General features: G+C 45.9%; 1 protein-coding gene across 1 annotated transcript; it reads left to right on the top strand.

Moving 5' to 3' along the window:
• The first annotated feature begins 14,931 nt into the window (after nt 1-14,931).
• Marco (macrophage receptor with collagenous structure) lies at nt 14,932-53,509 on the top strand. The gene is made up of 17 exons (XM_013521033.1): nt 14,932-15,128; nt 28,045-28,149; nt 28,946-29,167; nt 30,442-30,477; nt 34,621-34,701; nt 34,780-34,824; nt 36,793-36,837; nt 37,111-37,218; nt 40,579-40,677; nt 40,783-40,818; nt 41,279-41,377; nt 41,465-41,527; nt 49,278-49,322; nt 50,638-50,736; nt 51,236-51,289; nt 51,875-52,051; nt 53,224-53,509. Exons 1-17 carry the CDS (start codon nt 15,023-15,025, stop codon nt 53,352-53,354), a joined length of 1,551 nt encoding a protein of 516 aa, XP_013376487.1. The 5' UTR covers nt 14,932-15,022; the 3' UTR covers nt 53,355-53,509.
• Nucleotides 53,510-71,750: the final 18,241 nt, after the last annotated feature.

Below are 71,750 nucleotides of genomic sequence, written 5' to 3'. Positions count from 1 at the left end.
GTGACAATTTGGCCCTCTCAGTGCCAGAGGACCACTGCTGGCAGTATCCAGATTATGAAAATTCGAAAGAAAAAGCCTAGGCAAGCACTCTAGGCCTGGGTCCTCTTTCATAAACACTCACTTCTGCTTTTTAGCTTCAGATCACCCAGTCATTTCTGGTTCTGTTACAGAATTATACAAAATTGGACAGCTAGTGAATGAACTCTTTTTCCCTAAAGGGACTGTCCCTCTGAACTCAGACTTCTGGGGGCCAATAGGACAGGAAGACGCTTGAGGGTGGTGGAAAGAGGAAGATGAATGTTCATTCTCCATATTACCGGGTTTAAAGTCTTATTACTCAGCAAAGAATGGTATTAAGCCATTTTGGTTAATACTATTTATATTTTTATGTTAGTAAAACATATAGAACATAATATTTGTAATTCTAATCATTTGTAAGTGTGCATAAGTTTTGGTATGTTCTGTTTTCATTTTCACATCTATTCTCTAATTTCCCTTGTGAATTTTTTTGATATACTAGTTGTTTAGGAATGTGCTAGTTAATTTCCATGTATTTATGAATTTTCCAGTCTACCTTCTGTTATTGAACTTGTATTTTTAAATCTATGGAGACTGAGTTTGTGGCCTGATCTGTAGTGACTGTCCCTATGCACTTGAGAAGAATGTATCCGTGGGTGTCTTTTAGGTCTGTTAGTTTATTGTATTGCTCAAGTCCTTGGTTTTCTTACTTATCTTCTGTCTGATTGGTCTACTCATATTGAAACTGGAGTATTGAAGTACCTATTTCTTGCTTTTGATTCTGTCAGTTTTTGCTTCATATATTTTGAATATCTTTCGTTAGGCCTATTCATGGTACTGTAACACAATACCTGAGTTACAGTTACCTGCTGTAACTTATAAACAATAGAAATTTATTTTCTCACAGTGAAACCTGGGAAATCCAAGATTAAGGTGCCAGAAGATTCAGTATTTTGGTGAGGGCTGCTCTGTGCTTCCTAGATGGTGCCTTGTTGGTATGTCCCCTAGTGGGAGTCTGCTGGATCCTTTAAAGACCCTGCCTCTGAAAACCATCACACGGCCATTACGTTTCAACATCTGAAATTTGGAAAGACACATTTGACACAAAACAGTCTGTAAAAGTTTATGATTGCTTCATCTTCATGATGTATTGAGCCTTTTATTAACATATGATATCTTTTTCTGTGTCTTTGCAGGTTTAAGCTTTGTTTTGTCTGATGCTAGTATAACCACATTACCTTTCTTTCTGGTTACTATTTACAAGGAACATCTTATTCCATTCTTTTACTTTCAACCTATTTTTGTCTTTGGCTCCAAAATGAGTCTCTTACAGTTAGCATATAGTTAGATCATCTTTTTAAATCCATTTTTCCAAGCTCTGTTATTTAATATTAATCCATTTGCATTTAAAATAATTACCAATAAGGAGAACATAACTTACCTTTTGCTGCTTGTTTTCCACATGCCTTATAGGTTTTTATTCTTTACTTCTTCTATTATTTCCTTCTTGCTGGGTTTTTGTTTTTTTTTTTGTAATGACATAGTTTTTACTCCCTCATTATTTCCTTACATATAAATTCAATATTTCTTTGTGGTTACCATGGGAATTCCATTTATATCTTAAAATTATAATAATCTAATTTGAATTTACTTTATTTTATTTGGTGGTGGGGATGAAACCCTGGGTGTTATCCATGCTAGGTAAGCACTCCCACTTAAGAACATCCCTCGACCTCTAGTTTGAATTTATATCCATGTAGCTTTAGTAGCATACAACTGTTTCTAGAAAACCCATCTTCTCTTTGTATTATTGTTGTCACAGATTAGGTTTTCATACATGGTACACCCAGCAACATAGATTAGCAACTGAATTTTATGCATATTTTTTTCAATGCTATAGAAGATTGAAAGTTATAGACTAAAATTACAATACCATTTTTTACAATAGTTCCTGTATTTATCTTTATTAGAGACCTTTATTTGTTCATATGGCTTCCAGTTACTGCTAGAACTACATAACAGACTGTCTTTAGTATTTCCTCCAGGGCTGGGTTGTTTATCTGGGACTATCATCATTTCTCCTTCATATTTGAAGAACAGTTTTGCCAAATATTGATTCTCATTGACAGATTTTTTTTCTTTCAGCATTTTCAATGTGTTCACCCACTGCATTGTGGCCTCTAGTTCTGGTTCTAATGAGACATCAGCTGAGTTCTTCATGACAGCTCTAATGTATGAGGGTTGGCTTCTTCTCTGGTGCTTTTCAGACTCTGTTTTTTGAAAAAAATTGATTATAATGTGCTTTGCTGTGAATCTCTTTGAGTTTATCCTACTTATTTATTTATTGTATTTGTAGAACTTGTAGATTCATATATTTCATCAAATTCAAAGACTTTTAAGGCATTATTTCTTCAAAATTTTTTCTGTCTTTTGTCTCTTCTCATCCTGGAATCATCACAATTGCTTACCTTTTTCTGCTTGATGGTTTCACACTGGTCCCTTAAGCTTGTTCATTTCTCTTTATCCTTTTTTATTTTAGCTCCTCAAACACAGTCATCTTAATTGTTATATTTTCAAGTTTGCTGACTCTGCAGTGTGGTCAAATCTGCTTTTGAATCCTGTGGTGGTTAATTAATGGTTGGTTTGTGTGGAAACACTCTGCTGAATTGAATTAGTGTGGTTCTGGATAATGGTATAATAGAATAGGAGGGGAAAATTTTATGCTGATTCCCTCAGAGAAAATTTTGTTGTTCTCTTCAGCTGAGCTCTGCCTTTGCCAAGGATGGCTATTATTCTGCTCTTCACCTTCGCCTTGAGCAATGTCTTCTGCCATTGACACAGACACTTTGGCTGGAAGCTCTGGTCTTGGCCTTCACCTTGGGCATTGCCTCCTGGTTCTCAGAGCAGATTCTTCAGTTTTCAGCACTGACCTTTCAGCCTGCTGGCACAGACTCTCTAGCCTCTGGTGCCAGCCCTTGGATTTTCTGGCACACATCCTTTAGTCTTCCTTTGCAGATTCCTCAGCCTCCTGGTGCAGACTTGTATGGGACGTTGGGACATTGCCGTGGGCTGTAGGACTGGCTGGACTCATACGGGACACTGCTGTGGGATCCTGGCCCTCAGCTGGATTCCTTGGATCTCTCGTGCATGGACAGATCTCTTGCACTCTTCTACATTTGATTCTGTGGACAAATATTTTAAGGTACTCTTATAAATTTCTGAGTCCTCCGTTAAATCTGTTCTCTTGCAAATACTGACTAATATAAACCCCTCTAGTGTATTCTCTCATCTTAATTATTGTGCTTTTCAGCTTCAGAATTTTTAATTGACTTTTTAAAATATTTTCTATCTAATTACTGATATTCTCATTTTGTCCATACATTATGTCCCTGTCTGTTTATCTCTTCTTTTACACTTTGGTCATCGAGCTGCCCTTCCCTATTTTTAAAGGGAAGGGCAGCTTGTTCATTTAGTTTTCTGCAACCAAGAATTACTATATCTCATAAATGGAAACATCACTACTAAAAGCAGAATGCTATAACTAGAATGTCTGTGCTTACTTTAGCAGTACATATTCAAAAATTGGAATGAGACAGAGATTAGCATAATCCCCATATAAGGATGGCACTCAAATTTGTGAAGTATTTCATATTTGAATAATTGAATATTGAAAAATATGAATAATTTAAAGAGCAAAATAAAGGAGAGATGGTAGGAAAGAGGGAGGTAGACTCTTTAGAGATGGATAAGGGAATCTGGGGAAGAGGACAGTAAAAGGAAATGGAGATGTAATCACAAATATAAACTAATAAAAAATAAATAAAATTATACCTTTTGTTTCCAAAGACTAGTGACATAACAGAGCAATGCAAAAATAACAACAAAAGTGAGATATTTTGCTGCAAACTTTGGGGGTGCTATTAGGACTGTAATCTATGTGTAACCTCAGGGCAAACTCTGTAGCTGAAAGCACTGCTGGTGAACATTCTGAAGGCAAACGGGAAATGATTATTGAGATAGTTGTTGTAAATTCTTTGTCTATTTAAATGTGATATTTGAGCTTCTTCAAGTACATTTTCTGCCCATTTTTGGTCCCTTTAAATGAGCAATACTTTCCTGTTTTTTTGTGTGCCTTTTGTTGTTAAGAGACTAACATTTGAATTTTACATTGCAACTGGAAATAATATTTTCACCCATCCTTCTTAAGGTCTGCTTTTTTTTCATGCTGGAGTGTATCAGTCAGAGTTTACTAGAGGAACAAATATAATGCAAGATAAACAAGTGTACAAGGAATTACAAGTTTGGCTTACAATGGTCAGCTACAGAGTTGGATGAGGAAGTGTGCAGAGGGTGTTTGCACGCTGGAGATTGAAGAGTGCAGCCCTGGGCCTGGAGCTCGCTGCAGGGTCTGTGCAAGTGCACATCGAAAGGCTGATGGGTCTGCGACGGAATGCTCAAGAATCTGCAATGAAGGCCGGAGAGCTAACACAGAAGGCTGAAGAATCCAGACAGAAGCCCAACAGTCTGCACCAGAAGCCAGGAGACGACCAAGCTGAAGGCGAAGACTGAAGCTCCTCTGAAGAACCAGCAGCCAGTCCTTCCTCAGTTCCTTTTATTATGCAGTCGACCCGCTCTGGGGAGGTGGGGGTGGTCCTCCACACCTACACCCTCTGCATGCCTGCCTCTTGCACAGGCTCAGGATGAATACAAATTAAGCACCCTGGACCCCTTCTGAGTTGCATAGTTAACCTTCTAAACTTCTCAAATTAACACAATAAACAACATCCCAGAAGGGTAAGGGCGTGTCCTTTTCACCCCAAGAGGCAGAACTGCTGAGTCACTTAGCCAAACCTGTAGACTCCCCAAGTTGGCACAATGTATCAACCATAACATGGAGTATGTTTCTATGCTGAGAAACTCAGATGAAATATCAAGGTTTTCTCGGGTATTCTTTGAGCCTACCTCTTTCCCTGTGCATATATACTGGTTTTCTGAAGTCCTTCATGCGCTTTTGAATGTCCAAAACAAGTGCAGTTTTGTTAAGCCTTCTGGAAGTTACTCAGCCAATGAGGGTTGAAAACAGTGGCATCCAAACTCTATGCCTGCCTCTTAGTAACCAGAAGCAGAAACTGATACCCAGAACAAAGAACTCTAAAATTTAGAGGACAAGGTTTTTATGGTCTGCTCTTGCTCCAGCAAGCCATGCAAGAAATGTTGGGTGCTGTCCCCATAGCTACCTGTCACAGGGCTGAGAGGTTGGAAATAGGTAGCTATCATGGTGCTGATGGCTAAAACTGACAAACATTGGCTGCAGTGTACCAACCAAGACGTTCCTGGAAGATGCAAATATAATATTTGCATAATAAATTCCAGACTACGTAATAGTACCTTCAGACCCTCCCTCTCTTCCTCCCTTTTCTTATCTTGTCTTGCCTTGTCTTCTCATCTTTTCTTTCTTTTTTCTTCCCTCCCTCCTCTTTCTTTTTTTTTTTTCTTTGTTTCTTTCTTTCTTTCTTTCTCCCTTTCTTTTTCTTTCTGTAGTTCTGGGGACTTAACCTACAGACTCACACATGATAGGCAAGCACTCTACTTTACCACTGAGCTATATCCCCAGGCTTTTTGGTTTTATTTTGAGACAGGGTCTCTCTAAATTGCCCAAGCTCACATTAAACTTGTGATCTTCCTTTCTTGACTTCCAGAAAAGCAGGAATTATAAGTGTGTATCACAACACATGGCCTCACTTCAATCTATTTTAGATAGTGTAATTATTGTCTAGGTGGAGAGACAGATACCTGCTATGTCCTACACCACCATTTTCCCTGATATCACTCCCAAATGATGTATTAAAAGGATCACTCTGGTTACTATATTAAACAAGACTATATAGTGGCAAGACAGAAGTACAGAGACCAACTAGAAATCTATTGAAATAATCCAGGTGCAAGACAATGGTGACTTGCACCAAAGTGGTAGGAAGTTTCAAATTCTAGATATATTTTTAAAGTAAAACCAATAGATTTTCTAATGGAACAAATGTTGAGAGAGAAAGAGAATGAGAGAGATAAAGATGTTCCAGGTTGACTTCAAGGATTTTGGCTGAAATTGCCATCCAACAAGATGGAAGAAATATGAGGAATTCAGTTTTGACACAGGGAGTTGGAAATGTCTATGGGATATATATGTAGAAATGTGAGTCTCAAGTTCAAGAAAGAAGTATAATCTAGAAATATGACTTTATGAATCATGACACAGGTTGAAATTGAAAACCAGGAGATTAGGGTATAAATGGCAAAGGTGTAGTGGTCAGACCCCCTAATTTAAGACATTCTGACATTAAGAGGTGATGAAAAGGAAGGAGTCAGCCGAGGAGGGTATTTCCCTTACCAAATATTTCTGATAAATTAAACAAAGACTGAAATTTTAATCAGAGAATGTCACATGCAGCGTTCACTGGTAATATTAACAAGGGTAGTTTGGGTTGAGTGATGGCAATGAAAACCCCACTGAAGTTGATATACAGGTGCCTAGGGAGAGAGCAACTGAAGACATTGGGCATAGATAACGATAAAGGAAAGTAAAAATTGGATGGTAGGTTGTAAGGAAGGGGTCAAGAGTAGGTACATTAGGAAATAATCACCTAATAAAGTCAGCAGTTGGAGATGCCCCAGCAGAATCAGTAAAATCAATGTCATAGAGGAAAGAAAAGCAACTGCTGCTGGCAAAACACCCTTGAGTTGGTGAGAGGGGTGGGTTTGGTGCATATATTGAGAATGAGCTGTTGATTGGAGCTGGGAAAGTTCCTCTGTGTCTTTGGAAGGCAGGTAGAATCTTTGGTGCAGATGCTTTTGGTGGTAGGAAGTATAGTGAATTTATTGTTCAGTTGATTGAATTTTATCAGTAAAGAGGAAGGCAAGGTCAGCAGCTGAGAGTGCAGACAGGAAATGAAATGAAGACAGGACTGAAAGAGTTGTTTGGGAAAGTGAGTTGAATAAATAACAGTAGTACAATTTCCAGAGAGGAGTGAGGTTTACTCGCAGTTCAAGTCATATAATCAAAATAAGACCACCAGTATGATCGCATTGTTTTTTCTAGTTACCTTCCATTTATCAGAACTGGATTTAACCAAGGTTCTGGTTTTTGTTGAGTCCAATGAGGCTCCAATAAAGAAGTTGAGGATGTGTGCAAGAGGATGATCATAATGACTGATCCAAATAATAGATCAAAGGTCCCAGCATCAGAGGATTGTTGGAGTCAGTGTACGAAAAACAAGAGCTGGAAAGACACGAGGCAGTGCCAGAGAGTGGGTGGGATGGACAACTGGGAAGGGCTTACAGTTTCTAAAAATGTCAAGGTAGGGTGTGACCCTGGGAGGGTCGTGGAACAGGCTCGTAGAAAGGATAAGGGATTGTTTTCTCAGGAGCACAGAACTTGGGACATGCTGTAAACATCTGGTGAACAAATGGAGACTGTCTAACCTCCACCTCCCAAGTAGTTCTTATTTTCTGACTTCCCTGTTCTATCCTGTTTACTCCCAATCCTGAATTTCTCTGGCAAAATTGTTTTAGATCACTGAGAATCAGTACACCTGTGAAAAGCTGCAAAGTTGTTAACAGTGGTTCTTACTTTTTTCAGGATGTATTCAGCATCTTCTTGTTCAGAGACCTCTGGGGCTTGGTTGCTGCCAGAGCAGCTCCACATCTTCTCCAACCCTGTATTCCTGCTCTGAAAAAGGAAAACTGTTATTCATTTACATACCAGTGTAAGTTTCCATTTCCTTGCCTGTTTGGGTATACATCTCCTTCCTAATTGGTGGAACGAAAGGTTTGGTCCCCCAGTGAAAACATCCAAAGAGCCTTGGAGACAGGGCATCATATCCAGAGTTAGGAGAACTTGTGTCCCTGAAATCAGAGCAAAGAGACAGCTGCCTTCTCCATCTTTGCCCCGTGTGGGCCCCAGGCAGGAGCACTGGCTCAAAGAAGAGTTTCAGTGTAGCCCATTTGCTTCCCTGTTCTTCCCTGTGTTCTGAGCACAGGGTATATTCCTCCCCCAGCAACCCCCATTTGCGCTCAATTCCCAATTGCAAACAAGGTCTAACAAGGGTTCTTTCATCTCTTTCTTTTAATTTCTGTTTTAATTAACTTTACTGAGACATAATTAACACATTATAAAATACAAATTGTAAGAGTAGAATTCAAAGAGTTTTGTAAGTAACACCCCAATCAAGATACAGAATCAATCTCCCCACGAATTTCCACTACACTCCCCTCAGTCAGTTCTCCCTTTCTCTACCCCAGTCACTGTGGCTCTGTATCCCAACTTTGTAGATGGCTTCTGCTTGTTCTGGAACCTTGTGTGAAAGGGATCTTACAACATGTTCTCCTTGAAGCCTTGTTTCTTTTGCTCAGTGTAAGGAATTTTGAGATTCATCCATGTTGACACTTTTACCTTGTTCTAGCTTATTAGTATTCCAGTTTATGGATATACCACAACTTATTCATCTGTTGAAGGTCATTTGTGTGGTTGATTTTTTATTTTAAAAAGTAATTAATCAAATTAATAATTATAAAATTAATTCTTTATACCCTCCCTCATTTTTTGTGATGCAGGGGATGGATTCCAGAACCTCACACAGGCTAGGCAAACAATTTACCACTGAGCCACATCTGCAACCCTAACTCTTGTCTTTTTTAATTAATAGGAGTTAATTTAGATTCAGGACACTGTGTGACCACCATTGTCACTTACACTGGCAGGAAAAATAAGGTCAATCAATAGATGTTTAATGTTTGTCTCCTGTACACTTTCTTCACCCCAACCTCCTCTTCCCAGGAACTCTAGAATGAGATGGTCAGGGAGATGACAAAACAAATGGTCAAATAGTGAGGGAGAGGTGGCAGGGATGCAGGAACAGCCAGAGAGGCTTTGTGTGCCTACTGGCTGTGTGATTTTTTCAGACCCTTAGGCTGGTATGAGTGATTCTTCTATGGCACATTAGCATGTTTGCCCCAGTGTTAAGCTGAAATAAGTTTTCTCAGTAGTTTTTCTTGACCACTGATTGAACTAATTCAAGCTCTGCAGTCTTCCAAGAGTGGGGTCACAATTCCCTGGGTCCCCTAGTCCCCATTCATCCTGTGTGATAAAGCACCATGAGCCAGAGAGTATCAGAACTGGGTATAACTACACCAGGCCCTCTCCGAACACACACTGAAATATTCCAAACCTATTACATGTACTCTGCTAGCAAAATAAAGCCAAACCCTGCCGTTCTTGGACAACCTGGTCTCTAAATGCAAATCAACCACTTTGCCCATGAAAGAAACAGCCAGATCCATGTTCTCAGAGATAAAAGTGTCTGAGTGGAACTTAGGAAGAGACTGTACTGTATTTCCTAAATTGCATATTTTGTGCTTGACAGATTTAAAAGGATTTTTAAAGGCATCTTTGACAATGCAGGAACTTCACCTTACGAGCTGACTTGATATAAAATCTTCTTTTACACAGAGCCCTTTTGTTTACAAATGGGCTTACATCCTTTGATCCTCACACCCACCTCTGGGCACACAGGGCAACTCTTGGTATTCCCTGTAATGGGATCACTGAAGCCCAGAACTAATGAGAGGACCAAGAAAAGATGAGCCATCCAGCAGAGTTGCAAAAGTCGGGGGACGCTATCTTTATTCAAAATGTTAACATTTTGCTGATCACAGAATGTTTGCATCAGCTTTAACTTCAAAACACATTATTTATCTTGATGGCTGCATCTTCTTCGATGAAGGCTAGTGACACCCTTGTCTCACCCTGGTTCCTGCTCCAAGTCCCAGACACTGCATGGTGGATAGGTGAGCTTGATTTGTATATTCATCTATTTATTGCATATGAGAAAGGGATGAATATCAGTAATTTCATATGGTTCAAACTAATGGACCCACCAAGTATGAGGCATGAAACCTCCTTTGGTCTCCCCACTGCCTGTGAGTGCTTCGTTATTCTGCTCCATGGTCCTCAGACTGGCTACGCAGTATAGCCACCCATGGGACTTATTAAGACCAAAGCTTCAGGTTGGGGTGGTGGTGGTGGTGGTGTGTGCTTTCGCAAACTCCTTGGTGCAAACCTCAGGATGAGAGACCCTGGATTAAACCAGAATTAAAACACTCTGTAGAAGCCATGGGTCCTGGATTCAGATTCTGATGTCAGCCCTCCATAATTGTGGAATGAACACTAGTTATAAGTTGTGTGAGTGTTGATCCTGGATAACAATTCTCGAGGACTGTGATGGCAACCCTATGGCACGTGTCCCGCAGCAGGCTGTTTTTATCAATGAAAGCTCTGAAAAGTTCATCATCCAGTGCTCTAGGAGTTACAACTTTGTGTTATGGTTCAGAGAAGTTAACTAAGTCCACCAAGATCAACCAGCAAGTTTCTGAAAGCCTTGAGTTTGGGAGCCAGGTCTGTCTAACCACTGTAGCCCAAAATGACAGCACTTGACATCCACCAGATGCTCCCTGATCAGGGCACTCATTGTTGAGTTCATGGCATTTTTTTTTTTCAGTACTGGCAATTGAACTCAAGACTTTTACATTGCACTACATACTAGCCTGTTTTTTAATTGTTCATTTTGAGATAGCATGTGTAATGGTTGATACGTTTTGTCAACTTGAGAAGTTCAGAAATTTAACTAAGTGACTCAGCAGGGAGCCAGGGTCTTCACTTCCTAAATCCTCATCCTGTGCAAAAGGAGGGTGTGGAGATGGTATGAGTGCCACACCTGCCCCAGTGGGTGGTAGCCTGCCTACCATATAAGAGAGGAAAAGAGGCTTGCTCCCTCCTTTTGTTCTTGTTGATTTGCACTCTGCTACTGCATTGAACTGTTGCCATCTGCCATATGCCATTCTGCCTTGGAGCCAGCTGATTACGAACTGAAACTTCCACAAACTGTGAGCTAAATAAACCTTTCCTTCCTTAATTTGGGGTGTTGGGTATTTTGTCTCAGCAATAAGAGAAAAGTAACCAAGACAGTCTGGCGAAGTTGAGCTGCCCAGGCTGAGCTCGAACTTGCCACACTCCTGACTCAGGGCTGGGATTACAGGCATGTGCCACCATACCTGGACCATAGTATTTTTTAAGTGCCCCCTTCCTACCTGAGACCTAGCATTGAGCTGACAGGCAGGACAGAGGGGAGGCCCTAAACCACAAGTGAGCAGTCCCTTGGCCTGAGGGGATTTTGCTCTCCTGGGGGAGCTCCCTGCTCATCTCACATTTTGTGTCCAAGCCTCTAACTAGAGCCATCTCCCTTAACTCCCACCCTCCCTCCATTCTCTGCTTCAACCTCTTCTGTCCCAGCTTCTGCTCCTACCCCTCTGTCAAAGCCAGCAACTTCCCCAGTGCTGATATTGTGGGTTCCACTGAGGACCTCTGCAGGGACTGCCTGTAACATACTTTCCTGAATTTCATTCCCCTTTCACTTTCTGCCATGCCACATACCAAAGAAAGGGACTTACCCTGGCCCAGCCCATGGCCTGCATGTCCTCCTCCCCTTTTCTGCCCCAAATAGACCTAAACTGTCAAGTTTTCTTCCCCAGCTGTCATCCCCTGTGAAATTCTACTTCTCTTTCCTTCCCAGGAGGCCCTCGCTTTATCTTGATCTCCAGGTCACCCCCCATCCCTCTAAACCCACCACTTTGGCTCAGGTAGTGAGGTTTTCTGGGATATACTCACCTGACCTCCCCACATCCAGGCCACTTCCACCCTCTCAGGTGTGTCTATCACTGCTGCACCATGCAGTAGCTTCCTGGCGTTCCTCAGTATCTACATCCATGTTTCCTACTGGACTGGGAGCACCATCCAGGCATCTCCCTGGTACTCAGCAGGTTTGAGATGTCTCTAGTTGCCATAGGGCTGATTATGTACCAGACTGCACTCAACTTAATTCATTTAATACAGCTATTCAGCATCTTCCTTATTTTAAAAATGAGGAGCATGAGATGCTTAAAGCTCAAAAGACTGGCCCACCATCCCACATTTCCTACATGGAAGAAGTGGAATTTGAACCAGTGTAAGTCAGAGTTTACTAAAGGAAAGGATATAACACAAGATATACAAATGTACAAGAAATTACAAGTTTGGCTTACAATGGTCAGCCACAGAGTTGGATGAGGAAGTGTGCAGAGGGCGTCTGCATGCTGGAGATTGAGGAGCTCAGGCCCGGGCCTGGAGTTCACTGCATTGTCTGTGCAAGTCCGTATCAGGAGGCTGATGGGTCTGCAATGGCATGCTGAAGAATCTACGATGAACGCCAGAAAGGTACACCAGAAGGCTGAAGAGTCCCAGGCGGAAGCCGAACAGTCTGCACCAGAAGCCAGGAGATGACCAAGCTGAAGGCGAATACTGAAGCTCCTCTGAAGAGTCAGCAGCCAGCCCTTTCTCAATTCCTTTTTTTTTTTTAATGCAGCCTACCTGCCCTGGGGGCATGGGGGTGGTCCTCTACACCCACACCCGCTGCATGCCTTCCTCTTGCACAGGCTCAGGATGAATACAAAGTAAGCACCCTGGCTCCCCGCTGAGTCACTTAGTCAGACCTCTGGACTCCCCAAGTTGACACAATGTATCAACCATAACAATCCAACCCTCATCAACTTGGCAATCACACACGTTTCTTTAAACCAATTTCCAGATACAAAGACATGCTGATAATTACACTAACATGTTATACCTATCCTATGTACAAACGTAAACACACTAATTCCTTCACCAAAATAGAAGGTAAGCTTTCCTTGGGTGATGCTTATTCTTACCATTTTATAACTTGAGCATTATAACATATAATGATGCTCATTCTTACCATTTTATAACTTGAGCATTATAATAGTTTAACAATCCTTAAAGACCAATATTAAGTCTATCAACCTTATATTACATTAGAACCATATTAGGGGAGAAATAGTACAATTACAATCCTCTTTTCTGTAGGTGATCATTGGGTCATAGATGGCATTTAGAACTATCTTCTTCCACTACCCATTCTGTATTCCCTTGGCCTTCAGCAAGCACCTCAGCAGGTCTTGGTTCTTTCCTTGGTGGAGTGAACCATACCTTCATTCCTGAAGGCTCTGGGCCATTTGTCATTGTGACTATATTAGGTTGTTGTAGCTTCCCATTGATTTTAATAACAGGGCATGGTAATACTAAGAGACACCCTAAGGAATCTCCTGCACCCCACATATATTCTTCCTTTCCCTATTGTGGAGTAGTAGTCCAATTTCTGCTTGGTAATCTGGGTCAGTCCTGACAACACTGTGACTCCCTTTTCAGCTTGTTTCCTCAGAGGCAAGAGACCAAAATGACCAGGGGGAAATCTTAGCTTCCAGTTCAGTGGCATCATTGTTGTGCTTCCTGGTGCAAGCCTTCTCTCCTCAAATTAAGACTTCTAAGCCAGCAGAACATAAGGTTGTAGGGACAGGAAGCAAAAATTTTGCTAATGGGTCACTAGGAGTAATGGTGAGTGGTACCATCCCTACTTCCACCCCTTGATTCCTGGACCCATGAATCCTGGCTATGGGAGACACAGTACCATATAGTGGGCACTGATTCAAAGCATACACAGCCTTTTGAAGTACCTTACCCCAGCCCTGCAAGCTATTGCCACCTAGATGGCACTTTAACTGTGCCTTCAAAAGACCATTCCACCTTTCTATCAATCCAGCCGCTTCTGGTTGGTAAGGAACATGATAAGACCAGTGAATACCATGAGCATGAGCCCATTGCTTTACTTCTTTGGCTACAAAATGTGTTCCTTTGTTAGAGGCAATGCTACGTGGAATTCCATAATGGTGGATAAGGCATTCTCAAAGTCCATGGATGGTAGTTTTGGCAGAAGCAGTACGTGCAGTAAAGGTAAATCCATATGCAGAATACATGTCTATGCCAGTGAGGACAAAACACAGTCCCTTCCATGATGGAAGTGGTCCAATATAATCAACCTACCACCAGGTTGCAGGTTGATCACCACAGGGAATGGTGCCATATCAGGGACTCAGCGTTGGCCTCTGCTCCTCCAAAGAACCAGCAGCCAGTCTTTTCTCAATTCCCTTTTTTTATGCAGCCTACCTGCCCTGGGGGCATGGGGATGGTCCTCTACACCCACACCCTCTGCATGCCTTCCTCTTGCACAGGCAGGCTCAGGATGAATACAAAGTATAGCAACCTGGCTCCCTGCTGAGCCACTTAGCCAAAACTCTAGACTCCCCAGGTTGACACAATGTATCAACCATAACAACAAGGCGACCTACCTCTCCATTCCTGGTATACATGCAAGACATGAGACAGAGGGGGAAGAGTGTCCTCTGTCAAGGGTCATAGCTCTCACTGGGCTGGAGCAAGCATACATGTGCATACACACTCACACACACATACAAAATAGGGTAGTATGGACTAGTGCTTCTCAGACTTTAACATGCATACGAGTCACTTGGGGATTCATTAACCTGTATTTGGATTCAGTCTGTACAAGATGAGACATGAGACTGTGTCTCACACATCAACAAAGGATACTGATCCTTTGGTTCAGGGACTATACTCTGAATAGCAAGGATGAACCCTAAAGATTGAAGGAGAGCAGAGGAAGGAGACTGTGGTATATGCTGAGAGGTCTTGGGACAACCAGTGGGATCTGGAAAAACACAAAGTTTGATTAGAAAGAAGGGAGCAAAGGACTCACCCTCCCTAGGGATACCCAGGGGTCCCACAAAGCTGCCTCATCCCCCCCCCACACACACACACACTTACCAAGAAGCTGCACTAAGCAGGAGCTCCACATATGAACAGCCCGATTTTGAGAAATGCCCAATCTTGATCATTTCAGGAAATATTTTGCAAATTCAGAAGTCAGAGCCAAAGGGAAGTCCTTTTGGTTCACTACGAACCACAGCAGTGAAGTGGGAATGAGTGGTTCCCCTTCGGGAACAATTTTGCTGGCTCCAGGGCTTCGGCCACCTATAAAGCTTAGCAATGGAAAGTAATGTAACCCTCAAAGAGGAAGAGTTCTTGGGGAGCACTGAAGGAGCAACTTTCGACCAAACCATGATGCCAGTAATGGAGAGCTTCGAAATCAATGGTAACTACCACTCTCCAGTAAGAGAACTGCCTGGTAACTCAGTCTTCATGCTGGTGAGATATAGGAAGGGATAAGCCGCGGTTTGCACCAATGCTGCATTTTGTACCTGTCTCTCACTAATACGTGTCTGGAAGGCATCAACCTGGCATTTCTGAAATGTTAATTTTAGGTGCTGTATCTTTAACATATAGTTTAAAAAAAATTTGCCATTCCTGTAAATTCTATTTAAAGGATAATTTGGATAAATGCCAATGTGTATTCTATGTCCTCTACCCACTGAGTGTCTTACCCTGCCATGTTACTTGCTAAACTGACAGTTCAAATCTGAGGGGTTAAGAGAGTCCTGCAGTACCAAAGCCAAGTGCCACATATGTTTTTTATGCAATTAATATAAAATTCTTTAGAGTGACTTCTGTTGTAGCTGATGTGTTAATGTAGGAATGTTTCAGGTTGGCCAGGATATGTTTTTAGCTGTAGAATTAGTTTGTCTTAGATTGAGCAGAGGTTTTAAAAATTCAGTCAACCTGCTGTCTTATTTTCTTGCTCAGTGTTACATAGGTAATAGATTTTTTAACAATCTTGTGGAATTTGTCACATTTAAAGACAAAGGTAGGCTTGCTTCCCAAGTGATCTCTGACTTTCTATTCTAGAGAATTCTCTTAGAATTTTCTTCCAAGGTGACTGCCCCACTCCCAGGCCTTTCTGGAAGTTGTATATGTGGGAACAATGATACCCCTGCCCACTGGCTTGGATATCTCTTTCATGAAAGGGTCCGAGATGCTGCCTGATGTATTTTACAGTGTAATGACAATGAAAGATATGTGTATGAAGATTTGTGACCATTATTGGCTATTCAGAACTTTTCACAGTGCAGAGTTCTATATATATAGTATGTAACTTTTAAAGGTACTGAAAACAGTCTAGAAAATTCAGCTAATTAAATGTATGCATGACATACCCCTTGCTGGGTGCCACACTTAGCACCAAAGAAAGAGACAGGAGAATCACGGCTACTGGCCTCCAGGAGCCCACACTTGGTGGTGGTGGCACAACATTGTCCATAAGCTGACCTTTGCTGTTTGTCACTAGCTATGACTGACATTTTCATGGGACATCATGGCAGGACCTGGTGTCTGAGTGGGAGGTCAGAACTGACGCCTCTTTCAAAGTTTATAGGATAAAAAGGGGTTAAATTAGAGGAAGGAGAGAGTACCTGGGGCCAGGTGGGCACCACATTTCTAAACTACATCAAAAGGGATATTTCAAGAAATATGAATAGCTCCCTCATATTGGATGAAAATTGGAAGGGGTCACTCCCTAGGAACAAGAATGGGAACTTAATCCTGTAGACAATGGGAAGGCTGCAGAGGGGTGAAGTGGGGCTGCACATCGTAGATGGCATCTGAGGTTGTTCACTGAAGCAGATGGGGACAGAGAGGATGGTGGCAGCAAGAGGTGATGAGGCACAGTGGCTGTAAAGAAGGGAGAGAGAATGCACTAGAGAAATATCAGAAGTTAGATCAGCAGGATTGGGTTGGAGGGAAGCAAGGGCAGGGAGGGAGGTGCAGGACTGAAGGGCAAATCCCAGATTTCTGACTTGGGTTAGAACTAAGATTCCAGCAAAAATAAAGGTAAAAAAGCCTCATACAACTCCAACAGAGATGGAACACTTTCTTAATGCATTGACAACTTCCTACCTTTCAATACAGAAATCATGGAACATGTGGAATTTTGTAGATGCACGACATTATGAACAGCAATCACTGTGAGGCTCAGGGACACAGTGACCCCCTCAGGGCATGCTGTGAGGAATAAAACCACTGGCTTCAGCACTGAGTAGCTCCAGGAGTCTTTGCCTATTCTATTTTGTCTGCTAAAGAGTCTCTCTCTCTCTCCCTCTCTCCCTCTTTCCCTCTGTCCCTCTCTCCCTCCTTCACTCCCTCCCTTCCTTTCCCTTCCCTCCACCTTCCCCTCCTCCTCTCCTTCTCCTTCTATCTTTTTTACTTTTGCTTTCCTTCTTTTTTTCTTTCTTTTCCTTCTTTCTTCCCTCCTTCCCTCCTTTTCCTTCTTTCTCTTTCTGCCACATATAGTTTCATTTTCTTCTGAAAAATCACTATATTAACCCTTTCACCTGCAGTGCACAAAAACATCACTGAAAAGCATTTACAGTGTTCTCATTTATTTTTCTCTATTGTTGCTGATGCTGAAATATAAAATGCTGCTTTTTCCTGCTTGATAATATATGAAATCTTTTTTTAACTATGCAAAGACATCAGAGAAATATTTTAGCTATATACTGCCAAAACTTTTAAAAGCAAGCTTGAGAAACTTTTGGAATATAGCCATATTATATAATATTAATCTAAACGTGGTGAAGAATATAAATTTCTTGGACAACCTATGAGCAAAATATACCCTGTCCCCTCCCCTGTCACCAGCCTTCTCACCTTGCCTGTATTACCTGGTCACTAGCAGCAAGATCCCTGCCTTCCAGTATCTGCTAGGCCATCAAGATCCTCTGTCTTGTTCTTCTCTCTCTCTGTCTCTCTCTTTCTCTTTCTGTCTGTCTGTCTGTCTCTTTCTCTCTCTGTCTCTTTCTCTCTCTCTCTGGTACCAGGAATCCAACTCAGGACCTTGTGCTTGCCACTGAGCTAGAACCCCAGCTCTCTCTCTCTGTCTCTCTGTCTCTCTGTCTCTCTCTCTCTCTCTCTCTCTCTCTACCAGTTTTTGAGGTGTGACTGACATAAAAATTATAGACATTCACAGTGTAGATGTGATGATTTGATGTATGCATAATTGTGAGATGGCTGCACACACACTGCTTGGGTTTTCTGAAGGAACTTGATCATTTTTTTTCTTCTACTTATGGTCTGACAGACTCCCAGTTTCTTCCTGCCTCCCTCCTCAACCGCAAGGCACGTAAGCTTGACCAAGTGCCTCCTTCCAAGTTGTCCCCGTTGAGGACATCTTCCTGGGATGCACTTGCTTCTGCCTTTTGGGAACTTAGGAATGCCTGTGTGGCTCAGGGTTTCCTGTCACACTCGGGCGTGTCTGATTTCTCAAGGACTTCCTTTTGCCCCTTTGCCCTTCTTGTAACATCTGCTCATCAACCCTGCTAGACCTCTTACTCCAGCTTCTCAACTCTTTCAGCCTTCATGTCTTTCTTTAGGATATTTTCCCACCAATTTCAGTCTGAAGAACATTTTCTTGATAGAGAAAACTCAAATTGTGAATACAGAAGTACAGGTTTTCATTGCTTATTATAATTAATATTAACCACTTGCACCCAGCAGTGAGCTTAGCTGTCCTTTCTTCCTGCTCTAAAGTTAACCAAACATAACAAAATTTTAAACATCCCCCAAATACTCTGCAGCCTTCTCCTCCACCCACATTCCGGTTCTGCTGATGCTGTTACTTTTATCTCAGGGAGCCATTCTGCCTTGTTCTTTGCTGTGTCAGTATTTCTCAACATCCTCCATCTGGCTTTATTTACTATAGAGTTAAAAAAAACTTTTTATCTTGAAAAAATTACATGGATTCACAGAAAGCTGCAAAGAATGAAGATCTTTGTGACCTTTCACCCAGTTCCCCTCAACATTAGTGTCTTGTGAGCCTCAGTAAAATATCACAACCTGGAAGTGGATACTGGCATGATCCACAGAGCATATCCCTTAGCTTCACATGCACTTGTGAGTGTGTGTGTGTGTGTTTGTGTGTGTGTGTGTGTGTGTGTAGTTCCATGCAACTCTCTGCTTTACAGCCACATATATCCCTCAATCACCAACAAATAATCATTAACTTCCGGCAACTGCTAATAAATTCCCTAGCTCTATGATTTTGCTATTTTAGGGGTGTTTTATAAAGGAATTGCACAGTATATATTTTAAATGATTGAAATTTTTCCCTCAGAGAATAATTCAATCGATGCCTATTTTCGTTGTTGGTTCTTCTTATTAATGAGTAGCATTCTGTGATATAAAGGTACTACAGTTTGTGTAACCACTCACCTATTGAAGAGCATTTGGCATGTTTCCACTTTGTGAATATTATAAATAAAGCTGCTAGGACTACTTCTGAAAGTTTTTGTGTGAACATAAATTTCCATTTCTCTAGGATAAGTGTTCAAAACTGAAACTGCCAGATTCTAAGTGGATGCTTAGTTTTACATGAAGCAGACTATGTAACTTCCAGGGTGACTAAGCCATTTTACATTCCCACCAGTGATGTGAAATTGACCCAGTTTCTCCACAACTTTGCCAGCATGAGGCATTCTTTTGAAGAACTGGTCTGTTTCCATTTCCTTTAAATTGTTAGTAATTATATATTTCTCTCTCTCTTCCCCCCTCCCCAGGAATTGACCCCAAAGCATTCACACTGAGTACATGCCCAGACCTCATTTTGTTTTTTTTAATTTTGAGACAGGGTTCTCAATTACTAAGTTCCCCAAGCTGGGCTTAAACTTGTGATCCTCCTGCCTCAACTTCCCAGAGTGCTGGGACTGCAGGCATCCACTACCACATCCAACCCATATATATATATATATATATATATATATATATATTTTTTTTTTTTTTTTTTTTTTTTTTTTGAGACAGGGTCTCCCTATGCAGTTCAGGCTGGCTTTGAGCTCACTTTGTAGCCCAGGCTCGTCTCGAACTTGCAACGATGCTTTTGCTTCAACCTACCAAGTGCTGGGATTATAGGCGTGCACCACCACACCCAGCTACATATTTTTTTAATGGCTGCAAAATCCATAGTAAAATTCCTCCCCATCCAGTCCCCACTTTTTTGCAGTGCTTGGGATGGAACCGAGTCCTGTAAATATTAGCAAGTGCTGTACCACTGAGTTGCACCCCAATATCCATTTCATTTTTTATACTAACGGTTTGAGTCTTCTTTTTAAAAAAAATTTTCATCACTTTTTCTATAGGTTTTTCAATTTTATTGTTTTTTTTTTTTCAAAGAAATAGCTTGTGTTTCATTGATTTTCTCTTTTGTCTTCCTATCTTAAATTGAATTGATCTCTGTTCATACCTTTTTTGTTTCCTTTTTCCTAGTTGCCTAGGGTTTATTTTGTTCTTTTTTTTTCTAGTTTCTTGATATGGGACTTAAATCTACTGATCTGAGACCTTTCCATGTAAGCATAAGCAGCTGCTGCTATGTTTCATTCTTCATGCCACGTAACTGCAGCACATAATTTTTGATTTATTGTGTTATCACTTTATTCAGTTCTCTTTTTTAAAATTTTAGAGATATTATCTATGACCCATACATATCTTAGAACTCTTTTTAAAATTTCCAACTATTTGGAGATTTTCTTGATGTCAGACTGTGATAGATTTTTATTTTTATTGTATTACTGTCAAGGAGCATACTCTGTACAACCTTATTTTTTTTGTTGTTATTTTATTTGTTTTATGACCCAAAATATGGTCTGTCTTGATGAATGTTTTGAGTGTCCTCCAAAAGAAAATGCAATCTGCTTTTGTTACATGGAGTACTTTTCTCTCTTTTATTAGGTTTGTTGGTATAATTTATATATACATAATGATCATATTCTTCATAAGGAATTTGTACCTGTGTATATCTTGATTCCTCTTTTCTCACTACACTCTCCCTTCCCTTCAACTCCTCTTTCCCTCCTTATTTAAAAGCTCTGTTTCCATTTTATCCTTCTTTTATCTTTTTTCTTTTTCCTTCCTCTCTTTCCCCCTCCTCCTCCCTAGTTCCCCTTTCTTTTGAACTATCTCTTCCTGTTTCACAATACACTTTGGTCCTTATGACACTTTCAGTTTCTCACACCAGAGAAACAATATGATATTTATACACATGTGACCAATTGATTTCATTTAAAAGAATGGTCTCAAGGTGCATCCATTTACCTAGAAATGTCTCAAGTTTATCCTTTTTTATGACTGAGTAGTACTCCATTGTAGAAAAAACCACATCTTTTATATCCATTCCTTGGTTGATGGGCACATGGGTTGTTTTCAAGATATAGCTATTATAAATTGTGCTGCTATAAACATAGGTGCACATATATCTCTGAGTATGGTGTTTTTAATTGTTCTGGGAAGATACCTCGAAGGGGAATAGCTAGGTCAAATGGGACCTCTAATCCTAGCTCTTTGAGGAATCTCCACACTGACTTCCACAGCGGTTGCACAGAAACACTCCCACCCACAGTGAAATAGGGTTCTTTTTTCTCCGTAATCCCTCCAGCATTTGTTATTGGTTGACTTCTTGATGATAGTTATTATTTCTGGAATGAGATGGAATCTTAGCATTGTTTTAATTTGCATCTCTCAAATGACTAGTGATGTTGAACAGTTTTTCATATATTTACTTGCTGTTTGTGTTTCTTCATCTGAGAAGTGTGTATTCATCCCTGATATCCATTTTTGGATTGGGTCTTTAAATTTTGTAGATCCAATTTTTTTCAACTTTTTATATGTTCTAGATATTAGTCCCTTGTCTGAGGGATGACTGGTTAAATTATTTTTCAACCACCCTGTGAGCTGTCTTTTCACTCTGTTGGTAATTTCTTCTGCTGTGCAAAATCTTTTTAATAAGATGAGACCCCAGTTGTTAATTCTTTGTATTATTTCCCATGTGATTGGGGATTTGTTCATGAAATCTTTGCCTACACCTATATCTTCAAGGGTTCTACCTATTTTCTCTCCCAGATTTAGTGTTTCCTTTTTAATATTTAGATCTTTGATCCATTTTAATTTTAGTTTAGTGCATGGTGAAAGACACAGGTCTAGTTTTAGTCTTTGGCATGTGGAAAGCCAGTTTTGCCAGCACCATTTATTAAAGAGGCATGTTCCAGTGAACATATTTAGCTCCTCTGTGAAACATAAGGTGGCTATGTGTGTTTGGGGTTGTGCCTGCACCTTCTATTCTATTCCATTGATCCTTGACTCTGTTTCTTTGCCAGTACCATGCTGTTTTGATCACAGTAGCTTTCTAGTATAGTTTCAAGTCAGGGATTGTGATGCCCCCTGCCTTACCTTTGTTGCCTAGGATTTGTTTTTCCTAACCTAGGTCTCTTTTGGTTCTATATGAATTTCACTATTGTTTTCTCAAGTTCTGTGAGGTACGCTAATGGTATTTTAATTGGAATTGCATTAAATCTGTATAACAACTTTGGGAATACGACCATTTTCACTATGTTGTTTCTTTCTACCCATGAGCAAGGGATATCTTTCCATTTTGTGATATCCTCTTTGGTTTCCTTTTTCAGAGTACTGTAATTTTCAATGTATAGATTTTTTCTTCCTTTGTTAGACTGACTTTTAAGTATTTCATTTTTTCAATGTTATTGTGAAAGGTGATGTTTCCTTAATTTCTTTCTCAGTGTGTTTGCCTTTTGTGTACAGGAATGCTACTGATTTTTGAGAGTTGAATTTGTATCCAGCTATGTGACTGAATTTGGTTATTAAATCTATAAGTCTTTTGGTGAACTTTTTGTGGTCTTCTATGTAGAGTATCATGTCTCCCACAAATAATAATTTAATTTCTTCCTTTCCTATCCTTCTTTTTTTCTCTTGTGTAATTGCTGTGGCTTATGTTTCCAGAACTATATTAAATAAAATTGGTGATAGTGGACATGCTTGTCTTATTCCTGATTTTAGAGTGAAAGCTTTCAGTTTTTAACAGTATGTACATGGAGAATTTTATAAGTATTCATTAAATTCTGTTGGTTGATGGTCTTCACTTCTGTGTCTTTCCTGATTTTTTCTGAATTTTTTAATCAATTTTAGTTTCCAGTTGTTATTATGGATTTGTTTATTTCCCTTTTCTGCTGTCAGTTTGAGCATCATGTATTTTGAAGTGCTGCTGGTTGATTTCTTGGAGATAGCATATAGTTGGGCCGTGCTGGGTGATTTAGTTTTCCAATATTTGCCTTCTGATTCTCATATTTGCCTATATATATGTGAGGTAATTATTGATTATCAGGGTTTAAATCTGTCATCTTATTGTATAATTCTGTTTCTCTTTCTGTTTATCACTTCTCTTTTGTTACCTTCCAATGGATTGTTTGAACACTTTACAAAAATTTCACTGCAGTTTATCTAAGCATTTCTGACTATATCACTTTGAACAGTTTTCCTAAAGGTCTCTTTGTGTATTGTAATATACATATAGAATGTATCTACTGGTACTGACACTTTATTACTTCAAGTCATATGTAGAAATCTTACCTCCATTTATGTTTTTTTACCTTCTTCACTTATAAAATATATTAAGTATTTCCTTTATACACACTGTGTATCACATCAGATAGTATTATAATTATTTCCACTATCCAATATAATTTTACAAACTCATAAAAAGAAGGATACTTTAAAATATGTCTTTTGTTATCCATTCTGTTGCTTTTTTCTCTTTTGAAATTTTAGGACTTCTCTTATAAATTCTTGTTTGGGAAATTTTCTTTAGTCAGTCTTTAAAGTTACATCTGTGGCCTACAAATTCTCTTCACTTTTCTTCATATGAGGATGCCTTTTTCCCCATTCATCTTTTAAAATATTTTAATAGGTAATAGAACTCATAGGTGCTTTTCTTTCAGCACACAACATATAATGTGCACTTATATCTGGTCTCCATAATTACAGATGAGAAATGTAATGTCATCCACATTGTTATTCTTTTATAGGTAATGTGTCTATTCTCCTGATGCTTCCAAGATTTTTTCTTTTTCTTCAGATTTACACTTTGCTCTCTCTTTATATTTGCCATATTTTAGGTTATGATGTTTTCTGGGGTTTATCATGTTTGGAGATTACTCAACTTTTTACATTTGCAGGTATGTGAATTTCATAAAATTTGGGAAATTTTTAGTCATTATTTCTTTGAATGATTTTTAGCCCTGCATTCTTTCTGAGTCTCCCATGATATGAATGCTGGGTGTTTTGTTATTGGTATGAAGGTCTCTGAGGCTCTGTTCATGATTTTTTCTACTGATTTTTATCTGTTTTTTAGGTTGGGTAATTTCAATGGTTCCATCATTGAGTTCACTGATTGTTTCTTCTATTACTATTTATCACATTATTCAGCTCAGTTAATGAGTATATAAAGGTACTTTTTTTTCACTTTTTGGTTTTAGTTTTTGCTGTTTGTTAGTTCCTTAGTTTCCATTTGGTTCTTCAATGTATCTTATATATTTGATGAGATTTTTAAAAATTTGTTTCTAGAGTATTTGTAATTGCTCATTGTGACTTTAAAAATTTTGTTGACTAATTCCAATATCTATGTCATCTCAGTGCTGGCTTCTCTTCTTATTGGGGTCGTGCTTGGTGTGAATAGTGATTTTTCATAACATATTAGACATTTGGTAAAGAATATTAGATGACTGGATCAAACTTAACTGCTCTAGTTCAGGAGGATGACGGAGGGTTTCAAAGCCCTGTCTGTGCCCTTCTGGTCTACCTTGTTCACCAGGTAGCACTGATGCTCCCTGGTTCTGCTTGCAAGAGCAGAAGGTGCTTCCTCAGGGTGCCCAGGGCTGCTTGGTAGGGGGTGCAGTAGATCAGGCCTTCAGGGCAAACATGTGTGTCTGCTCACCAGCTAGCCCAGTGTTGGGTTCAAGGAGGAGAGCCTCCTGCTTGTATGACAGTGCCACATCTACCAGGGCCCTTCTGCCACTGTAGGATGGCAAGCCTGGGAAGACCAGTGTTGGTATGCAGCCTTTTTTCTTCATTTGAATTTTTTATGGAATTGAAACATCATTCTTATTTCCCTCTGGAGCCATATCTTCATTGTAAGTCAGACAATGGAGATATCAAATTTCTGAAGACTGTTTCACAAAACGCTCTGTCCAGACTCCATAGTTTACTCCAGGGACACAATTCTGGCCTATCAGAGGCTCTTTTCATTCTCATAGCAAGCACCCCTTCCTAACTGGTCAAAGCCAATCTAGAATAAACATTTTCTTTATGATTTTTTCCACCATCAAAGAAATGAAATGATCAGTGTAGAAGGTGAATACTATCAGGTGCTCCATTTTGTACAAAGTGAGTTAGATATACCCACAAATACCAAGCCCCCAGTTCCAAAAATAACTGCTAATATGCCAGCAAGTAGTTCTGAATTATAAAAGCATTCTGGGCCTCACCTGACATTCATACATTACTCTCACAATATTACCCTACCTCTTCTTCCTCATTTTATCTTTACTGAAATGCCTTCCATCACATTCTTGTCATCTTGTTTTAGAATATCTGTATTTTCCATGATGGCTGTCACGCCCACCTTAACTTGTTCTAGAGCACAGCTTACCTTCTCATTCACACCACATATTACTTCTTTGCAGTTTTACTACTGTCTATGGAAGCATATCTTGTGTTAAATGTGAGGCTTCCCTTGAATGTCCCCCATCCTCTCCGCGATGGCTCTATGACTCCCCATGACTCTGAACTACATTCCTAAAGTCCTCCCAACACTTCTAAACTGCTGACATTCAGCTCTGAACATGTTGAACACACAACCCTCTGCACCCTTTCATTCAATCATCACCTTCCAGCACATCCTGTGTGCCAGACTCCATGTTAATTCAGAAAGGCAGCTCAAGAAGCTTCCAGGCCTTTGGGGGAGATTGACACATCTACAGACGCAATACAGGGTGATGAATGCAACAGCAGAGGGAAACAGAAGGAGTTGCATGCAGCCAAGGGGAACCAGAGGAGGTATCTAGGAGCAGAAAAGACTAGACTGGACTCACAAAGGTTGAGCAGGAACTAGCCACAGGAAAAGGAGGAGGAAGGGCCCTGGATGCAGAAGACATGGCTTGCCCCTAGTCACAAAGTCATCAGGATTCAAGTGATGTGCGATGGAGAGGCAGCACAGCAGAGAAGGACTTCCTGTGCCCAGTGAGGAGTTGTTTTCTGAAGACAGTGAGCAGCCACTGGGACTGATGGCTGGAGTGACTTGGCAGGCTGTGTGCTGAGGTACTCAGTCTGAGTACTATAGAAGCATGAGCTCTGGGATGCAGCAGAGGAGGGGGAGACTTTGTGCTAGACTGAGTATCACTAAGTCCCACTAACTTGAGAAACTAAGCAAGCAAGCAACCAACAAAACCACTCCTTTTGGCACAGCCAGAGATACCCTGAGCCCACCACACATCAGGGTAATTTTTAAGCAGGGATCTGTCCTGCAGGTGGTGGGGAGGAATATCAGCAGGGTGACCCAAGTTCAACAGGTGTCGGAGAAAAGTCCCGAGCTTCATACAAATCTGTCAGAATAGTCACCTGAAAACACAGCTCCACCTATCACAAAGGAAAAGTAGGGTTCATCTCCCATACACTTTCTTTCTGTAGTCTGCCCACTCGTGATCTCCTTTCCCTTCAGAGATGTCCTCAGACCCACTTCAACTGGACTGTTCTCAGGGATAGCAGTTGCTGTAGGCTAGCGGTGTGAACTCAGAATTTTGAGTTAGAGAGATCTGGGGTCATGTATCCTTGACACCTCGTTAACTTCCCCCAGCCCCAGTTCTCCTGCATGGTAGGGAATTCCCACACCCCCTTGCAGGGTCACTACAAGGGTCCAAGATGATGATGGTAAATGCTCAGCATGAAGTGGAGTGGATGCCCAATTAATATGAGTGGTGGGAACTGCAGGGCCTTGTGTGGGCTGCCTCCACTCCCTTGAACTCTGAAATGTGACAGCAGACATAAGTCTGGAGCCAGGGGCCCCTGAAAAGATTTATTACAATTTCTTTTGTAATGCCCCAAACTGGAGGCAGTTCTTAAAAGAGAAATATCTCTGGGAACTACTGCTTTTGCCACTCAGGGCTGTTAGACAGCTACTAAAAAAAATTACTTAATGTCTTTCTTCATGAGAAACCAGAGGCATGAAAGTCATTCATTTGTAAAGAGCAGTATGTGTATTAGATGTACTGTGCCATATGTGTATTATATGTACTGTGATATCATTTGTGTAAGATTAAAAAGAAAAAAAGTGTCTGTCCTATAGTGGACAGATTCCACAGTGGATCTCTGTATCTGAGGACTTTCCAACTGTAAATTCAATCAATGATCAAAAATACTAGCAAAAAGATTGAACTGCACTTGTACAGACTTTTTTTGCATTTTCTAAACAATAGTATAACAACTATTTATGTAGCATTTAGGTTGCATTAGATATTATAAGTAATTTAGAGGTGGTTGAAAACATGGGAAGATATTTGAGCATATCTGGAGTTTGGTATCCTTGTGGGGCCTTGGAAACAGTTCCCAGTGCACAGCAGAGGATAACTGTGTATGGCCTGTGGAATTGTGTGAACACGTGTGAACACATGCTCAGAAAGCTAATAAAGCTCACCTCAGCAAGGTAGGACTTCAGGGAATTCAGGCCAGGTCATTAACTCTTGTCATTCTACCTATATTGCTTAATAGACTACATCAAGCATGCTTTCCTTTTATGATTTAAAAATCTAAAGAAAAAGAAAGACATGAGCACGAATTCCAGAGCCGCATCCTATAACCTAACAAGTTATTCGATTCTCTAAACTTTGCTGGTTGTTTATAAAATGAGAGCAATCTTACCCCACCAAGACTTTGGAAATTCAAACATATAAATTCAGAATTTCATTCCATAAACACTAGCTGAGAACCCAAGTATGGGCCAAATGTCACACGGAATAGCAAAGGAGGTCCATGTGACACTTCTCCCGACTGGTAACACATAGCACAAAGGTTGATTGCTCTGCCACACAGATGGGTGAGTAGCATAGTACTTCTTACCTTGTGGCAAAAAATTGGATGGGGGAAGAACTGGGAGGCTGTGGGCCTGGTGTCTTTCCCATGGGACTTCCAAGGGAGCCACTGCTGGCACCGAGGTGGCTGGGCACAGACTGGGCCCTCTGCTTTGTGCCTTTTTGTAGCTATCACCTTCTGCTGGGCTTGTGTTTCAGATTTGAAACCCAGGAAGAAAAATGGGGTGAACTTCATCATGACTACAGTGATCATCATCTACCTGATTCTGCTCACAGCAGCTGCTGTGCTGCTGGAGTTCCAAGGTAGAGCAGTCTTTGTTCTGTGTGGTCCCATACTGGACTCCTCTGATGCAGGGACTCAGGCTGAAGGGACAGTTCTGGGGGCTCCAGGTACCCATCTGCTTGGAAAGAGTGCTCAGTCCCCTGGGTCCCCACAGTGACGGGAGAGTGAAAAGTAGTCTGTGCAGGAAGAGGGTGAGAATGCACATTGGAACTTGTGAGTAAGAAGCAGTGAAGATGCCATGGTTTCATGTGTGGTTCACCATCAGCATCTGACCTAAATGATTCCCAGACACTGGGTGGGAAAGGGCTTTGTCACTTTAACTGTTTGCCTGAACATGATTTTACTTCCAAAATATTCCCATCCAAATGTCAAAGCCAGTGAGTCAGTTCCATCAGCAGATACTGATGTCACCCAAACATGTTGTGTACACAGTTGTCGCAAACACTTGTCAGCAGCATATGAAGATCACCCCTGAATGTTGCTTGAACATCCTTAGGTCAGACCAGCATGCTGGTTGTCACAAATTCACACCCAGAGCATACAGAGAAGTCTGACTGCATGAGGTTAAGAGATTGAGGGTGGATGCCATGGGCACAGCTTTAAGGAATGTTCCAGGGATGTGTAAGGAGTGTGGAGGAGGATACATGCTCAGGTACAGAATGAACTCTGTGCTCACACCAGGTTCCAGCAGCACATGGAGCTTGTGTTTATGAATGTAGGGTACACAGAAGTCACATACATGTGACAAAAGAGTGCCAGGGATCGGCTTCAATGAGGTCCGTAAAGTAATGCTGTGTGTGTATGTGTGGGGTCCAGTCCAGGAACTGCAGTGGCGGCTCCAGATCCTGGAGACATACAACTGCTCCAATGAAACGTTTGCTCTTCCGGAAAAGTCCTTCTCCTTCCTGCGCTTGGCACATCCAGTGCACAAGGCTCAGAGCGCACTGAGGCTGCAAGACCTACAGGCCCAGATCACGGAAGTCCAAGCCAGACAGGAGCACATGTTGCAGCGGGTGGAGGACTTCACTCGCAATGCAGGTTTGGCTTCCTCCTCTCTGGGCTGGGACTTCTCAGAGATGTTGGTTTTCATGAATCTCTTTCCTTGGAAAGAGGGATTCCAGGATCTGGCCTGTGGGGGACTTTGGGGACAAGGCAGTAGGTGAGGGTCCTGAGAGATGGTATGAAATGAGGAGAATGTTGCTGCAGCACACAGACCACGGGGGAGGCCACAGTTAGGGCCATAGAAACAGAAAGGTCAGAAACCGGGGAACCAGAAGCCCAATCCAAAGAGGGCTCTGAGAGGTCGGGGGTGGAGCAACCAGTCCAGGCTCGGGTCTGGGTCACAAAGTGCCCAGACAGATCCTGACCATGTAAGTGAGTAAAATGCAGAGCCTGGGCGAGTTCCTGGAACTCATCTGTATAGCTGACTCACAGTGGCCTGTAGGTGGGGAGGGAGCAATGAGGGCTCTAAGCTAGTCCAGACAACATGGGGTCTTTGGACAGGGGATGGCAGCTGGGGGAAACATCGGGGCTTGAATGTACAGTAGTCGAGCACAGGAGGAAAAGGAACCAGAGGTGGAAATGCCAACCCTCTTCCTCGGCTCTCAGGGCCTTACAGCTGCACCCTTTCTTCTCTCAGGCTGTCCCAGAATGGGAAACACTTCACTCTCAGCAGTTCCCAGGGGGCAACCCGACTGTCACACTGTGACTTGGACCTCCAGCCCCAGCAGAGCTCCTTGCTCTGGCTCCAGCGTCCCAGTAAGCTCGAGCTTATGAGGGTGATCCCATGAGACACAAGTCCAGGAGGATAAATCCCTCCAGAAGGTGTGGCCTCCCCAGGGAGCAAAGCAAAGGCTCACTGAGGCTATGAGTAGAACCTGTAGCTGCAGGCAGATGAACAGAGTAGGGGTGTTCTCCCTCGCTTGAAATGTGAAGGAGCTGTTTGGGCCAACATGAGAAGGCGCTTGCTCAACCCCAGGAGCCTCTGCAAGCTGGATCAGACAAAGTCTGGTGCGCAAAGGCAGTCCAGCCCTCTTCCCCACTCCTGCAGCTCCTAGGTATCTGCAGCTCCTGGGTGAAACAGCAGGTGCTTTCCAAGGCCTTTCTCCTGGACACACCCAGGAGTTTGAAGCCTGTCTCTCTAGTCTAGCTGAAGCCTCTGCTCCCCACACAGTGTAGGGGGACAGCTGTCCAAGGTACAGCCTGGGACCCCTGGAAGAGTGTGCAGACTAAACCAAAGCCCCACACACACTTCCTTAGGTCAGACCAGCTTGCTGCCTGAGAGCCTGAAACCCTGTCTCCTTCCCTTGTAGAGTTACACGGGATCAAAGGTGAACAAGGCGCCCCAGGTAGGTTCATTGTGCCCTCCCAAAACCTTCCCCCAAGGGCTCCTTGGGCTTGACCAATCTGGGGCTATGTCTAGTCGATCTCACCTTACCTTTCAGCAGACTTCAATGGCATCACCTCTTTGCTCCTTGACCAGCTCCTGGCCTCTGCCCTCTCCTTGCTGCAAATGACTTCCTCCTCTCTTACTCCTCCCATCCAAACCTCACCATCTTCCCACAGAGTCCAAGCCCATGCCCTCTGCTCCCTCTCCCCAGCATCCCAGCTTTTAAGAGCCTCTCTCCTTCTCTCCCTTAAGCCCTTTCACCTGTCACTTAGGGCTTATCACCAGCGTGGTGTGCTCACTCCCATAGGTGCTTGTCTTATGTCTCCTGCAGGGCACAGTCCCATCGCTGTAGCCCTGCCTGGGACAGAACTTGCTGGACCCTCAGTCTCTACTAGTGTGGAAAGTAATGGTGATCACTGGGCTCGCCTCATAAGGCTGTTTTAAGACTTAGGGGGATGATGTGAAAAAAGATGCCAGACAGTAGCCTGTGTTTTTTAGGATAAAGCCTGTGGTTATCTGCTCTCTCTTTCCCCTCCTCAGCCCACATGTGTGTTGTGATGCACACGTGCACACACTTGTGTACCCATATGTCCCTCACAACCTTGTTGCATTCCAGCAGCTAGGTAGTTGAAATTTTACCCAGAGGACAAATACTCTTGATGTTTGTGGGACAGAGTCCTCAGCACCGTGGCTTCTTAGGCATGGCCCACCTCCCCTCTGGCCAGGGAAAGCTGTGAGGCAGCCCTGTACAGTGCAGGAGGGTGAACTTGATGGCTGGCAGAGCTAAACACAAGCCTTGGCTCTGCCTTTCACAGGATGGATGACACCAAGTAAGTCATTTAACATTCTGAGCTCCTTCCTCCCCAATGATCAGAGGGGACCAATGATCAGATGAACGCGGGATACAGCAGTTTCTGTAAAAGGCCCATCCAGTGCCCAGCATAGAGTCAGCACACTGTAGAGATGTTATTCTTAGTACTGGCTATTGCTGTGATTCTTTTTTGTTGTTGTTTTTTTCTGGTATCAGGACTCGAACTCAGGACCTTGCACTTGCCAGTCAGGCACTGTGCCACTGAGCTAAATCCCCAGCCCCTGCTGTGATTCTTTTAATGGAAAGATGAAAAGGATTTTGGACAGCCCCCAACTGAGGAATATTGGCTCCTCTCCTGTAAGGAGCTGCTTTTCTGACAACTTCTGTCACTTCAGCTGATGGTATCAGCGTTTCCTTCTCTCAACCCAATGGAGTTGGTCTGATCTTGAAAATCGACCCTGTCACCCCACCACTACTACCACCACTAGGCTCAGAGCTCCAGGTCCGGATGGGGAGCCAGAGCCCACTGTGGCCTTCCAGTCTGTCTGTCTGTCTCTCTTGGCTCCAGGGCCTCCACGGATACCCAAATGAGCAGAAGCTAACACCCTTTGTATAAAATGGCATCATATTTGCATATAACCTATACACATTCTGCTGTATATTTTAAAGCCTTTCAGGTTACTTATAATACCGAATATAATGTAAATGCTATGTAAATGGTTGACGTATTGTTTAGAAAATGACAAAGAAGAAAGTTTATGCATGCATAGCACAGAGACAGATTATCCCCAAATATTTTCAATCCATGGTTGGTTAAATCTGAGAATGTAGGACTGGAAGATGCTGAAGGTCTACAGACTCTCCAACTCCATCTTCTCGTATCTCTCAGTCTCTCCGTCTGTCCATCTCTGACTTCTCTCCCTCTCCTTCTCCCTCTCCTTTTCCCTCTCCCCACTCCTCGTCTTCTGGAGCCCAAAGAGCAGAGACAGGAAACAGCACTTCTAGGAGCTGGGGCACTACCTGCCTTCCCAGATTCCCCACCCAACCCCCAGCCATCAGCAGGTTGTGGCCTCGGTCCCCCTCCCCATGGCTTGCCTCGTCTTGCCTGGTCAGTACTCCCCAAAGGCTCCTTTTGTGATCAGATTCACTGGAGAAGCATTGGAAGGCAGGGGAAGGGGTGTGGAGCTCAGAACAAGTTCCTTGTTTTGCACAGACCACAGCAGCTGCTGCCAGTTCAACCCTCAGCCCAGGTTTCTGGACACAGTGGGGAAAATAACCCCCCAGCCAAGCTTCTGGAGGAGTGTTGTGGAGCTTACCTGTCCCTCTTTTCCCTCCCCTACCCATTCTAGACTTCTTTCCTTCCTCCCAACAAAGGTTTATTGAAATCTCTGTAAGGAGGAGCTACTGCCATAGGCACTAGAAATCAAGACAGGAAGTATACAAGGCCTTGCCCTCTCTGACCTTCCCCTTTAGGGAGGAGCAAGGCATGGTGGGACAAGGTGCTTTGCACAATAAGGCAGACAGACCCTTGTGTGAGGAAGTGTACAGGGCCCTCACCCCCCCAGGCCAAAGAAGGTTGCCAGGAAATACACCCCCAAAAGCTGCCTGTGCAAAGGCCCTGAGGCAGAGCAGGGAGCTTGGTGAGTCAGGAACACAGAGAAGGAAGGCTTTATGCATGAAGTCCTAAAGCAAGGAAGCAGAGGAGAGAGCTGAAGTGAGCATGTCCCGGGCAGGTCCAGAGTAGGGTGAGGTGGGTAGGCACCCTTGGAAAAGCACAAAACACATACCCTTTGTGCCTTGCTGAGGCTTTACATTAACTCCAAGCAGCTATTGGCGTTATCCCCATTTCATAGTTAAAGAAATTGAGGCTCAGAGGTACATCCACTTCCTCAGGATGGTGCAGGCAGATTTGGAGGAGCCAAGTGGGACTCCTGAGCCAAGGGCCAGGCCACCATGAGAGAACAGGGGCAATGCCGACAGGGGCAGGATCCTAGGGGTTCACCCTGGGAAGCCCCTAGGAGGGTCCCGGACCCAGTCTGGCAGAAAGTGGGTACTTTTTCGCAGAAGTGCTGGGCCAGAAGCTTCCAATCTTGGTCTGCTTGGGGAGGGTCAGTTCTGCAGGGTCAGTTGTCCCCTCTGCCATGATCCCTCTGAGGCTCTGACCTCTGCCTTTTGCCTAAAGAGCACAGAGAGCTCTCTTTCTCTGGGTGTCCCATGTCCCACCACCCCAGAGTTCTGTCCCCAAGAACTCTGGGAGATTGGTGTTGCTATTATGTCACAGACAAGTAAGCCAGGGCCGGGCCAAGTGCAGACCTTGAGGAGAGGGTAACTGTTACATCCTCAATGGATTCTTTCTCCTGAGATACACCACAAAGGACCCCATGTTCAGTGAAGGTTCTAGTCCTTGATCCTGCTTCCATCTTCTGGGCCCCACAACACGCTACAACATTCTGGGTCTTTCAAACTGCAGTGCACTTCTGCTGCGAGTTAGAAAGCTCACTGCCAGTTCCCACCAAGGCCTTCCCAGGGCAAAGGCTTTACCCCTGGGACGCCTGGAACCCAGCAGCCTCCCTCCCAACATGTGGCCTCAGGCAAGCCCCAAGCCTTTCAGCATGCCAGTCCCCGCCCTGGTGACTTGGGAACAAGCAGCCGTGTGCTGCCCACCTGTGTTGTTGTGAGACTCACTTGCACTCTGCCTGGAAAGCACTCCCTGGGAATGGTAGAGCACTGCGTGACTTGCAGAACTAATTGGTCCCGTGCCCCTTAGCTTGCCTTAGGAGTTTTACCTGAGAGATCTCCATGCGGTCACCTCAGGACAGCTCCACACAACAAGCACAGTAAACCCATCCTAGTGGCCAGGAAGCTGAGGCTCAGAAAGACGAAGTAACTTGCATAATGCCTTCCAGGCCTTGAGCCCAGATCTGTGTGACTCAGCCTCTCTAAGAAGACATCTCTGCAAGGTTTTTTTGGTTTGTTTTTGCCTTCTAGGCCATGAACTATCCTACCCTCACTTTCTTTTTTTCTTCCGTCCATGGTGGTAAGGATTAATTCCAGAGTCTCACACAGGCGAGGCGCGCACTCCACCTCTGGGCCACATCCCCAGCCCTGGCCATGAGCGTCTTGTAGGAAGGATTCTTGTCTTCATCTTCTGCTTTTCCTTCCACACAGTTTAGCTTGCCCATGACACTCGGTGAGAGTTTGTTGAGTGAATGATTGAGTGAGTGGCATTATTTCCCACCCCATCTAGCTGGCTCATTTGTGTTTCTTGCTCCTTCTCCTCCTGTCTTCCAGGTCCAAAGGGAACCGCCGGTGTGCCTGGAAGGCCAGGCGAGAAGGGAGACAAGGGGGCAGTGGGACCGGCTGGAAGCCCAGGTATGGCTCTCTCTCTTGGCTCTGTAGTCTTGCCCCTGCTTTGTGCAGGGCACGCTCTGAGCTCCCTTTCCCTTCCAGGTCTCCTGGGACTCCAAGGCCCACCAGGCAGGAAGGGAGATCCCGGTAAGTAGGAAGAAATTTGCAGCTGGTTTTCTCAGTATGGGGCCCTGGCTGTGGACATCGCCCAGGCTGCAGTTTAAGCTCCCTGGGGTCTGTGAGGCTGCTGGCCTCCCCAAGACTTGGGATGGGTTGAGAGGTAGAAGGAAGTAACCTGCATGGCAGGAGGGCAGGGCAGGGCTGCAGTGCTTAGGGGGCACTGAGAGATGGCGCCTGGTCTGGGAGGCCTGGGAGGCCGGAACACTACTGCCTGGTCCTCTGGGCTGGGGCAATCAAACCAAAGAGCACTGTGAGGAAAGTCAGGCTCCTCCACCCAGCAGGAACTTGAGAGCCCAGCCCATGTGCCGCTGTGCCGCTGGCTGTCGCCTAAGCCTCAGGGTGCTGGGGGCTCTGGATAATGATTTGAACCCATGATCTTTGCCAGGAAAGTATTAGGCTCTATTCTTTAGGCTGTAGTTTAGACCTGCCCAGGGTCTTACCCATGACCCAGTCAGACAGGGAGTGGGCCCAGCTGTCCCTCCCCAGAGGACATACCCAGACCAGAGCCGGTGACTGTTACAGTCCACCCTGCTCTCCACCCCCACCCTCCAGCCCCGAATTCCCCAGGACTGCAGCAGCAGCTCTGTAAAGATGCAAAGACAATAAGATCTCTGGGAGAGCAGAGCCAGAGGATTTCCAAGGAAGGGGAAGTAAGCAAGCCACACGCTCTAGGCTTTGGGCTGCAGAGGCAGAAAGAAAACAGCAGCAGGCACAGAAAGGTAATTTGTCAGCAGGGGGATCTAGCAGGGAACTGACTTCTGGAAGAAATGTAGTAGACGGGTTCCCAAAAACCTATTGTTCTAAGTTTCGAGTGGGCATTTTTCTCAGAGGTTTTAAGCAGTAGGAAGAGAAGTTTACGATGCAGTGAGGGGCACACACAGCTCACCAACATCTCTCTCACACACATGCATGTGTTCACACATGTTCATCCACACTCATTTGCAGCCACACATCTATACACATAATCACATTCTCACACTCACACACCACACACTTGCACACCCACATGCTCCTAAACACTCACTCATATATGTGTATATCTGTGCTTAGTTATGCACATACTCAAATTCTCATGCACAAGCACACATAGTCGTACACATACGTACTCATACACACTCTCAGGCTCACGCTCACACAACCTGATCACAAATGCTCTCATACTCAGCCTTCGGGAGCTTGGAGCAAGGCAGGCTCACTCTGAGGGCAGTGGCTCCTCCTCCTTCCTCCCCGCTTGGAGAGAAAAGGACTTGGTCTTGGTTTCTAGAGCTTTCCAAACAGCATCCAGGGAAGCCGGCTTGAAATGAAGAGCCAGAGCCCAAGGACTCAGTGATGTGCTCCAAGCAGGAATGGAGCCTGGAGTCTAGCTCCTCTTCAGCATGCTGACCTCTGACTGGACAGCACTTCTTTCAGCCCAGTCCTGCATGGAACCCACAGACTTAAGACAGACTGAAGACACAGCTGCAGCAGTGCTGTGGGCAGTGTGAGCCCAGAGCCCACCCGCTTTCACCTTGGGGCACTGCTAGGTCCCCCAGGAAAGGCTAGAAAAACCTCCCACATGCCCTATACTAGCATAGGATCCCTGCTGAGATCCAGTTATGGCCAGCTCCATCTTACAGCCAAGAAAATAGAAGTGTGGAGTACTTACACGACATTTCCAAAGTCACCAGCCTGCCCGGTAGCAGAGCTATGATTCCAAACCACTCATTTTACCCTAAAAGTTTTTCTTCCATTCCTCTTGGACACATTCCCAGGTGCTGTCCTGTCTTTGGCAAAAGAAAGAGAACTCCTCCCGGACCCACCTGGGGCTCTGCCCTAGGTGTATGTGCATGGGGAGGGGGTCTTGCAAAGGGCACGTTGTCTACCACAGGGGATCCAGAATGTCAGCTAATGGAAGAGCCTGGCCCACAGCAACTGAGCTTCCTTCCTTCTCCACAGGCCTCCAAGGACCCAAGGGTGTGCCCGGGGAGCAAGGAGCTGCTGGTAACTTGGGCTTCCCCTCCTGAGGTCAGGGGTCCCCCGTTTAAGGCCTGGGCGCAGCTGCCCTAATGTCCTCTCTACATAGTCCCAGCCCTGTCCCTGAGGGCGAACACAGTCCTCTTCTCTCAAGTCCTAGTCTACTCAGCAAGACCAGCCAGGACTGAGCCAACACGTCCCCACTGCGCACACTTTCCCCTCCCTCCAGATACTACTTGCTTTTCCCAGGCCCCCATCCTGGGGGCGGTGGGAGCCCCTCACCGGCTCTTCTCTTCACAGGCATAGCAGGACCTCAAGGGGAGAAAGGCAGCAAAGGCGACGGAGGTTTCATTGGCCCCAAAGGGGAAACTGGTGCGAAGGGAGATAAAGGGGACCTGGGCCACCCAGGTAAGCGCTGTGTTGGGATGGTGTTGCTCACAGAGAGGTCAGAGGGAGCAGAGGCCCAAATTCTGTGACGGCACATTTTCTTAGTGCTATAGGCACCCCTGGGCATTGAGGATGACATTTTCTTTCCAGGTGAGCAAAGGACAAGCATGCAATGTGAGAGGGAAGACAGTGCCATTTCTGTCACTAGGGAAGGGCCCAAGCCATGCTAGGAGATCAGAGAGGAAGGCTAGAGGGCCTTGGGAGTGGAGTCAGGAGAAGGGAAGGCTGGCAAAGAGAGCAAAGGGTTTGCCTCTAGAAGGAGGGCGCTAGCATCCCCTCATCGATGGAGGGTGATTTCAAGTTATGCGCCATGCATAAGAAGCATCTCAGATGATTCTGACCTTGAAGGTCTTACACTACAGCCAAAAGCACTGCCCCAGGGCTCATAACTTGACTGAGCACCTCTGTGCTCCTCATCTGCCTCTTGCTGCCAAATTGAGGAGGCTCTGGATGCCATGAGGGGAACCAGGCAGGCTTGGTTTCTATCCTGCTCTGCTCTTGCTCATCTGTGAGAGTGGGCACGTTCCTCAACCCTCTGGACTTCAGTTTGCTCACTTCAGACAAGACTGGTAATTCAATTAAAATAATAACACAATTGTACATGCAGTGCAGAACAGTGATCAGGGCTAGAGATTGTGTTTTCAAACTGCTGGCCACATGGTAAATGATAACCCTTATTAGTAGTAGTCATAATTTCCCAACACGGTAGAAAGGGAAAGACTTCATTTCCAAAATGAGACAAGCCTGGATTCTAATACAGCTCACTAGCTGGGTAGCCTTGAGCAAATGACTGGATTCACTGAGTCTCAGGTTACTCACTTACCAAAGGACGATAATAACACTGACTTCTAATGAGGGTTAACTCCAATGGAGTATAAGACGTACAAGATGTGTGACATTGTACCTGGCAGATAGGAATTTTTTACCTTATAAGAAACCAAGGGTTTTTACTTTTAAGTATAGAGCCCTTGGCAGGGACATGCCAGCCACTCTTTAATATTTGGAAAGTACTTGCAGGGGAGAAAACAGACCTGCTCTGGGTGGTGCCAGTCAAAGAATGAGGACCAATGAGTTCAAGTTGCAAGAGGACCAACAGTGCAGATGCAGGGGTGCAAGAGTGACTTAGAACTTGGGGCTGACCTATGATGAACAGGCTGACGTGGTCTTAATGGGCAGCCCTTCCTGGTGGGACTGAGGGGCACTCTTAAAGCAGGTGAAGGAGTGGGTAGTGATTTCTGAGAATCCTCTAAAGCTGCCACTGCACAGCTTGCTTTGATAAAGGAGACCTGGCCTCTCTTAAGGGGACCCCAGCAGCATTACTGGCAGAGTCTGATCTACTTCCAATGGAGTCCACACCCAGCTGGAGCCTGGAAGCCGTAGTGGTGGTGGCCAGCAAAGAGAAACACATCTGTTTCCATTCTCAGAAAGCAGGATTCCAAGTCATTTGTCCCCTCCTGAAATCCCCTCTCCCAAGATCGTGACATCTTGCTTGCTTATCACCTGCCCAGGCCACTGCGGGTTCCTGAACTGTAAGACCTGTGAAAAGGGCGCCGTGATGAAGTCCCAGGCGATAGACAGCCCTGTTTTCCCATTTGTCCTCCAAGACTGGAGCATTCTCAAGTCAGAAACAGCTGCGCTTCCTGAGTAGTAGCCAGGGTCTAGACCTCTTGCTGGACCTCTTGGGCACTGCCCTGCTTCCCAAAGTTGTCCCTTCAATGGGGACATGGAAGTTCTAGTAACACAGATGCAGGCTCAGACCATTCAGAAAACATTGTGTACAGCTGGCCAAACAATCGCTACAATGTAATAGTCCCGGCCCAGATCAAATAGGCCTTGTACCTTTTCCCAGACGGACACTCCAAAAGACTAAGAACTGTCTCCTATAGTGTTTGCAACATGAGACCTCAACTGTAGCCAAGTTCCTTTTCTAATTAATTAATTTTAATGTACAAATGATTATGTGTATTTATGGAGCGCAGTGTGAAACTTTGGTTCCTGCATACACTGTATAATGATCTGTTCAGGATATTTAAGTTCTCCACCATCTCAAACATTTACCATTTCTTTGGGATGAGAATTCAAAATCCTCTCTTCTAGCTATTTTGACTCATGTGAGGCCTTGTAGTTCATCACCCTCCTGTGAGATGGTATGCCAGGACGCATTCTTCCTCTCCTGTGGTGTTTTGCACCACGGAACTGAGTTCTTCACGATTGCTTTGTCTCCAGAAGGGAACAGTCCTTCTTCAAGCCCAGCTCCCAAACTTTGCACTGAGTTCACTCCAAGCTCAGGCTCAGAAAGGCTGCCGCTCTCCTCTTTGGAGCCTTGTATCCCAGTTTTTAATTCACTGGCAGAAGCTTGGCACTGTGTCACGAGTCACTGAGTCACGAGTGCCATCTTATCAGAATAATAAGATAGGGCCAAGAATACCTTTTAACAAAATTCTATCCCAACTAGTCTCCTTGGCAGCCTAAAAGGTTGCTTTGGGGTGAGATAATCTTCTTTAGACTTGCACCCCATCTTGCCCCCAGAGGTATAGCACTGGAGACATTCACACCCGGCTAACACAGGGCATCATCAACTTACTGGATACCAGCTGCCCATTGGGCCACTGCTGAGTGAGCCCTGCATGGTATGGCCTGAAGCCCACTCCCTACCTAACTGTACTTTGGCACTGGAAGGAAGAGCCCTATCCTTGTGAGGAGCTGCCCTCAATTGATATGCACCAGGCACTGGCAGGAAAGGAGGAGGGAGCGACGGAGGACTCAGGAGAGGACAGGTTGGACAAGCCCTGAATGTTGATGACAAGTGGAAAATTTGAAACCCTGGGAACCAGGGAAGCCCATATCTGAACTGCTAGGAGGAATAGGAGCTGCAACAAATGTGAATCTCTATCATCAGTGCCCCCACATTGCAATTCTCAGAATTGGGGACCTGCTTTCCAGAATATTCACATTTCAGTATGAAGGGCTTTGAAAATAATTCAGAGGACACACACTAAAGCAGCCAAAAAAGTGCTGGTCGAACCTGGACTCTGCTCCTTCCTGAGGGGACCAGGGTTCTGACTAGGCCCTGGGAGCCCAGCTACAGGGCCATCTGACACCATCATCTGTGCCAGGTCACCTCATTAATTGCTCATGAGTTTATGTCCTGTCTCCAGGGGCTTCTTGAGAGATGCAGTCACTAATTCCACTTCTGAGCACCAAGTAGGAGCTCAAGGAGTTTTGAGTTTAGAATGTGGATGGGAAGGAAGTGTTGGGGTGGGAGTCTCTGACTGGGTTTGTCCACCTTCCATGACTGACTTCAACTCCTTCTTTTTTCAGGGAGCAAAGGGAACATGGGCATGAAGGGAGACACAGGGGTCATGGGGCCCCCCGGGCCCCAGGGGAGCAAAGGTGACTCAGGGAAGCCAGGTCTACCAGGTAAGAGCCCTTGAGGCCAGAGCCATGGAGCAGCCACTATTTCCCTTTTTCTCTAGGAAGCTGAGTCAAAAAAAAAATATTCCTAAAAGTATTCCTTCATTTTAGGTGTCGCTGGATCTCCTGGAGCCAAAGGTGATCGAGGTAGGAAATGGGGGCCACTGGGCTTCATTCTAGCCTTTACAGTCCCTGGGCAGAGTCAAGTTAGGGACCTGACTCCACCATCTTTTATTTCATCAAAGTATTAACCAGGATGAAATACTGGGGCTTCTTGAAAACCTAGTCCCTCCAACAAAGGACAGGCTTAACTGATAGCACTCTTAGTGGACCTTACTCTGGACATTCACACCCATGGGTGTAGAGCTGGACATCCACACCCAGAGATCCTAATTATCTGTAATCACCAAAGCTGCAGCAACAAATGGAAGATAGTTGCTGATGCTAATTATCCTCCCACTAATAGGGCTAGCTCATGGCTTCTAAAGACACAGTTTACAGCTGCCGAGGGATTAGAAGGTATTAAGAAGCACATGTCTCACCGGGGGAGGTCATCCAGGCCCTCTGCCAATGACCATCAGCCTCATAATCACCGCTTAACTTCCAGGACAAGCTGGAGCGCCAGGTGTTCCAGGCCCTCCCGGAGCAGCAGGACCTTTGGGGCCCAAGGGTGAACGTGGCAGCCCTGGCACGGCTGGAGTAGCAGGTGAGATCTTGCATCTTACAGTAGGCCTGGGGAGTGACGTTTGGGCACTGCCCAGCCCTGATGCCCTCTATGGTGTCTGTCTTCTAGGAGCACCGGGTAGACCTGGGGATCGAGGACCTGAGGGCGTGAAAGGAAGCAAGGGTGATCCAGGTAATGGGGTGTGAGTAGGTGTGTGTGTGAGGTGCTGGGTGAGTAGGTGTGTGTGTGAGGTGCTGCGTGTCACAACCGATGGAGTTGGAGGCCTCCTAGCAGCCCATGGAAGAAAGTGGAGGTCTCCAGTGTTCTGATCCCTGAGGCTTCCTAATGAAAGAAGGCAGTTACCTCTAGCCCTTTGAGCCCAAGGGTTTTGGGCTGTTCTATCTCTGCGCTGGGTTCCTGGAGGGCCTTGAATGCCAGTACCAAAGCTCCAGCATAATGGAGGAGAGCAGGACATCTTGCCCTGGGCTGCCACTCAGCTAGCTGTGTGCATACTTTTCATTCCTTCTGACCTTTGGGGGTGCTGGTCAGCAGTCTGGGTTCAACAAGAGGGTCAAGAAACCCCTCTTGCACATTATCCTAAGGGACAGGCAAAGCAAACACTGGCCTACAATAATGAAACTCACAGAGACTAGGTTAAAGCCATGATGCCAACTTAGTCTTTATACTGTTGTGTCAGTATAGTCTAGGTTATAAACAATCAGCCAGTTTAATCTGGACTATATGCTGCCCTTCCAAGGTGCTCTACTTTATAAACCGCTCTGCTAATGTCGCCCAGTCTTCAGGTTCAGGTCCCTCCATTGTTTCCATTGAGTCTAGACAGTCTGCGTTGGGTGCCAGCCCCTCACCATTCCCCCATACAACCTGGAGAAGTGTGGGAGACAGACTGCAGGCGCACTTCTTGGATGCTGCAGTGGGGAGTGCCAGGTGCAGGCAGTAGTTCTGTGGCGGTGTGGGGCACAGGGTGGTGAGAAAGGGCTCATGTCTGCCAAGGATGTGTGTGGACAGCCTGCCTTGACCTCTTCTGCTGGAGCAGAAGATCATGGTTTGCCAGACCAAGTGCATAGTAATTCCTCATCGTCAGGCCATGCTACAGGCCCACACCAGGGCCTCACAGTTCTATCTGATCAAGTAGTGGGTTGATTGGCCATTCATTCGTCACTACCGCCTAGTGATCCTTGAGTTGTGGGCTGTGAGCTTTGGAGTTTTCCTGAACATTGTCAGGAGCCATGATGAAAGCAGCTCCTCCTCCTCCTCTGTCCTCTGCTCCATCAAGCTCAAAGCCATTTTCTTTCCACACATTGTACATTGGTGTGTGCAGGGGCTCCCCTAGCTGATCCCATGCAGAGGCCTCTCAGAGGTCACCATAAGAGAGGCTCTCTCTGAGTGTGAAAGTCAGGTGTCCCTTCCAATCTTATGCCTCATACTCTCTGGTCTCCTGACTAGGGTCCACCTGACTTGCCTCTGAAGCTTCTAGCCCCTCCGTTTTCTGTGTACCTTCCTGGAAGTGACTGCTTTCCTCCCTAAGTTATACATAGTAATTGCATTCTGCCCTCCCCCTCATTGCCAGATCCAGAGCTCTTTACCAAGGAGCATTAGGAGTAAAACATAATTTTACTTACAGAGGCCCTGTGCCCACACCCCAGAGCCCAAGGTTGAGCCTTCTGCTTCCTGAGGGTAGAGCATGTTGCCCCTCACCCTGTACCCTGGGCGGGCTGGTGTCACAAGAGCAGTGCCTGCTAAGGAGCATTTTTGTGACAATCCAGGGGGATAAGCACTTGGGTTAGTGGTATTTGACAGTAAGTTGTCCAAGGTCAAGAACCGTAAGATGTGCAGACACGGTTGGAATCTAGGCCGTGCTGACTCAAAAGCTGGGGGCTTATCCACTGCACTCTGTCTTGGGCTCTTCCTCCTCAGCCTCTCTTTTGGGTGACACCTTCTCCCTCCATGCCTGTTCAGAAAGGATCAGAGAGAGGCAGTAACAGCTTCTCTCACTCTTAAGAAGAAACATGAAGCTCTCAGGCTCTGAAATTGTTCTGAGTTACTCATCAAAGATCACATACCAGCTTTAGCACAGACACCATAGCGCACATATGAGTATGGATTCTACATCTAGCAGCCCGAGTGATAAGAACCAACCGGTCATATTCTAGGGTTTACCCCCTAGTTCTTGCTGCCCAAGTAAACATGATGAATTACATTTTAATTTAGGATGTATGATAATTAACATTTTTGTAAAATGAGATAAGTTTCTCACCCAAGTCCAGATGCTTGCCTTATCAAGTAGATAGTGAGATTCCCACCAGGGGAACTATAGGCCCCCAGGACCATACTCTGGTTGGTATATGGTGCTGGAGGTATAGGCTTATGAATTTCTGGAAAGATTAGATTTGATGAGCTCTAAAGTAAGAGAAGGCGGGGCAGGGGTGTGTGCGAGCCAGACCTCCTCATCATGGAAGACAGTGTACACTTGCCAATGTCAGCATGTTGGTATTCCCCAAACAAAAGCTGCTATGGTGATTGTCCATAATATATCAGCCAGATTGTCGAGCTAATGTATTACCCATTTTGTAAATAAAACCATTAATCTCTCAAGAACATATCTAGTCACTTTGGATGAAAACAGAAATTACAGCTCAATGGTTTGACCTAGGTGACAGCTAGATTTCATCAGTGAGCATTAATTATAAATAACAAGAGATCCATTTGTTATGAAGTTTTTCTCTGGCCTGGGCACTGTGCTCAGGAGTTTACTCCCATGGTGTTACTTCATCTATCCACACAGCTGAGTTTTTCATTCTATTTTGCAACTAAGGAAACAATGGCTCAGAAAGGGTAAATCCTTTGCTTGTGGTTAGCACACACTTGGTCTGAGAGTTAATCTCAAAATCTGGGTCTAAATGTGTGTGTTTACAGATTTTATATAGAATGACATAAAGTTGTTATATTTTGTCGTATGGAACGATGTAGAGTTGTTATAATTAGTTGTATAGAACAGCATAGAATAGAACCTGAAAGAAATCAGAGTTGCCCTGTCCATGTCCTGAATCTCCATGATAGAAGGGTAAGTCTTGGCTCAGTCACGGAACCTTCCTAGTTTGTTGACTGTCCCTAGCCATGCTCCAACTGATTCAGGTGGAATATGTTTGTACGTCTTGAGGGAAGGAGAAAGGAGATTCCATATTTCTTGGGGGGAAGATAAACTTCACATCTTATTGGTAAGATATACCTACCAGAACTTTCTCCAGTGTGAATTTCATTCACCTGTCAGGAACAGACTTTTATCCAATCCCTTAATCTCAGTGTTTCTAGCCTTTTCTCTTTCAAAAGATTGCAAAAAAAAAAATAAATAAATAAATAAATAACCAAATTTTTGTTCTACATCCCTTAGCTACATTGAAAAGCAAAGTTTGGAAATAAGGAAGCAGTTTGGAATTGTGGCATTTATTTTTTGACCACTTCCACTGCCTGAAGTGATATTAGAAGCAACAAAACATTTAAGGTCCAAAATACCAATTTGATCAAAATCCTTCATCTCAGTGGCCGAAATATAACAATCAAAATTTCGTATGTGCTTTTATTTTACTCTTGAGGAAAAACACAAGTGCAAATAACTTGAAAACCTTGTTTTCATCTGCATTTTGAAATATTTGAAGATGAGCAAGAAAAATAGTATATAATAGCAATTAGGTTCTATGACATAAATATACTTTCTTAGTTAATTCCACTCCTCCTATCTAAGTACTTGGGTAGTTCAAGAATTAAGTCCTACCAAATTACTTAATGGTCACTTATAAAACTCTCCTAATTTTCCTCTAAGTTTCTTAGAGCAGAAGTCTACCCCTAACTCAATTCTAGGTCCCCCTAAATCTACTAAGCTGAACCTGGCCCATACACTGTGATGATATTTAGGGAAGTTTCTCAGTGTATTGGAAATTTCTACCTTTAACTAAAAAATCAGGAAATTTAATCTTCAACTTGGACTTGCTCCTGGTCAGACGGCTAACTGTGGGCCGGAACTTGCTCACGGTGGGCCTCGGTTTCCTTCTGCGTGGTGTCTGAGTAGTGTGGAGGAACATCCAGATTCCTACCACTTTGACAACACTCTGGCCATTTACCCTCAGAGCACAAGCTATGATTTTAATCAGAGCACCCACAGACCACTACATATGAGGAAGACTTGTGCTATCCAACTATTTTCTTGGGTGAAGAAATCATTTCTCTAAAAATACCTTGAAAATGAACATTTGTGCCCTCTCAGCTTGCTAAGATTGTGAAAACCGGTTTGCTTGTGGTTCAAGAATTACCTCACACGCATTTTTCCCCTGTATGGTTTTAGGACATGCAGTTTTCTAGATCCTGTTTTCCAGCCACTTGACCCTCCCAACATGCATTAGATGATCCAGTCAGGGTGCTACTTCAGTGGAGGGTGATGAACACTGTCCTTTGATCCTTAGTGAGCAGCCATTCCACCAGGGCCTCCTTAGAGTCCAGTGAGGCTTAGAAAGAAATCACACAAAACATGATTCTAATTTTCTCCTTTTGAAGGGGGAGTTTTGAGGACAAAACTGACGGCCATTAAAAACATCTCAGAAGGCATTTCATCAAGGGCCAAGCCCTGCCAGACAGACATGGCTCAAGGAGAGTTCCAGCATGGGGGGTGGTGGGAGATTCTGTGGGGACAGAGTGGCTGCTTGGAGGAGGCGGGCTGTGAGCTGGTCCCTGAACAGAGTGAGATTTGGTCAGGGCACTGCGTGTGGTCTCTGCACCAGCAGCCACAGCAGCAGCAGCAGCAGCAGCATCACTTATTAGAAATGCAGATTCTCACATTCCCACTCCTGTCTCACTCAGTCAACAACTCTGAGTGGACCTAGTGAATTGCTTTTAAAACAAATCTCATTTTGATCATACACCACTTTGACTTCCGCTCTCTTAGGGGAAAGGGATCACTCAAGAGAGCCTAGAGGTGTCCTTGGAACCAAATGGACAGCTCGAGTAAAGCTCTAGGAAGGGGTGAGCCTGGCATGTGGTGGAAGAAAGGCAGCCACAGGGCACAGTGGAGAATGAGCCTGGGTAGCAGCTCAACATCACCATTCACTCTTGTGTGACCTCAATAAATCACTTAGCATCTGAGTGTTGACTTCTTCCTCTGTAAGGGAGGAAAATAACATTGCCTTGCAGGGCGGCTGAAAAAGGGAAGGAAGGTAGTGTGTGTAAAGTCCCTGGCATGGTGCAGCCACAGCACATGCTGAGCCCCTGAGAGAGGGCTGGGAAGCGAGTGTGAGAAACTTTGGGGGTAAGGTCAGGCATGGGGCCACGGGCCTCACAAGCTGGGGATTCTCTGATATTCCTGTCTTGTAGAGGTTGTTAGTCTTACACTGTGTCTTAGTTACTTTGTTGTTGCTGGGACAAAATACCTGATACCCCCAAATTAAAAGAGGAGAGATTTATTTTGGCTCAGTGTGTAGAGGTTTCAGTCCATATTCATCTGGCTCCAAGGCAAGGTGGCATGGCAGAGGGACAAGGCAGAGGAAAAACCGTCCATGGCAGAGCAGGCAGTAGGCCTGCCTTCTTTCTGTCCCTTTATATTGCATCCAGGCTATAAGCCTATTGGTTGGTGCTCCCCACACCCAGGGTGGGACTTCATATTATCCATACCTAGAACTAAACTTAACCAATGAATGGAGTAATTTAGTTTTCATACACCCTTACTCCATATTCATGCACCTTAGATCCAGCCACCTCCAAAAAGCACCATCTATGAGCTTATGAGTGCCTGAGGCTTTAGGGGCATACCTAGATAAAAACCATAACACAGAGTTTTAAAGGACAGCTGGAGAAGTGTATGTCTTTCAATGGGGACAGTAAGGGAAGGTTACAGTGTCCTGGGGACCATGAACTTTGCTTCTGGGGACAGGCTCTTGAGGATGAGATTCCTGTAACATGGTACCCTCTAGCACTGGGAAAGAATGTTAGGAATCTGCATGTGGACTGCTTTCCCATCTAATGCCCACAAGATACATATTTCTAGACATGACCTTTCCTCCTATTCTTGACATTTGCTCTTCAGATGCACATAGGGAAAGCACAAACATCTACCCCCACTGTTGGGTGACCACTGCTAAGTCCTTTCAGGTCAACAGCAAACACTTCCTGGTGCTCAGATGGGGTTCCACCCCTGTGCCCAAGACAGTCTTCACCTCAAGGGGAGACACACATGGAAATGACCCACAGTGTCCTCTTGGTCCTATTTTTCTTCAGCTCTGGATGGACACAGTGCTCAAACCTGGGCATCTGCTACTTCATTTAGTCTCATGACGGCCTCATGAGGCAATGAGCAGACTCAGACAGGAAGACTGAGGCCCCAAGCAGGTACACCCACACCAAAGTCGCAAAGGCAGGGCAAGGCAGAGGCAGACTCAAGTGCTAATCTGAAACCACTTCGCTGTAATGCTGTGGAGAAAACATGTCATTGATGGGGTGAGGCCAGGGAAGGCTTCAGATGTTAACAGCTGACATCTTTGAATCTAAGTTCTCTGAGTAAACCTAAGGGCTGTGTCATTTGAATCTGAGGGATCAGGGTGTATACCAATGCTTGGGCTGTGCTGGGGCCAGAGCCTGGACACGAAGGCTCCTTCCACTCTTGGAAAAGCCTCTCCTAGCATCAGCTCTGTCCCCAGCCCTAAGGCTGGAGTAGTTGCCCTCCTAGAACTTCTGACTTCTCTTGGCTTTTTAATGCTCCTCCCAGGCAGCACCAAGCACTGGGACATCATCTGGAATTCTCAAGAGGCCTGGCAGGCCCTTCACCTTGCTTTTCTCTGACTCGCACACTGTAGGTGCTCAGAAAATTTAGGCAATGAAGTAGATGATAGGGGTCGAAAGGGAGGAACTTCCCCAAGCCACTGTAGTGAGGATAATGGAGCTCTTGTGGTTTCCAGTGGTCATCAGAAGGGCAAATCTATGGTCAGGGCTAGGCTTGTGTCCCAGGCGGGGAGCTCAGCAAGGGTGTGGCCTAAGCACGGACACTCCTCACTAGCTGATTCACCAACCCCTTGTTACCCTCTAGTAACTGCCACTTAAGAGTCATCAATGAACTTGCATTTTCCCAAGTTTGTATAATTGTCTTGGGAAGTGCTATTGTTCTGAAATGGAAACAATATTGACCTTTATGGTTGAAAGACCATGATGTTGCTAAATATATAAATTAGGATTTCACAGTAGCCTGGCAGAGTGTGGGGCAAGCGGTGTTCCATGACAGTTAATGGAATAAAGGGATGAGTGGCTGTCAAGAAAGAAGTAAGGAAGGAAAGGAAGGAGGCATAAAAAGAGGGGGGATCTCTCACTGCAAATATAAATAAAAAATCACTGCCAATGACTGCAGTTATTCTTTTTCCATTTTCTGAACCGGAGACCCTTTAACCACATGACTATTTAGCCAGCTGAGCCACGAAGAATAAATCAACAAATATTTATGGAGCATCTGTTATGGGTGTGGGTCCTTCAAACTCCTAGTGGCTACAAAGTCCACTTCAAAGTCTTTTGGAAATCAAGATATTTGTTTCTGAGATATTTCTCAATTTTCTTCAGTAAGTATCTCTTGACAAAATACAACAGTAAGAAATAGGATTGGATTTAGACATGAAGGCAGGTTACTGGTGAACAAGGAAGGACAGTCAGTGAGGCTGGGGTTTGTCTACCCCAGGCTTTCACCAGCAGGTTGCTATTTCACTCCAACACACCCATGCTCATTTTTCTGCAGTCTGTCTCCTTTCATTCTCTGCTGGAAAGGCTTTAAACAATTGGGGAGAACCAATGTATCTTTCCATCTGCATTAATCAGACAAAAGGTAGAGGTTGTCTAAGATTAAAAATGTCTAATATCTAAGTTTTATTATCGTCTCTCCTTTTCTTTATTTTGATTTTAGGAATGCAAGGACAAAAGGGAACAAAAGGAGAATCAGGAGTCCCAGGTAAAGGGCTGGCTTCATTTTAATTCTTCAGAATGATGACTGGAGAGGTTTGTGCAGCTGGAAGTCGAGTCTTGTTGACTTTGAACACACAGCTGTGACCTTCACCCTAAAGCTGAGGCTGGGATTCTAGGGCTCTGCCATCCAAACCTCTGTTCCTCCCTGGAAAACAAGGAGAACAGTAGGAACCTGATGACTCAAGGTTGTAGGGTGTGGGGCAAGGGCTGAGAATGGCAAAGGATAAAAATGTCAGGAGAGCTGATGCTGCAGGTGGTGGCTTCAACCTGTATAGCCACCATGGAGCTAGGCAGCCTCCATCTCCCACAGGGTTGGGAGTTTCCCCATCTCAGTTTTGATCTGTTTTTTTCTTCCTTTTGGTGATTGTACAAGACTCTCCTGTAATCCTTCTGCTGGTTGTCACTAGGACATTATTCTTGTTAGCATCCTTGCCTATGAAATCCTTGCTTGTAGTTGGTTACTGAGTTCAGCACCTACTACACATCATGTCTAGTCTTCTCAACAGCATACTCCTAATGAGTGATGCATTGGGCTGTTTTTCATTAATATAATGAAATACCTGAGGCAGACAATTGTAAGTGGAAAGAGATTTGCTAAGCTCACAGTTCTAGAGGTTCAAGGACATGGTGGTGGCTTCTGCTCAGCCTCAAAGAAGGCCACATGGCAAATGGTGTCATCATAGTGGAATCACATGCAACAGGAAAAGATCTCATTGCCAGACAGGGAGCAAAAGAAGCTGGGGTACCATAATCCCATCTGAAGAAAAGGCCCCCCAGTTCTCCTAAGGACTTCCTGCCAACCCTTCTCACCAAAAGTTCCATGTCCTCTTACTATCACAGTGAGGATAGGAACCCTTCTGGGACATGCTCTACCATATCCAAACCATAGCACGTACTAAAGCAAAACTTCTCAGATGAATTTCTGGAACAATTTCTCTTCCTCATGAACTGCATTGTCTATTACTATTTAATTCAGTAAAGGAGACACAGAGTTCTAAAAATATTCTAGCCAATTCTAGAATGGCTCAAACTCCCATACAATTCTGTAATCGGCTGAGGACCGATAATCTCTGGAACTCTGCTCACCATTTCCATTTGCATGTTCTCAACAGTGTCAGTGTGGGAGTCAGGGGGCAGAACAGCCTGAGCTGGCCCTGAGGTGCTGGCTGAATGTGCACACAACCCGTGCATGGGGCAGGTGGGAGTTAGAGAATACTCATTCGTTAAGTGTCAGGGCCTTTGGGACCCCCTTGGGAAGGCAGAGAAGGCTATCTATGGGAGTGACTTCTCTCTCCTTTCAGGATCGGTGGGAGCAAAAGGAGAAAGGGGAATCCCCGGGCTGGTAGGCTCCCAAGGAGCACCTGGAGCAGTCGGCCAGAAGGGAGACCAAGGAGAGAAAGGTAAGACTCTGCTTTTAAGGGGATTTGCACAACCCAGGCAGGTACATGTCAGTTCATTCAGTTGGTAAGTTACATGCCTGGTCTGGCCCTGGGCACTGATCACACAGTGGTAAGCCAGGCACAGCTCGGCCCTCCACAAGGCCAGCCTGTGGGCAGGCATATGAGCCTCACACGCTCTTGTCCCTGACCAGCACCCATGACTGCCTACTTCTGTCCTTGAAGGCGATGCCCCTGTCCCACTCCATGTCTCTTACCAAACACCCCTCTCTAATCTAATTTCCATCCTTCCTGGCGCAGCTTGGGCCCATTTCTTCTTGCTCAGCCATTGGTGCCCATGCACATCCAGTCCCTCTGACGCTGGTTACAAAGATGGAAAAGAGCGATTGACCTCACCATCCCTCCATCCTCCTGTCCTCACCTTCCTGCCCACAGCTAGCAAAAGAGGAGGGGGCCCTGGAAGGGGACAGTTTAAATTGTGTGGGTTTTCTCTTCACAACAGGATCTTCTGGGCAGAAAGGAGAAAAGGGAGTGAAAGGAGAAAGAGGTGAAAAAGGTAATTGACATTTCTATTCTTTTTAATTTGTGCTTTGGGGTCAATTCACTTCTGGAAAATCATGTCTGTGTTGGTGGGGAGAGAGCTTGGTTCTCAAAGACATTCTTCACCTTGGGGAAAAGCTGACAGACACCTGTCTTGAAAAACCTGTCCGTGGTAGGTAGACACAGGGCAGCAGCACACCTCTCTCCCTCCTTCTCTCCCTTTTTCTCTTCCTTTCTTCCTCTTTCCTTTCCACTCCTTGCCTCCATCTCTTCCTCTCTTCATCTCTCCCTCCACTCTTTCCTCCCTTCCATTTCCTTAACTCTTTTTTTTCCCCTCTGCAACATGTGGCTAAATGTGGTCTGGAAGATTGGCAAGACCAGCCACGGAGGCACCTACTCCTATGGCCTTGTGCCGCAAACCCCAGCACATGCAGGTGGGATGCCAGGTTGTGTCCGTTCCAAAAGGTAGGATTCTTTCCTCCAGGCTCTGGTGAGAGCCAAGCAGAGAGACTGTAGATCCTCCACAGGTGAACAGGGAGAGCCAGCATTAACACAGGCCCTGGTGTGTCGGCACCTTCCCCACCTATCTTTTTTCATCCAGGCTCATATGCCTCATCCGTCAGGATCGTCGGCAGTAGTGCTAGAGGCCGGGCTGAAGTTTACTATGAAAACATCTGGGGGACGATTTGTGATGATGGCTGGGATAACTCTGATGCCACTGTCTTCTGCCGCATGCTGGGTTACAGCAGGGGAAAAGCACTTGGCTCTTACGGAGGTGGTAAGTGCATCATCACCCAGGACATCTACCCAGAAGGTGCTGGCGTGGTGTGTTGTCACCTGTGATTGTCAGTAACTCAGTGTGGCTTAGGTTAAAAGTATTGGTTCAAGCAACTGAAAAGTTCTGCAGCTCAGGGCTCTAGATTTCACCTCCATGTAGTTTGGCCACCCCAACAGAGAGATGTCATCTTGTCCCTAGAAGTGACACTGAAGTCCTTGTGAGGCTGTGGCTGTCCTGGTCTGGTCAGTGTCTGTCCAGTCCTGCATTCAGAGCTCCACCTGGCCCTTCACCGGGGTGTTCTCTCTCTACAGAACGCAGGGGATGGAGGGCAGGTAACTCACTGTAGCTGTATGGCAGCCAGAAGTCTGGACCAGCCCACAGGCTTGGTTGTGATCATCTTTAAAGAGTACATAGGAAGGTTGGGACTGGGGCTCAGTGACAGAGCCTTGCTAGCATGCATGAGGCCCTGTGCTCCATATTCAGTACCGCCAAAAGGGGGTGGGGCTGGAAGACAATATAAAACCAATTGGAGCAGGAAAGACCAATCTGAGTAAGATGACCTGGGGTGCTAGCAATCAGCTCAGTTTATATCTTTTTTTCCCCAACCAAAGTTCAAACCTTCACCAAAGTACTTAACCTAAGCTCTTCCCTTGGCCATAAGATCTGACACCCCCCAGGGCCCTAGACCATTTTCCATGATAACCACCCCCAGATGCCCTCTGCCTTTACCCCACATCAAAGTGCAAACTTACTTTTTAATCTGGATCCAGTTGGACTATATAACTTTACATACACATTTTCTTCATATATTTAAGCATGTGTAAAGTCACACTGTAGTGTAAACAGCTAACCAAAAAAATCTGACAATTATGTCAATTGCATACATTCAATTATATCAGAAGAAAGGGGGTTTGACAAAGATACAAATGCCTTAAAAGGCATTTAAGAAAAGGTTACAGCAGTAAATTAGCAGGGAGGAGACAGAAGGCTGGAGACCCTCTAGGTGGAGAGTTCAATAGTATATATATTAAAATAGCTTTTATCTTGGGTGACACCAGAGTCCCTCTCAGATACCAGGCGAGCCCTGAGCATTGTTGGTCTGCCCAAGATGGAAGCTCCTTTGCTTTGACTATGAGCCAAAGTCTGCTCTCTCTTGCTTCCTCTGTCTCAAGGCACTGGGAAGATCTGGCTGGATGATGTTGCTTGCCAGGGGTCTGAGTCTACCCTGTGGAGCTGCAACAAGAGCGCCTGGGGATCTCACAACTGTGGCCACAGCGAGGATGCCGGCGTGGAGTGCAGCTGATCTCGAAACCCTGAAGTCACCACTCTGTCGCCAAGATGGCCTTGGGCTCACACACACGTGGGAAGGAAAGGACTCTGTGAAGGTTCCCTGGAACTGGCTGAGCAGGTGCTGGAGGTCATTAATAAAAATCAAAGTGCCGCCAGGCAGCATCACTGGCTGTAGCTGAATGTCTCTGAGCTGGCAGCTCCCACCCTGTGTCCGTGTCCCCACTCAGTGGTGCGCCAGTTCACTGAACTCTCCCACGCCCAGGCACTCAGGGGCAGCCTCACAGTCTGTAGTCCAGGGTCGCGGTGAGGGCGGAGGGCACGACGGGGAAAAGTGAAGGTCGCCTGTGGCCACAGCTGGCTTTGAGCTTCCCTTCAGTCATTTGACATCTCTCAGAGTGAGCTCCCCCCAGCCGGGCAGCAAATGAAGAGAATGGCTTGCAGGTGGCACCAGGTTGCAGGATAAATTGAATTGTACCTTTCAGCCTGGAGATTAGTTCTCAGTAGGATGTGAGCCCCATAATTACTAGGATTTTTGTCTGCTTTATCCACCCCAGGAGAGTCTCAGGAATGCTTATTGAATAAATGATGGAATTAAACCAAGTAGGTGAGCTATTCTGTCTCTCTGAGTGGCATAGGTCCTCTCTGCTATGTCCATGTCCCCCCTGAATGAGATCCCATGATCCCCCCACCCCCGTGTGCAATCTTGGAGAATTTGTTGGAAGGGCCTCCCACGGTGTCGTTGTTCCCAAGTTCAGTCTCAGCTTGGTGAGAATTGCTTCAGGTCAACTGCAAATGGCAGAGCCAAAGTTAGGACCCGGGAAGGGCCGAGGGGTGGAGTGACCAATATTTCTGGCCATTGTCCCACACCCCAGGCACGAGATAAATGAGTGTACCTCAGTGGATCACCTCAGTGGATCACCTCAGGGCTCTAGACATCCAGCCACCCAGCACCCAAATGTACCTCCAGAAGTTGCCATAATGTACCCCAGCACTCTTGCCATATATCAAGGAGCAGGAAGGCTTTGACCCTCAAGCGACTGGAGTTGCAGGGGACTGGAATGCCAGTGACCTTAGTTTGACTGAAGCCTGTACAATCATGCTCCTTTTCTGGCACATGGATGGGGACATGATAGGTCAGAGAGGAAGTCGTTTTAGGCCATACTGGGGATTCCTGGACTCATCACATATTTGCAAACATGTATCGCCTGCATCTTATCAGCACCTGCTCTCTCTTAAACCTGTTGTCTGTTCCAAGAAGTTTTTGCCTAAGGGAAGGAAAGGGCGGGCACTGCCTGAAACACTGTCAGCTATACCATCTCACTCTCAGAGCTGACTTCCTGAGCCTCTTTGGGAAGACAGAGTCAGGAAAATAGAGTTGGAAACAGAAAAGGGTTTCTAAGGTTTTTCATTTATCTTATCAAACACCAAGTGTGATGGGGCTTAACTGACTCTGGCTCTTTGGTAGAGGGAGGTGCCAGCCGAGCAAACAGGAAGAACTGTGGGGCGGACTGAGGGAAAGGAAGCGAGGAGGCCGCTAGAGAGGGAAGGGTCTTCCCTGTGGTTTCAGGCCTGGATCCTCCATCCTCATTACCTCCTCTAAGAATGGTAGATGGTGACCTGGACTTCTTCCTGCTGGGGAAACAAACCCCTTCTCCCCTCCCTAAGGATGCTGACTTGTCCCTAGGCCTGGACAAGGGCATCAACCCTCCTGAATTCCTCGCGCCTGCACCCTCTAGAGTTCATTGCTAATGACAGCTTGCTGTTGAATGTGGGCCTTGACCCATGCTGAGCTCTGCCAAGCCTGGGCTCATAGTCTCTCCTGGGTTATTCCTATGTGTGTATGTTTGTGTGGTACTGGGGATTGAACCAGGGTCATCAAACTGTACTATATCCCTAGGCCTTTTTATTTTTAATTTTGAGACAGAGTCTTGCTAAGTTGCCCAGATTTGGCTTGAACTTGAGATTCTCCTGCCTCAGCTTCCTACAGTTCTGGGATGCACCCCCATGACTGGCCTCATGAAATCTCAACTTCACACCAGGCACTGTGCTAAGGGGGTTTATGGAGACACCACAAGAAGATTTTAGGATAAAGAAATTAAATTAACCAAATAATTACTAACAAATGTGACAAATGCTGGGAAGGAGATCCAAATGGTACATTGGGAACATGTAAGGGATTCAGTCCCAAGAATCAGGGGGGAAGGGCAGATGTTAAGTAGATGAAGAGAGGAGGCAAAGGACCTAGGCAGAGAAATTGACATGGGCAAAGGTCCTGTGGCAGGAGGAAGGGTAGGTAATAAAAGACTAAACAAAAGCTTCATGGGCTAAAGCCAAAATTCAAGGTGAGCATAGCAGGCAACCAGGAAGCTCTCCCGAGTAAACTGAGGCCACACATTGAAGGTCCTCGACCACACTTAGAGATTTATTTGTTTGTTTGTTTTAATCCCAAGAGCAAAAAAACCACTGCACTATGTATCGTGGGAGAAAAGGATAACATGTTAAGAAATAAAGGTTATGACTGCAATTCTCCCAAAATGCCTTTGTTACCTACTCTTCTGCGAGATCTGCCTCTCTCTCTCTCTCTCTCTCTCTCTCTCTCTCTCTCTTGCACACACACACACACACACACACACACACACCACCCTTCGTTGCACAGGAACAAACAGTTTACAAAATCCCTGCAGAAAAGGAACTATCCGCCCTGCCATGGCCACCAGAATCCCAGGCATGGCTGCAGCCTGGTCATACCCTGTGCTTCCTCTTCGTGGCTTTGAACTCCATCCTTGAGCTACTGACCCTCCTGGCTATCCTTGGAGTGCAGGCCTCTCTCTGGAGCCCTCGCATGTGTATCCAGCTCATGGCCAACTGCCCCTACCCAGCTTCCTCCAAGCTTGCTCTACTGTCTGTTCCTCTTGTTCCCCATCCCTGCAAATGGCTCCCTCCTGTCAGCGCTGTAGACAGAAAATGAGTGTCAGACATCACGCCTCCCCCTCCCTGAGCTTTCATCCCACCAGGTGCCCAGTCCCACCAGTTCTGCCTCTCTTATCTCTCTCTAGTCATCCAACTCTCTCCACCTCTGCTGCCATGGTGGCCCAGGGCAACACCAATGGGCTGGATGCTTGGAACATCTCCTAGCTGGTCGCCCTCCTCCGTGCTCTGCCATGTCTACCCTCCCCATTCACTCTGCACTCAGCCTAAAGCTTTTGCATGACACCTCATGCCCTTAGGCAAAGGGCCAAGCTCACAAGGAAGAACACCCACCGGCCCATCTCAGGGGATCTTCCAGCTGGCAGGAATGGCATTTCCTGTTACATCCAACCTGTTGATTGTGCCATTTCTCTTATGTAATGTCACACGCAATAGGCTCTTGAGAAATATTTCCAGAGGGGCTCCTTAAATAAGTGAATGACTGAGTAGGCAAATGAAAGCATGAATAAACACAGCACTTGGCTTCTCCGTCCTGGATTGCTTCGGAAACTTCATCAGCTGGGAGGGGATCTTACAGGAAGTAACTGTCCCCATGCACAGCTTTCCAGGTTGAAGAGGTGGATTTCTCTGGAGGCAAATTTAACCCTCTGCCTCTTATACTCTATAAATTTAGTTTTCAGAGGACTATCATGGAGCACAAGTTTTACTAAGTATGTAAGAACTTTTAAAACTTTCTACTTCCCTGCTGCCTTCACATCCCCACAACAGGCTCCGAGCTCTCCGCCAGGTGTCTGTGTGCACAGGCTGATAATGCTGGCCAGAAAGGGACAGAATGCTGTGAAGTTTCAAGCCTTGGTTGCCAGGGTGGAACAAGGCGCAGGTGCCACCACCACAGGCATCGCCCGTTAGCCAGCCCGCAGCTAAGCCCAAGACCAGCCCTCGTCAGAACTCACTGCCCAGCCAACCCAGAAACTCTTAAGAAACCACTCGTAGTTGTCCTTTCAGGCCATAGGCTTGGAGGTGGCCGGTAACAGTGATAATCAACTGATGCCATTAACTTGACCAAGGACGCACCACTGGGAAGGGGCAGAGCTGGATCCAAACTCGGGTTTGTCTGGCACCAACGAGATTAAAAGAAAGAAGAGGGGCTGCTGTAGGTCACCCCTGCAGGGCAGTGCTTCTGAGAAGCCCCCGGACTGCACAACAGGGAGGAAATTTCTTCCTCGCATAGGGAGGGGCCCCGTAGCCGCTCAGCATCAGCACTGACTGACTTTAGTTCTGCACTGACTGTGGCGCTGAAGAGGAACTGAGCAGAATCAGCACTGTGACACCAAGTGCAGGGAGCAGGGCCTGACCTCTGCCCCTCAGGGCGGTAGGACAAGTGTTGGGCTGTCCCCCTGTGTCCCTCCCATTTCCCCTTCCTTGGGACGTGGATCTGGCTGAGGCCTGCCGGACAGATGGCAGTTCTGACAGAGTGGCTGGGCCTTCAAAGGAGACAGCAGAGCTCTCAAAGGCCCCCTGTGCAGCCTTCCTGCCCTCTGCAGCCGTGTCCCAGCCCCTGCCATGGAGGTGTGGCTGAGAATGAATGTTCTGGAGCCAGACCACCCGGGCTGGAATCCCAGTGCTGCGTTCAATAGCTCTGTGACTTGGACAGTGAAGTCATTGGATCTCTCTGGGTCCTGGTTTCCGCATCTGTAAAATACCATCAGTTCCTCCCTCGATTTGTGCTTGTGAGGCCCAATTGAAATGATGAATAGAAAACACTATTTAAAATGGTGCCCAGCACATGGCAAGCACTGGTTCTTCTTTAACGTTGTCCTTTGAGACTCTACAGCATCCACCCTGACCCCCAGGGTTGCCCTCTCAGCCTCTGTGCACGATAAGAAAGACTTCCCAGGCCTACACACCTGCGCCAGGTGAAGAAGTCCAAGGGCCTAGGCTGGGGTAGGAACAGGTCCTGTAGAAGCCATCAGAGATCAGGAGTGTGGGGAGGGGGATGTGGAGGCAACAGGTTGAAAGGTGAAAGGTGAGAAGTGGAAGGAAGGAGCAGGCGTGGACAGGTGAGCCCCAGACTGCAGTGGGACACGCCAATGTCTCAGTGACACAGGAAGACCTGGAGAAAGACTGCCCCTTCGAGGGCTCCCTGGTGGGCAGGAGGGGCCAGGCCCCTAGCTTGTCCACTCAGGCCCTGATCATGCTGCCGTGGGATACACGTTCAAGGCTGGGGCGTAGAGGTAAATCCTCAGGACACTGTGATAAGCCACAAGTCAGTGGCTGCTAGAGACAGTTTCCTGATGAATATGGGACTGAAAATTCAATGCAAATGCCAGCTTTTGGGAAGCCTCTCTGAGTCTCTGCTTCTTCATCTGTTATGTGAGTATGATGACGATGATGATGATGATGACGATGATGGTGATGGTGGTGATAAAATACCGCCTTACATAGTGACTGCAGTGCTCTTGGCACATTCTGGGTGCTGAGTAACAGTGGCATTTGTTAGACTAGCTTGACCCTATGTGTCTCCTCGCCATGTCCCCTCTCAGAATATCTTCCCTTCTTCCACCCACTCCGCCAGAGTTCTTCTCACACTTCAACACCCACTTTGAATTGTGCTTTTTTCAGGAAACTCCAGAGAAATACTTCTTTCCTCTAGGTATCTATGGCCCATCCATGTAAGGAAAAAGAGAACAGTGCAGCATAGAAGATTTGTTATGGGCTTATTATACGGTTTGCTCCATGTTAGGTGCATGATATTTTTGTGTTGGAAACTCATGATCTTATTCAATCCTATACCTAGAAATCTTCATTATTAAAATTGTACACAAGTGGCACTCACCTGATGAGGCTGCTCTAAGTCTGTGAGGTTAACAGATGATTAGCAATCCATATGCTCACTTCGGCAGCACATATACTAAAATTAGAAACCCAGGAATCTGTTCAAATATTTGTCAGTTCCCCTTTATGGCAAGGGTAATGCGGGGGTGTGGATAGGCTAAGTCCCCAGAATATAAACCATCAGTTCACAAAAAAGGGAAGGTGGGCTAGGAAAATACATACAATATGTGTGTATAAAAGTTTATAGTAAAACAAATGCAAAAAAGAGAAGCTATTTATTTGCATATTAAATTGACAGTTTAAAAAACCTAGAGGCTGGTTATAGAGAAGATAACAAATGCCATTATCCACTCTGAATAGAAAGCTCGATGGAGTTTTGGTGGAGGGAGGCATAAATGGGCAAAATATAACCTGAACTTTTTGAACAACACACACACACACGCGCGCACACACACACACACACACACACACACGAAGAGAAATGTGTACTGTACTGGTCAGTCATTGCTATATAACAGATCCCCCATGACTTGGCAGGTGACAATTATTTATGCCCCCTGGTGCATCTGTAGGTCAGCTGGGGATGGGCTAATGTGCTGGCTTCACTTGGAACTGTCCTCCTTCGAGAGCTCATTTTCTGGTGATGGACAGATGAGGGGTAAGCAGGACACGTGGATTCCCTTTAAGTCTGGGCTTGGAGTGAGACACTGGCACTTTCTCTTCCACTGGCCAAAGCCAGTCTCACAGTCATGAGGCAGGAGAGGCCACGCCACCTCCATATGTAGGGAAGCATAGAGACTGCGGTCAGCGAGACAGTTGGCCAACGCACAGTGCCACGTCCAAGGTCTCTGAAGCATTGTGCAGGTCCATGCGGAGCACAAAAATGTGCCTTTCATTTATGTAAATTTGACTCCCTGTGTTTAAGAAAATAAAAAGACAATTTAAAGGGAGGTCTAAGTTATATTTTGCATCTATCTTCCTTATTATATGTGGTATTTTGTATACTTAGACATACACATTAGTCTACATGGTGTGTAAGAAAACAATGAATACTTTACTTCATAAGTGACTTCAGAGGTTTACAAAGGTATTTTCACCGTGATTTCCTTCTTCTAAGCAGAGATTTGCCTCTATTATAGAAGGCAGTTAGAAATAGCCAAGGACCAACAATGCAGGCTCAGCTAACTAAATGATAGTACATAAAATGCAATTACAGGCTCATCAACTGTCATAAGCCATCCTAGGGCTACAGGGAGCTAACTATCCATGCTATGTTTAAGGGGGGAAAGTTGCAGAGCAGAAAGATTACCATGGAATAAAAGCAGTTTCCTCCTTCTCTGTCACTATCCCCACCCCAGATTCAGTCAAGCACCAGAGCCCCTTGAGGGTCCCTGGATGCCTCTTGGGTCTGTGTGCTTATTCCCAGCCCTTCTCGCACCCACCCCTTGCCTACGCTCACCTCCACCACGGCCCAAGCCACATTAGCGAAGACTCGGGTGCCTTCCAACTGCTCTCTCTCCTTTGAGTCTTACTCCCTCCTGCCGTTCACCCCAAACAGCCAGACTGACCTCAGGTCCTGTTGTTTTCCTGGTTTAAAACATTCCAAGAGCCACTCACTGCCATTACATGGAAGTCCTCGCTCCCGGTCGTGGTGTCAGAAGTCCTTGGTCGCCTGGCCCCCTGTCGAACTCTGTCTCTAAATTGCCACTTTCCACATAGTCAGAATTTAGCTCTCTGGCTGCCGCAGTCATTATTCACCCACCCCATTTTCTCCGAGCCCCCACACCTGGGTCTGCACAGCACATAGCCCTAATGAGGCCTAGGAGAGCTGCTCACTGCCTCTCTGCTTGGAGGGCAGGGACTGTGTCTGTCTTACTGTCCACCCATTGCTGAGCAGTGTGTACATGCATATGAATGTTTATGTATACTTAAATGAACTATGTTTTTAAAATCTACATGGTTAGGAAAAAGTATTAGAAGAAGTAGAAGAAAGTGAATAAAATATTTATCTTTAGTGGTAGGATTATGACTGAGGTTTTCTTTCCTTTTTTTATATATTTCAGGATTGGGGGGTTGTCTGTTGTGAGTATATATTTATAAGCAGAAAAAAATTAATTAAACTGAACAATACAAGCATAATCTGCATCATCAAAGAGGGCAGGCTCTGCTCCTTCTGCACTCAGCCCCTTAGCCTGCCCCGCAGGTCTGCTGTGTGTCCCTGCTGCACAGCCCCTCAGAGAAGAGGGGTGCAGAGTCCCAAGACCACCTGTGCTGGTGGGCCATGGGGAGAGATGCTAGAGTTGGAGGGAGGCAGGTGGGTTGTGGGAAAGGCTGGGTATTTTAGGACAAGATAGACTTAGTCTTGTTTGATGTTGGTGGGGCGGACCCAGGAGAGAGGAAGAAATTAATAATTTAGGAGAGTGGGCATAATTTCAAGAGCGGAGACCTTATGAGGACACTAGAGGGCAAAGGATCTCAGCAATTGGTGGAAGCTGGAATGGTGGGTTCTTCCATTACAGCAGGAAGAAGGCAAAGGTATGCATAAAGATGCAGAAGCCCGTGTGCCTGGCCCCGGGCAGAGCAGGAACGAAGTAAGCTGTATATGACTGTTTCTGTATTCTCACAGGGCCTCAACCAAGGGCCACCACCGAGCAGAGCAGGAGGGATGGGTTGTTGAAGGCGAAAGACCCAGATCTGAGGGTGAACAGGCTGCACCCTGTCTGTCTGTCTGTCAGTCTGTCTCTCTGTCTCCTCTCCTGCAGTACTGGGAACTGAATGCAGGGCCTCTGCACTGAGCTTCTGCTACAACTACACCGCCAGCCCTTTTTTATTTTTTATTTTGAGACAGGGTCTTACTAAGTCATTAAGTTGTCCAGGCTCGGCTCAAACTTGCCATCCTCCTGCCTCAGCTTCTTAGACTGCTGGGATTACAGGCCTGGTGTGTTTATTGTAAATGTCAGGAGTTGTCAGACCGCCGTCCCTGAGGCCAGGCTCGCACTACCTCATTTAATTCACACAACCGGCTGCCAAGTAGATACTAGGGGGGCCCTCCAGGGTACAGAAGAGGAGCTGTGCGCTCCTGGTCACACAGCTGGGTAGAGGCAGAGGTAGATTCAAACAAGGGGAGCACAATGGCAAAGACGAGAGGTCCGCTAACCCTCCTGAAGAGGAGCCTTTGCCGGACTCTTGTGTTCCTTCCCGTCTGGCCCAGCCGGCACCGTCTTACTCCCCCTCTAATCCCCTGACCAAGTCCCATTTCCCAGGGACGGCAAATCTGAGGTCCCTGACACATCGGTGCCTGCAGATAGTTGACGGTCCTACCGGAAGGGCTCCTGGCTGTGCTTACTGGATGGCCGCGCTCCTGTTTTCCTTTCTACCTGTCACGTCCAGTTCCCTACCTCTCCCTCCCACACTGGCATCTTGCCCTGAAACTGCCTGTCATGAAGTCTGCGGCGCCTTTCTGAACACTGCGGAAACCTAGACCCCTGCCGACCCCCAGGAAACCACCGGGGACCAGGATCCCACAGGGTGAGTGATGTGCTGGGCCAGCCCTGGAACACGGTGGCAGCCAGGTTTGTGACCCCACCCGGCCAGGCCCACGTGGGAGTGTTTCCCCTTGCCTCTCGCGCCCAGCTCACTATTTAAAAACCTTAATAAACAGCACACAAAACCACTCGGAGGTGTTGTCCCAATAAATACCAGGGAAACAGTATGAAATGTGCGTGTTTATCACAATGCACGTGAAACAGCACTTTTCTGGGGTTTCGGGCTGCCGTCGTCGGAGAAGCTGCAAGGAGCTCTCTGTCCCTCCGCGTTTCTCGGCTGAGGTGCGGGGCCCTCGGGCACGAGGGAAGCGCTTGATACCCGCAGTTGATGAGCTTGGTAAACCCTGGAAGATGACCGGTCGTGGCAGGCAGTGGCCGGCGACTGAGAGACAGTTCTAGGGAGCGTGGCTTCAGCCTCTTGCCCCCACAAACGTCGCCGGGACTGCCTGCCCTCGCTGGACTCTGCCCTCTGTTCAGAGCAGCCGCCTGCAGTTCTTCGGCGCGACGCCGCTTCTCTCTCCGAGCACGCGGGGGCGCTGCAGGCCGTGCTCAGCTCTTCCCGCGCAGCCTTGGGCTCCTCGCGGTTTGCAGGAAGCCTCGGTTCTAGGAGAGGCTGCAGGGCCCGGGGAGGCAGGGGCGTGGTGCCGCCCCCCACTCAGCCCTCTCTGTGCTCTCCCTTCATCTGTGCCCAGCCCGTGCCTCCTCCAAATTCCCTCCTTGATCTCTCCTTCCTGTCCCCTGTAGTAGTCGATACCTGCAGAGGAGGGAGGCTGCGCGGCACCCAGTGTGTGGACAGAGAGTTCTCAGAGGCAATTACAGTACAGCGCAGCGATTCCTTGATGCTGACTGTAGCTCCTGATGTCATTGATAAAAGAGGCTGCAATTGCTGAACAGCGAACCTCCTCCCTGGTGAGCTGGTCTCCAGATGGTCCCATCTCCGCCTCTGATGGCTCCTTACCTCCTGGTTGAATGGATGTGCTCCTCAAGAGTCTCGAGGCAGACGGCCCAGCAGCCTCAGGCCCAGTCCCTGCTGGACAACCGACCCAGCGGGAGTCAGTGTTTATGTCGTTTTCCCCAAAAGCCTTTTCCACTCTCACCCAGACCTGCGGGGAGGGTTAGCCTCCCTATTAAAGGAAGCTGAGACATGTGAGGCAGAGACAGCATGGCCCAGAGGCCACCACCGGGTCACTGAGGCAGGGGACCATGTGGGAGCAGCCGCCGGCTTGTCTGTGTCAGGTAAGGAGACGCAGCTAAAGAGGCATGACCTAGGGTCCTAGCAAGTTCACAGTCGGATGGGGAAGGCAGAAACATCTGCAGTTTCAGTGGGGCCTCACACATGCAGTCAAATAATGGCTAAGTCCCCAGAGCACCAGCCCTTGTGAAGATTTACAGAGAATAAGCTATGCTTCATTCCTTCATTCTCCTCACCTTCTCTGAATCAAGAGTAAGAATTCCCCTTTTTACTGAGCACCTACTAAGTCCTGGGTCCCAGATGTGAACCTCTCTCTAATTTGTATTACTACTTAGAAGACACTTTAAGAAGGGAAAAGCCAAGACTCAGAAAGGATAATTCTCTGCTTCTAGCCCACACAGTTGTTGAGGAGCAGAAATGGGGCTCAAGCCCAGGGGTGGCTGACTCCAGAGCCCAAACTCTCCAGCCTGTAGCACCATCTGCTCCAGCCTTGTGCAGGCTCAGCCGTGGACAAAGGAGAGAAATGGAAGAATACATAGCCAAGGAGAGGTTGAGCTGGAGTCTTGGAAAAATAAGACTGTCTGGCCTGGGAAAGGATTATTAAAGTTCATGACATGAGTGGGACTCCCTGATTATAAAAAGGATGGAGGTCAGGGGTGGCCAGGGGATTGGCCCAGGACACAGCAGGAGGTCTCAGCTGTAATTGGAACTTGGGTCTCCTGGCCCCAGTTCAGGGCTCCTTCCACCCATTGCGTGCTACTCTCTCTGGGCTACCCACACACGCGCAGTAGTCCATAGCCATATTGGTGGTTCATTCTGTCCTCGGGCAACACAATCCCTTGATACAGTGGGATCACAGAAATTGCTCAGAACAAATTCCTGCCATGCTGGAGCTTTAGACACAATGGCAGGGCTGGTGGTGGTCAGGGACCTGCTCAGTAGCCTTGTAGGGGACCCTCATAAACACCTCTGTGACTAAGATACAGTGACAAAAGGACCCCATGAAACACAGAAGCAGCTTGGCACAGGGTGGAGGAGGGTCGCCAGAGAGACCCCTGTCCTGGGCCTTACTGGCTGAATGATGCAATGCTGCTCACATGTGGAACACTGCTGTCTTAATACAAAATTCTACTTAAAATTTCCTATAAAAAGAAAAAAAGCCTCATGATAAAAAGTTCAAACAGCACTTGAGGATATCAAATACACAATCCCTTCCCTTTTACACTGACCCCTACTCAGTCTCCTCCCAGGTGAACTCTAAACTCAAAGGCAAAGCCAAATGCACATTTCTATCCAAAAATCTGCTCCTGCATTTCCTGTCTCACTTGCTGGAACAACCATTCAGATAGTCTCAAGCCAGAAAGAGCTACTGGTCTCCCATGTGCCCTCCCCCTAAGCAACTGAAGATAATCAATGTACAGTATACTGGCTTCTTATTAACATCGTTGGCATAATGCTAAACATTGTCCTCTGATGAGCTGGTTTCACATCTCACTCATCTTTCCTCATAACTGCACGATATTCCACAGAACAGATGCAGCAGTCTCTGACCCCATTGTAGATGGGGCTTTTAGGTTGTCTGCAATCTTTGCTATTTCCAGCAGTGCTGCCAGGAGCATCAACTGGGTACATCTCAGTAACCCTCAGCAAGGGCTCCCGTGAGCTGCTTCTTAGTGGTGGAACGGCTAAGTTAAATGGTATATAGATTTCAAATGTCTTCTGAAAAGGTTGTACCAGCAAGGAGAGGGTGCCTGTCTCCCCACATCTTTGACAGCACTGGGTAATAATGAGCACCTTAATATTCTCCAATCCAAGATGTGACTAATGAAGTCTCATTGTTGCTTTGAACTACATTTCTTTCATTATGACTTAGGATGAGGATATTTTCCTTCTCGCTTTTGTTTTTAAGAACTTCCTGTTCACATCTGTTCATCTGAGGTCTTTTTCTCAATGACTCTCTCAACATAAATTAAGGAAATTGGTCTTTTGTCTGTCATATGCATTGCAACTACCTTTACAGATTGTCCTGAAGCGTCCCCCTCCCCTTGCTTACTAAAACTTTTAATTTTTGTGTAGTTAAATTTGTCAGTCTTTTCCTTTATAGCTTCAGGGTTAAGCTGTTGTTTAAATATTTTATAGTTCGTTTCAGTTTTCACTGGAAGAAAGTGTTAAGCTGCTTAGGACATTTCCTGTGGATTCTAACACAATGTTTTGTGATGTCAAGCAAGGTGTACTGATTAGATAGATGATGGGTAGGTAGGTAGATAGGTAGATAGTAGGTAAACAGATCAACAGGTATCTAATGGATAGATAGATGAATAATAAACATGCATAAATTGATGAAAGATAGATGATAGATGGCATACACCTGTAATCCCAGCACTCAGGAGGCTGAGGCAGGAGGATTGTTGTGAGTTCAAGACCAGCTTGGGCTGCAAAGTGAGCCCAAGGCCAGCCTGCATGCACAGTGAGACCCTACCTCAAAAAGACCAAAAAAAAGATTGATGATAGATAAATAGATGATGAGAGAGAGAGATATGGAGGTATTTGGCAGTATTAATTATTGCACCCTTTCAAAAAAGCAATGAGTTTTAAATACAAAATGCACATGTGCTTTTGGAACCACCCCCCCCCCCTGCACCTCCCTTTGAGTCCCGTCCCTCTGCATCCCTCTCAGTCTTCCTCCCTGGCTTCTTCTTTCCACTTCCTCTGAAGATTGACTTTCCACCCTCCTCTTTCCTCACTGTCCTCACATGCCTAGAGGAGATGATGTCAAGGGCTGCATGGGGTGATTATCCCCACCCCTGCTGCCTCCCAAAACAACCCCAAAGCAAATGGCAAAGAAAGAGGAGAGAAAGAAATAAACGAAGGGTGTGTCTTCTTGTCCTTAAGCTTGAGTGAAAGCATCTTTCCGAGACTTTGCTACTTCTGTCCATGTCCCGTGAGCAGGAACGGGACACATTCCACGCACAGGCAGCCTCCAGCCAAGCCCCTCTCAAGCACTGCTGTCACTGCGCTCTTCCTCCTGTGTCAGTCCTGCTGCTGCACCGCCTTGACCACTGCCACGCTCTCTCCATCCTCTGGACACCCTCTGAGTGCCGAGCGAAGACCACTGTTCTCCCACACACTGATCATACTCACGCTGTCCCTTGGTGATGCTGCCATTCGTGCTTCTCTCTGACAGATGAAGACTTCAGTCTCCCCGCCCAGTCCTTCCAATTCTGTCCCCAAATTATCCTCAGGCCATTTGTTCCCGCAGCCCTTGGCTTAATCCAGACCTCTATCCCTGCACACCCGAACCAGCCTCCAGCGTGTCCTCTCCTCAGCTCTGACTCCTTGAATCTGCTTTTGTCCCTCCAGCTAAATTCAAATCTCACCTCATAGTTCCCTTGGCCCAGCCCAGAGCCAGGCAGAGAGTGGGCACCTGACAAGTGCTTAAAACTCTTAAATGTGACCCCACCCTTAAAAGGTAGGGCTCAAGCTAATGCTCCCCACTGCTCCAAGCTCGGCCTTCTGCCCAACCTGGGGCCGAATCCAAGCGGCTTCCTGCCTGTGTTCGTTGAATTAGGAAGCAAATGCCTGACATTGCTCACTGCCCTTCAGGCCTTTCTTCTGTGCCCTGCTGCCTGCCTTGCCTAAGGATGCCAGGCCCTCTGGTTCTCAAGCAGCCCTCTTGGACCCTGGGGGCAGCTACTGTTTCACCCTAGGCACAGCAACTTGCTCTGGCCCTTGGGTGCCTTGGGCCATGACGGGATTACAGCGAAGACTGTGAAGGCCGCATTTCTCTATTGAAAATGTGATTCTCACAGGTGGTGGAAATGACAGCAATAGGACAGGACATACCAAGAAAAGTCGGTCTCAGAGCCCTAGTTTGTGTCCCCTGTCTTGGTTAAGTTTCTTGAGTATTATCCTGAATGCATTCTGTACATAGAAAAGCATGTGTTCTTATCTTCCACACAATTTCATCTTCGGATTCATTTTGCTGTGCCTGCTTTGCTACTCAGCAGAGTACCTGGAGCTGGATGCCTATGACTGCACAGCACTTGCCTTGTTTGGCTCCTTGGAGGCCAGGTATTCCACGAATGGCGGCGTCGTACCAGTTAACTAACCTTTGTTACAGAACAGTTAGTCTTTTCAGATTCTTTGCTGTTATAAACAATGCTACTATGAATATCTCTGTGTATCCACGAGCTAGTGTGGCAGGAAGAATGATGAACCCCAAAGATACCTGTGTCCTCGTCCCCAGACACGAACGTACTGTCTCCTGTGGAAAAGAGGGCTTTGGAGCTGACGAGAGATCTGGAGGTGGGAAGATGATCCTGGGTCATCTGAGAGGATCTGGCATCACTACGGCATCCTACAAAGGGGGAACAGGGACAGAGAAACCACGAGATATCCACATATCCACAAGCGAGGGGATGCAGCAGCCTCTGGAGGTGGAGGAAGGGAGGAAGTGGAATCCTCCTGAGAGCCCCAGAAGGCTCAGCTTCCTGATGGCTTCACTGCAGGACGTGACCTCCAGAACTGTAACATAATAAATTTGTGCCATTTTAAGCCCCTGGGCTTGTGGTTTGTGGCAATTTGTACCAACAGAGACTAATGCAGGTGTAGTGGTAATGGTGTATCTCCTGCTATGTCTCCATGCCAAGGACAGTGCGTGCCACACAGTGACCACTTACCATAGACCTGTTGGATGACAGAGCTGCATGTGTGCTACAACCATGACACAGCGCTTAGCAGTGACATTGCCCCCTCCAAGGGTACACACATTGAGAGTATTGGCAAATATTTCCAGCCATCATTCAGAGAGGCTGACCAGACTCACGTTCCTGTAATAGAACACAACTGTGTCTTTCTCCGGCTCCCCTGGCCCACTGTGTATGTTGTCATCACTGTTTAGCCAACATCCCCGTGAAAAATGGCATCTCATTGTCTAGATGTGCGTTTTTAATGAGGAGCCGGTCTGAGCTCCTTTTCATATGTTTATTGGCCATTCACACTTCCCTGTTTGTAAACTGCCTACATGTGCTCATTTCCTGTTTTTTTTAAATGAATTGTTGTTCTTTTTCATTAATGTGTAGGAACTCTTCCTATTGCATGACTATGAATATGTAAAAAACATTCCCTTGGTTTGCCCTTTGCTTCCCGGATGGTGTTTTTCTGCTACGGAAGAAATTTTAATTTGACAAAGGCGTGAATGAGGTGCTCGTCCTAGTTTGGCAGAAGAGAGAGGGGGATCATTCAGACACACCTGACAGGAGCAAAGGCTCAGAGATAAGAAAGAACAAGGAAGATTAATATGACGAGAGCAGTTAGGGGAGAGGAGGATTGATGAGGTGTGTGTTGTCAGGGCAGGGGCCCCGGAAAGTGACAGTGGAGACAGCGAAAATCTGGACGGGGATCGCAGCAGCCACTCCTGGCCAAGCACACAATCTTTATTTTTAAGATTTGTTTAATTCCCAGGATAGGTATTTCAAATAGCTGATCTTACTCTATCTTCAGAGCCCTGGGAGGTAGTACTGTTCTACTCACTTAAAAACTAAAGAAATAGAAGTTGTGAAATGCTAGGTAGGTAACATTCTCAAGGCCACACAGGTAGTAAAGAGCAGAAGCACAGCTACCTGACCTCCAAGTCCCTGATTTCCATCCCTGAACTCAGGACAGTCCTGTGAAGCACACATGTGTGGTTTATACAGGAGGAAACAGAGTCTCAGAGAGGTTATTAAATTGTCCAAAGCCACACGGCTCTGAAGTGGAGAAATTAAGATTTGGACTCAGGTCTACTGACTCCTAAACCCTTGCTATTCTTATTCCTTCTTCTAATCTATTCCCTGAACCCAGAAGTCTCTAGGATTGACTGGTCTGGCATGGGTTTAAACTGTCTTCAATTCACTCCCATAAACTACCAGATTGGAAACTCTTGCCCTGGCATGGAAAAGTGCAGCCCAGGAACAAACACCAGACTGCTGAGCTGTGCTCTGCAAGCTCTAGCCTCCCTGGTGAGCCAGCTAGCACCACCCACTCCAAGCCCATGTGCCCAACTGTAGCCCAGCCCAGCCTGGCCCACAGCAGTGAGGCAAATGCCAGGCAGGGTGGGGAAATTTTAAGCAGTTCAGTTTTTTGTGAAGAAAACATTTAAAATCTCATTAGCATTCTTTTGGAAAGTAACTCCTTTAGGTCCAGCCAGGGAGGCCCTTCCCTGGCTCCATGTCTCAGAGGTCCCTGTTTGGGTGAATTTCCTTGAAACTCCAAGACCCCAGGCAGGGCAGCCAAGGCTCAGACCAGGTTCTGCTGAAGTCACTTCCGGAAGCATTCATCCTGAACTTTTCTAAGGTCCCCTCTGGTACCTGACACCCTCTGGTGCTGAGAGAGTTGTCTGTGCCTGGGAACTTTTCCACTGGCAAGTTCTCTTCCCTGCCTAAGATGTGCTGGGGGGGGGGCACTGTATAGAAATGCACCAGCCTTCTTGACCCCCATGCTCCTTGCCTGTCATCTACACTGGTTGAGTGGGGATGGCAGGAGGACCGCCATGCTGGAGCCATCCAGTCCTAGGGCTGCAGGGATTACAGTCTGCCGAGTTCAGGAGAAGATGTGGATAGATGATGCGTTCCGTTACGGAGTTCCAAATGATAAATTTATCTGGACAGGAAAAGGGATTTTTATGCACATTTCCCGGCATTCTTTGAGCAAGTCTTGAGCATGTGCCCAGCAGCAGCAAAGCACAATAACAATGAGGAGAGAGTTGTTGAAGTCAGGACTAATGGGTGACAGCTTTGTAAGTAATGAGGCCACCGGCATCAGGTAAATAGCATGAGAGGACTGTGGGCCACAAAGGTTGGTCTCAGTACAAACAGGTTCTGCAAAGCCAGAGCACTGCAAGTTGATCTCTTACCTGAAATAAGCCAGGAACATGCATAGGATAGTAACGAGCTCGAAGGAATGGGTATGGACCAAAACAGGGAGACATAGTGCCCAACGAAGCATAAACAAACATGAAAATTATTCTAAATCTTCATTAATAAATCATGTCCCACTTGAGTTTGATAACACAGTTTTAATGAAGTGTATTCCTGGTGTCTCATACACCCTAAGGACTGTTCTGTTCTTTGCACTTGTTCAAGCTATAAAAACACATATGCGGTGTGTATATAATTCATCCAGTGCCCCTGATGTTCCCTGAACCACACTAAGCACAGTGTTAGCATCATTTGTTTCTTCTTCCTATCACCTTCTATGAGATTGGGCCTACCTCCTTCTGCATTTTCTACCTGGTGAATTGGAAAATAAGGAAAGTAAATTGCCTGAAGTCACAGAGCTGAGTAGGTTGGCCAAAGCAAGATTTGACCCCCAGCCCGGTATGGCCACTGTCACATTTCCATGCCCTCAGTCCTACTGCACCCCTGCATGGCTGACAGGTACCTCCTCCAGCCACAGCACATGCAGAGCCGTGAAAGGTGAGGTGCTTGGTACACTTCTATTTTCCCCATTTGGGCCCAAACCCCTGTTCCCTGCAGTCTTTCCTCTGTCAGGTCAGGAAGCTGTGCCCCTCTGGGCTACCCTAGCTGGTCTGGAAGGTGACATTAGGCCAGGGAGAGGAGTCAGGCTTGAAGGGAGCCCTGGAGGGGTAGGACACAGGCTGGAAGGGGATGAAGGGTTACAGGAGTAGGACAGGGGCAGTGCAAAAGGGAAGCCAGGTCTTGGGGAGAAGAGTGGTTGCCTATCAAGGACTCCAGGCCCAGCTACTGGGGCACACAAGCATCGCAGGAACCCGGTCTGAGGTTTCTTTATGACTGTCCAACATGGAGGTCCCTGTGGCCCAACTGCACAAGCACATGGCCCAGGTATATGGCAGAGCCAGGCCTGCCCCAGAAGCCTGTCCTGTCCCATTTCTCCAGGGCCTCCCAGGAGT

The sequence above is a fragment of the Chinchilla lanigera genome, unplaced genomic scaffold, assembly GCF_000276665.1.
Source record: "Chinchilla lanigera isolate Chin_1 unplaced genomic scaffold, ChiLan1.0 scaffold00058, whole genome shotgun sequence".
In the NCBI taxonomy this organism is placed as follows: Eukaryota; Metazoa; Chordata; class Mammalia; order Rodentia; family Chinchillidae; genus Chinchilla; species Chinchilla lanigera.
This window is presented reverse-complemented; position numbering and strand designations above follow the sequence as displayed.

Coding starts and splice junctions, on each gene's coding strand:
- Marco (XM_013521033.1), top strand. CDS start 15,023: ATGGAAAGTAATGTAACCCTCAAAGAGGAAGAGTTCTTGGGGAGCACT. Junction 36,838..37,110: donor CGGGGAGCAAGGAGCTGCTG/GTAACTTGGGCT, acceptor TTCTCTTCACAG/GCATAGCAGGACCTCAAGGG. Junction 51,290..51,874: donor AGGAGAAAGAGGTGAAAAAG/GTAATTGACATT, acceptor TTTTTCATCCAG/GCTCATATGCCTCATCCGTC.